This window comes from Adiantum capillus-veneris, chromosome 3 (assembly GCF_014529385.1).
Source record: "Adiantum capillus-veneris isolate H3 chromosome 3, ASM1452938v2, whole genome shotgun sequence".
Classification (NCBI taxonomy): Eukaryota; Viridiplantae; Streptophyta; class Polypodiopsida; order Polypodiales; family Pteridaceae; genus Adiantum; species Adiantum capillus-veneris.
Window position 1 is genome coordinate 26,643,523 of NC_140933.1, and position 72,089 is coordinate 26,715,611.

Here is a 72,089-nt window from a genome sequence, read left to right on the forward strand (position 1 = left end):
ATCCATCTTATTGTGAATTATACACACATATTTTTTGTGGTTGAGTTTATGAATATGTTCTCCATGCATAATATAAGCTCCTACAACTCTTCTCTTGTGCCATGTGAACTTTTCTCTCTTTGAAGAGAAGAGCTTTCTCTTCAAGAGAAGGTTTAGCTTCTAAACTTGTTTTGATTGAACTACAAAGGTTGCACTTAGAGAACTCACTCGTCTTTGTTAAAGTGACGTGTGGTGCATTCTTTGTTCCAGATTCTCCCGAAAGAAGACTGGGATAACTTCTTCTCACAGCCCATTTGGTCAAGTGTCATGTTGATTGTGCTTAAAATATCTAGTTGTTTGTACGTTGATGGAATCACTAATTTCGTCTCTCTTGAGCCATCTAGAAGTGTTCTACTTCTGTTTGGCATCTTCTTAGAGTTTTTACAAACAAACTCATTTAGCAATGCTCTTGCTAAACTAGTATGGTGAAGTCCTCTTCTCAATGTACATGTGATCCCATGCACGTATTGGTGCAAACCAGTTTCAAAATTTTCCTTGTAGTGATAAAATGATGTCTTTGGTAGTCCATGTAGCTCATACCATGCTCTACAATAAACAATAGCGCCATTTAGCCTGGATTGATATCGCATCTTCTCATATTTTTGATAGCAAACAGAAAGAACATCATAAACATAGTTAGTGCGTGCTTTCTGAGGCTCTCCCCAAAATTCTATGCGTAACCCTCTCACCATATCATGATCTGCAAACTGACAACATTTTTGTTCACAACAATCAATGCATGAAACCCTTTGAATTGAACCGGTTGATAGATAAAAGGAAGTAGCTAGTGCTACTTTTACTTTTTGAGTCCCGTTGATGAAAGTTATCGTCTCTTCCTTGACAAATGGACAACATTAGTCCCATCAAGATTTTTTTCAACATTAGCATCATTGGATACATACTCACATCTATCATGCATACCATCAATAGGAACAAAGCATTGTAATGGGCTCCATTCAACATTGTTGTCTACTTGATGGGCCAATTTAGCAAAGTGATGCTACCCACTTCAATCATATTCTCCATGATTGCATTTTCCCTTTCAATACCCACACCCACAAAATCATTACCAAGTTCTTAAAAGTTGACATAATCATGTGGAAATACATATAGTATGGTCCCTTCATTCACAGTCTGCATCATTGTGTCATCCTTTAATAGGAACCCCTGATTTCTCCAAGATTCTTGAATGAGTGTTTTAAATTATGAACTTGTTATAAGTACTGCATCTGTAACTAGAGGATCAAAACGATTCCCTTGTACATTACCACTATAACTGTTGTTTTGGTCAATTGATTTATTATTTATTATGAAATACTACAAGAGAAGCTTAGGCCATCTAACGCCACTCTATATGAACCGTGGAGAGATGTAGTATCCATTGTAGTCCAAAAGGTAGAACCACATCCTTCAAATATTCCTCCACTAGTATATATACATTTCTTCATCCTATCTTTGTACCCCCAAAAGTGGAATCTGGATTTTTTCTACACACACAGGCAATATCAACAATTTCATCATCAAGTATCATATGCACTTTCTTCCTAGATTTGAAATCCATCCTATAAGTTAAAAAAATGGCCTTGTCAAGCTCATAGTCATAAATAAGTTCCCTTTGAACCAAAAAAATACAATTTCCATTTTACAAAATACATGAGGGTTATAAGCATTATAACTCCACTTAGCGATGATCCCAATCAAGTCTAGCTTGGACAAGAGTTTGACCCTCCTTCTATCCATGCATCAATGGGGATTAGCTTGGGCTGTTGGAGGATCTTAAGTTGATGTATTCCATCTTCTACAAAGGACGCGTATGTATGCAGACTCTATGGTTCAAATTGTTTGTCCAAAGAACCCTCGGGGGGTGCATCTTTAAGAAACTATTCATATAACGTGCGTTCAAAGGGTATTAATAAAACCCTTTTAATTACATGCTTAAGGTAATAAAATGACCATTTTTTCTTCAAAAAATTACGTGTTTTTCTCTAAAATCGATTAAAAAATCCCTTATGTTAATACAATCCTGTTAAAATTTTAAAATTTTGACAGATAAGAAACCCAGTCATTTGAACTCACGTGGTAACTTACATGTCTAAGAGGTGCATCCCCCCGAGAAAAAACCATGTAGAAGATGTACGCAGCCAAAGCCTTGTTTTGGAGGTGGCAGCCAAGAAAGGCAAGCTTAGCTCAAAATGTGACCTTTCATTTGGAAGGTAGTTTTATTGCTTATAGAAGATTTAAAAGCAATTGGTTGTACTTGAGCCATGTCATGAAAGGTTTTGTGGATGAAGTTTGCAAAATTGTCAGGCTCACATGTCTCAGACAGTTTTGTAAGAACAATTGAGGTAAAACATAGGTTTTGGGATGTGGTAATAGCTTGCTAGGTTTCATTATGGGTGGGTTTGCCTTAGCAAGCTAGCCTTATCGCAAGACCAAGCCATCCATTTTTTGGCTCCATATTGGGACACTTTTTAACCCACAATTCTGAGCAAATTTCCAGCAATCTTCAGTCCCATTTTGACAAAAAATTAAGGCTTGTGTTCAATGCACTGTCCAATCAATTTTCAGCCCTATTTTGACTAATTTTTCAAGCTACACATAAACATTCTCAACATCACTTTGGCAAGCAAGTTGGAAGAAGTTTAGCCAACAATGCACCATTTTTCAGCCCCATTTTGGTGGAAGCTTGGCCCACAAGTCAGCCACACAAATTAGTCCTCTTGAGGTGTATTTCTTAGTGTAAATAGATCGCCAACATTTGAGGTTGTTGCCATGTTATTTTAAAATTAGTTTAGCCTTGTGTTTGTCCAACAAGAGTGGTCTCATATCAACGGATTTATTTAATTAGGGATCAAAGTATTGAAGCAGCTACTTTAGTGTCATAGTTGATCATGACATCTGCTAATGAAGATGTGGTTTTCTTGCCCTCAATGCAATCATGTTAAGGTCCCATGAGAACGAATCATTATATGTTGGTTAAGTCAGTGTGTAGTTGTAAGGTCCTTCTCTTAGCCCTTACTCTTGATGACATATCTAAGCCATCAACTTTTTGAATACAATTGAGTGAAGCACCCTAGCTACCCGTGAGACGCTTTTGGAGTTAACCATGGGAACGTGAATATAACCAATGCAAAGCTATCCACGAGACACTTTTGGTTTTCACCATGGGAATGTGAATATAACCAATGCATGGGATATTAGTTTTGTCTCAAGAAAAAATAAAATTGCATAAGAAAACAAAGAAAGAATAAGGGTAAGGTGAAAAAGTAACTTGTTGAAAAGTAGCTTCTTGAAAAATCCACTTGTTGAAAAGTTGCTTGTTGAATTGAAAAAGTAGCCACTTGTTGGAAAAGTAGCTTCTTGCATAAGTAGGTTGTTGGAGAAGATTTGAAAAGGAAGAGTGGATATCAAGATATGCAAAAGTAACTTATCACAAATAATTTAAGGGCCTTATCAAATTAAGCTTGAAAGGAGGCCTTCCCTACTCATCAAACACTTCACTTCAATTCACTTCTCTTCACATTTTGATAGTGCAAGCTTGATAGTGAGCTATGAAAGCCAAAGCTAATCCTCCTTCACACACCTCTCTCCTCAAGAGAAGCCATAACCATAATCTAAATTTCCATTACACTCTTCACCTTCTCTCTCTTAACCTACAAGCTTTCCATAGCTTGAATTTTTCTTAGCCTCTCTCTATTCCCATAGTCAAATCAGTGATTTTCATGCACAGCAAAGCGGAAAAGAACCGGCTACGTCAACACACTTTTCCGTTGCTCTTCCAAAGCAAGGAGAAGACCCTACCATATACCCACTGATGTAAGGTTATCTTGTTATTTTCCATTCTTGAAAGAGATTTACTTGCATGCTTACTTAATTCCCATAAAGTCATCCCCTCTTTTCCCTCTTACCAAATGGAAAGTTTCAAAAGCATAAGCTTCTTCTAGCAACATAATGAATCCTCTCCATAGTAGTAAAGGTATGCCTAACTCCCTTCTTAAAGAAGAATTTTTTATCATTCATACACTATCACATGTATATTTTACAATCCACTAGCATGTCCACTCTTAGGAGCTTCACAATTTTTACACTACCATGCATAGAAAGGTTAGCAGCAAACCGCTCCTTAGTGGGGGCACCAGAAGATGGAGAGGGGAATGGGTTAACACACCCGACACACAAACAAGGGACTCTATATAGCTCAAGGTATCCGTATCACCCCGATCCTCTCAGAAACACCTTCAAAAAACACACTATGCACTAGTAGATCATCGCCTTCTCATTTCCCAATGCTTGCACAGTCCACAAGACCATCACACAACGGACACCCATTGCCACAGTTTCTCTTCACCCTTGCACGCACACACAGCCACTCAATCTCACTCTCTTACACAAAGCACTGCTGGTCTAGGGGGGGCACACACATCCATGCTATAGGCACCGCTGGGAAACACAAGAGCAGGAGAAAGAGAAGGGGGGAAGGGGAAATGACAGCAAGGCTGGGTAATAGTGGCTTGATTACACTTCAGAAGGCACATACAAATCTTGCATTGCCATCATAGTGGGCATTTTTATGAGAAAATACAAAGGGAGTTGATAGGCACACTCCTCTATCACAAAACTTTACTTTGCAGGGTTCAAATGGCACCAAAAAGCCCTTTATTTGATATTAAAAATAGCTTTTATAGTGGGGGGTCTTCAGCTTTGGAAATTGCATTTTGATTGGCCCATTTAGCACCTCAATTTTCCACCTTTGGAAGGGGGTGCACCGCTTTTCTTCATCTGCTCTTTTTTGTTCTCTTGAGTGGGGAGGTGTGCTAGCCTGAGAGAGGGGTGCACTAGCAATGTCGCTAGTGCCCCTTGGTATTTTTTATTAATTTTTTATTTTACTCTCCCCTTTTCACCTTGGAACTTACCCCTTGACCTTATATGGACTGCTTCTTGGATTTGCTTGTCCGCCCTCTTTGAATGGCCCTTAGCTTGCCCATTTGGCTGGCTTTGGTTTGGAGCTTTGATCTCCTCTTTGACTGGCCCTTAGACTTCCCTTTCCTTTGCACCCTTGGGAATTTCCCTTTGCTCACGATAGAGCCTTTCAGTTCTCTCTCTCTCCCCCTCTCTCTACTCTGGCTCTCCCTCTCTCTACTCTTGGACCACCCTTGATCTTCCTATTCACCTTCGTGCCCGACCCAACTTGGGGGCCCTTTTCTTTGCCCGGCCACCTCCTCTCCCTCCTTCTCATATGATACCTCCCCTACCCCAAGGCACTAGCAAGGTCGCTAGAGGGGGGGGGGGATTTCCTTCAAAAAGACACGGCCCTTAACGGGTGTGAGAATAGACCCCTCATGGCTGCTTGCCACATTAGCAATTGCTAAGAGCACCACTTGTCAGCCACTACAACCATCCGCACCACCGCATTGCCAAAATTGGCAGGCTCGTCGCCTTGCTGCGCTAGGATAACGCCCGGAGCACCGCCTGGTGGGCACACCATAGCCACGCAGTGGGAAGCATGTTCTCACTTGTACACTCCCAAAATGGCCCACGGTCCAACCTATATACGCCAAACTACGAGCTCCGTGTTGCACATGTGGGACTTCTCTCTGCGCCACGTGGGAGTACGTGAGGGTCTCACCCTTTAAACCCCCCCAAGCTCTTCAAAGCTTTCCAAAAAGACCCTTGAATTGATTTATTTTTAAGCCCTTCCAGTATCCTATTCAGTCATCGGATCTCAAAGCCCCAAAGCCCAGCCGGTAGAGTCAATCCTTGACTACAAACCTCCCAGTGCTTGCCGCACTTCAACTTTCCCGAGCCCTCTTCCCGAGGCCATCCAAATTGCTAAAATCAAACTAGAACCATGAAGTCGGGAACAAACGCCTACTTCAACCTGCAATATCTCTCTGGTCCGGGCTTTGATTAAGGTGCTGTCAGTCCCTGTTGACTCCACTTGATGCACACTGCCCTCTAGAACCTAGTTGAGCCCAAAATGACACCGGATGGCACGTCCTCAATGCAGTCAACTTGGCTTATAACTGGCCCCCGAAAAAGCTTCTGATGGCCATAACTTGCCCTTTGGAGCTCTGATTCACAATCCGAAAGGACAGGAATGATCCATAATTGAAGAACTATGCGTCTATCTACTGGCATTTGTTGTGGCCACCTGTCTCTAACTGCCCTATTCGTCTCAGATTTTCTAGACCTTCCAACTTTGAGCTGCAATATCTTCACAATGGGGCTCAGTTTGATGAGCCATCTTGACCGGTTTCTAAAGCATCTCGAACTCCATAATCTAGGACATTGATAGAGCACTTTGGATAGTTGAACCTGTCATCCCAACTAGCCCATTTTGGAGCCCTTTTTGGTCAAAAAATCCGCATTAGGCATACATTTCCACTGACACATGCTCGCCCAGGTCTTCCACATTGGCTTTAGCACTTTGTCATGCACCTGCTAGCATCTACATCTTGGCATAGAGCACTTACCTGCACATGCTTTGGCTGCACCAACATCAGAAAAGTTCCAGGTCATCCTCTTCAAGCTCTTTGAGAACTTCTAGTTTCATGTTGCGGAAGTGAATGAACGCAATCTGTGCTAACACCAAGTTAGAAGCCTTTCTTCCAAGCCAAGAACCTATTAATGATAAATAAAACTCTACAGCTTTGTCAAGGAACAACTTGAACCATACGATTCACAAAAAGAATTGACAAAGGCAAATAAAAATGGGTACATGCATTTTTTTCATTAAATATATGTACATTTGAAATAAATGATGTTTTTATTACATCTAAGAAGAGAAAAGTGTAAAGTAGTAGTAGAAGATGTTTTCCTGCTAAATCTGGTCGAGCAGCATTTGAATTCAAAGATAAAAGAAGTTGTAATCCTTACCTGCAACCATCATGAAAATAAAAAAATAATTAGCAATTTTGTTTATGCATGGAATGTAGGTATAGCACGGATCCGATAGTTATCATCCATGTCCCTCTTATCCAAGCATTCAAAACTGCTTTGAGGCAAAAGGTGATTCTAGAGGCATGTATGGCGGCAAAGAGTAGATACTCTAATATTGTGATGTAAAAGAAAAAAAAATTTACCAGGTTATAGTCCATAGCAAGGTATTTTCATGAGAATTTTTTATCTTTCATGGCTAAAAACTAGCTTTCTAATGCAGAAAAGGCTATGTTAAATGGGGTTTAGTGCATGTAAACCTCTCTTTACAATTTATTTTTTTTGTTAGTACAATGTATGTTCTAGCCATTGTAAACCATGTATCCATTAGCAAAGGTCATAGTTCTCCTTTGCTACTATGATTAACAATGTGCATACTAATCAAAGCATGGTTCAAAAATATGCAATCTTTTTAGGGTAGAACTCAGAATTAGAAAAAACTTTAGTATATCATGAATAAAACTTGTATTTCTATGGACGGTGTTTACCTTAAGCATTTGTCACTTAAAAACAATTGCTTAAGAATTAACAATAAATGCATAACTCCCAATCAACAAAAACCCAATAAGTAAGGTTTTTAGATAGAAGATTTGAGGTTCAAAACCACCTCGGAGGCCGAAGCGGATAAGTTAGTGTCAACAGAGAGTGGGTTCTTGTCATGATGGTGGTTGTCTTTGACAAAACAACTCCACCTAGCTTGAATAGTTTAGGGTTTCTTCCCAATTTCTAGAGATAGGTTGTGAGAAAGAAATTGTAGAGGAAAACCGCCTGGGGCAAGTTCGATTAAGATAATAACCTTCTAGTTTATGAAGAAATTCTTAGCTAGAAAGCTTGTAGGCCTTCCTATTACACCCAATCCGGGTAATCCCATCTTATGCAGTGGTGCCACGAGGTAGCTTAAGCAAGATTCGTTGCCAACTGCCTATGCAAAACTATACTAGAATGTATGAGAGAGGATGAGAGGGATCATTGGTAGCCTTAAATAGCAAAACAAAGTGACTGTGGTTGCAAACATTGTATATGTGTGTGTGTGTGTGAGAGAGAGTGTGTGTAAAGAGAACACGTTGAATCTCGTTTCAACTATTTTGTTAGAGCATGTCTAAGCCACGAGCAAGTAGTGTGTGTGTGTGTGTGTGTGTGTGTAAAAAGCAAGAAGAGACATGATTCAGTTTCAAATCCGTTTTATGATAAAGGTGTTCAACCTGTGCAAGTTGCAGAGTAGCTGAAATGGCATGGCAGTGATGATTTAGTAAATCTTTTATAAAAAGCAATTTTGAAAAAAAAACTCCACCGATAGGGTATGTTTCCATAGGAGGCTTCCAATTAATTTAATCTATCATTCTCGCTGAGTATAAGGAGGCACAAACTAAAAAACCTGAGTCATATTTATCTTAGTAGGAGTTTCCACCAGTGGGGTTTAGAAAAAACTCTCAACTCCGAGCTTGGAGAAGAGTGATTGTTGTGAACTTTTTACTATAATTGCCCTAGCTAGGATACCATTCCAAGACTTTCCGGTAAAGAGAGGTTTTAAATGTAAAAAAGCAGGTGATTTCTCATTTTTCAATTCCTCAGCTCAATGTCCATAACAACGTATGGCAATGGGAGGTAAAATTTTGAGTTCTCATTAGTGAGGGGAGGTTTAGATCATAACTTAGCACGAAAGTTCCCTTATTTTAAATCCTTGGTTCAATGTCCCCAATCAATATTAGGCAATAAGAGTTATAATTTTGTACATGAACAATGTGTGTGCATGCACGCACGCACGCCACTCAGAAGTATTATCAAGAGAAACATACCTTATACGGAGTAATCACTAACAGAGTGATAATGTGTGTGTGTGTGTGTGGTTGTATAATTATGAATGTGTGTGTGGATTTGTGTGCATCTAAACAAAATATTGTTATGCACACATGGAAATTCTTGTAATACCATTGTGTATGTATGTTTGTGTTGGTGGGAGGCCGCATGGGGTGTTGGGGGGGGACAGGTGATTGTCTTGAAAGGAATTGGTTATGGAAAAAATGAGAGTGAGCCACTCATGGTGTGATTAATGTGTTAATGACAAGAGATTCGAGAGAGAGAGTTGAGAGAGAGAGAGAGAGACACTAATAGATACAACAAAACATGGATTTGATTGTTAATGATGCAAATGGTGGATACAAAGTAGGCTCAAATGATGGGGCAAATGCTTGATACAAATTGTGTAGCTTGGGCTTCTTTTATAGAGTAGGGAGAGAGCATCCAGTAATATAATCAATGATGTCAGAGATGTAGGCTTCCAAAGTAAAGGAGGTTTTCACTAGTTGGTGGTGCAAATGTGTCACACACACCAACAAGCATCTTTGTATGTGTCATAGTAGCACCCAAATAATACAAATAGTGTCCTCCCTTGGAGAATTTATAAGATCAAAGTCCAACAGTCTCCTAGAGATTGTCAACTAGGTGTAGGATCAACATACACCTCCCCTAGTGAGAATGGTATTCAACTAGGTGGTAGATCAAACACAAATAGTGCTTCCTTCGATACCAATGGTTAAAGGATGATGCCTACTACAAATCTTTAAAGTGTTTTGTTGTCAATGTTGACCGCAATATGTTCGTTGACATTGTTGTGGCTGATGCTTCTCCTCCCCTCAAAGTGTATCATAAAAGTGGTCAACGTGGATGTTGATAGTGACATGACATACAAAACAAACTTTGTGTAAATGTGTGCAAGTGAGGATGATCTTACTAGTGGTAGGGCATGTCTGATCCTTTTACAAATATTGTCTATATGAAGCCAATTATGATCATGCTTGGTATACATGCAAGTGTGAATGCAAAGAGTTTGTGCCAAATACAGAAACAAGTTTGCATGAGTCCATGGTTTGGAGCTACTTAGGTAATCTTGGGATTGAATTTTTCATACATTTTTTTATCTTTGGGTCTCATGGAGACTTGACTGTGTAGCTCTATGAAGAGCTTCCCTAACAGCTTTTGGCTAATGGGACACCCTCCCTGGAGGCTTGGGGGTTGCTACTATAGCATAGGAAAAACCCCTAAGTTAAAAGGGTTTAATGGCTGAGGTTTTGTGGTAGCTCTTATCCATGGGAAAAGATGCTTCTTGGAAGGGTTTTAAATCAATGTTCCTTTGGGAGATTAATGGGGGTCAAAAATAAAAACTTCTCAATTTAAATTGAGGGTCACAAAGTTTGATTGGCATATGACAATTGAGATCCAATCAGGTGAAGTTACGAAGTGGAGGTTTTCATTATTGTCAAAAAGTTGGCAATATTTCTAAGAAAGTGTGGGGCCTCTAGCTGTGGGAGTTTGCAAGAGACTTTGACATGTTGAAACTTAGTAGTTAGAGGTAAACACTTTGAGTGCAACCACGTGAGGCTTCACTCTCTTGCACACACATATATACAAAACTCCTCACTCAAAACAAGACAAAAAACAAAACGACAAATCTCAATTCATATATGATCACGTGTAGGATAATAGGGGTTAATGATGCATTAATGGAAAAAACATGCTATAAATTGTCCTCTGCAGTTTTGTTCTCATAATGATATATATATTCTGCCTAGAAATTGGGACAAGTTGTGTATATCAATCTTCTTGGTTCATAGCAAAACCAAGCAAAGGCTATATTCTTAGAGAAAGAAGTATTTCCTATAGCTATTCAATCTCAAAGAGAAACACTTATAATTGACGAAAGTGGGTTTTATGGCTAATACTTTGATTCTAAGGGATTGTACAAGCGAAAGAGTTGAGAATTTATTCCACTCCGGTTGTTTTTTTGATGATTCAAGGCAAGTAAGCAAGATGAGAGGCTTCTATGTACTACGCACAAAGAAAGATACAAACTGGAAGAGAAAAGAAGAAAATCATAGCAAGCAACTCCCATGCAAACGTGAGCAAGATACGACGAGCATGACACACCTTTTATTACCCAAACTCCTCCATCTTGATGCTAATTTGATGGAGGATCAAGAAGAGATTCCCTTTAACACATTTCTTTGACCACCATCAAGAATTCTTTATTGATGAGACATGATTATATTGAGCATATGAGAGTTTGCAATGCTGATTGTGAGGGTAAGAGTAATACATGATGATGGTAGTATGATAGAGTTCCCTTGGGCTTATATGAGAGAAGAAGTTCTCTCAAGGAGGTGATTGGGAGGTTGTTGGAATTAGGGTTGCAGAGAAACGTACACAGCTTGGAGAAGATGAAGGAAGCTCAAGGCACACAACGGAGAGTGTATTAATTAGTGTGCAATGGAAAGATAGATAGCCCTAGAGTGCTGGGCGTATATACAATGCTCGGGGGATTAACCTCCTAAAGAGGGACAAAATGCCCCGGTGGCCCTAATGTGTTCACACACATCACTACCACATGTGCATGGTAACAAATCCCCCCTGGAGTGATGCGGTGAACGAGAGCTGGCACATGAGTAAAGGGAAGTGCCATGCCCTCAGGACATGATCGGTCCACAAAGGGGAGTAAGCCCAAATCTTTGCGGAAAGCTTCAAGCTTCTAACGAGACAATGCCTTTGTGAAAAGATCTGTAAGGTTGTCCTGTGTTGGCACATAAGCCAAGCTGATCTCTCCTGCTGAGAGCCTCTCCCTGACATAGTGGTAATGTACCTCAATGTGCTTTGTGCGAGCATGAAAAACTGGGTTCCTCGCAACTGCCAATGCGCTATGACTATCAGTGTAGATAGTGTTGGCAGGGTCCTGTCCAACACCCAAATCAGCCATAAGGCGTCTGAGCCATACACACTCAACCATAGCTGTGAAGACTGCCCTCTACTCAGCCTCACAACTCAAAGTGGCCACAGTAGGTTTCTTCTTGCTCAACCATGATATACATGAACTGCCAAGCATGAAACAAAAACCACTTGTGGACACTCGCGTGTCAAAACAACCAGCCCAATCTGAGTCCGAAAAAGCATGTAAGTCTGACGGCAATGATCCCCCCTTGGGATAAAACAAGCCAAGATGTAAAGTGCCACTAAGGTAGCGAAAAATCCTCATGACATCTTGCCAATGCTTAGACCCTGGGCTATGCATAAATCTACTGGCCTGTGAGACTGCAAACTGAATATCTAGCCTCGTGTTGCATACATAAATGAGGCAGCCAATAGCAGTTTGGTAAAGAGTGACATCAGCAGGATCGCCAGTATCATGTAGACTCAACTTCGAACCTGTTTCCATGGGAGTGGAAATAGGTTTGCAATCCTCCAACTCCAAACTTACATAGCAATGTCTCTATGTAACTTTTCTGACACAAGGCAATACCACCATCACACTGCTTAAACTGTACACCCAAGTAATGATGCAACAGCCCCAAATCTTTCATCTTGAAAGTAGCATTCAAATCAGCCTTAAATTCAGCAATATGTCTCTCATTTGGTCCAGTGATCAGCAAATCATCGACATAAAGAACCACAATGAGAAGTACATCACCCTCACGCTTTACATACAATGTGCTTTCTGTTGGACTGTTATGAAAGCCTCATTTAACCAAATGAGTGTCAGCTTTCTCATACCAAGCACGAGGAGATTGCTTCAACCCATACAAAGCCTTCTTACATCTGCACACTTTGTCCTCTTGTCCTTTTATGACAAAACCGCGAGGATTCGTTACATAAACTTCCTCAAATATGTCACCATTCAAGAAAGCAGTAACAATGTCTGATAGATGTACATCCCAACCAAAATGAGCTGCCAATGCACATAGAAAACGCACAGTAGTCATACGACAAGTGGGAGCAAAAGTCTCTTCATAATCTATGCCTTTTTGCTGTGCATAACCCTCTTCAACAAGTCCAGCCTTATGGCGATTGATCTCACCATCCGGCTTCCGTTTAAACTTGTAAACCCACTTCATAACAATGGCCTTTTGCCCAGGAGGCAAATCACATAAAGTTCATGTGTCACTTTCTATAAGTGCATCATATTCTGATTGCATGGCAGCCATCCAGTTTTCTGAATTTTGTGCTTCATCAAAAGACAGAGGCTCCTCAACATCATGTAAGCTAGACACAGCCAAAGCATAACAATCTGATGCATAAGATGCATAGAGAGAGCCTGAACGAGTACGACTAGACAAAGGTGCATCAAATTTACTATCACACAAAGTGTGCACCAGCCATTTTGGCATACCTCTAGCCTGCTCATTTTCAGCCCTTTCCTCATCAAGTACATCATGTACATCTGCATCAGTAATAGGCTGATCTGAAACATTTTCAGCAATCCCCATAGGCTATACATTTGCCTCATTGGAACTTACATTAGTATTTCCACCACTAAAAAGAGGCAACAAAGTGTCATAAATGTCCTGTGAGCTTACATTACTGTCTCTAGTACATGACAGCAAGGGCTGAAGAGAATCTTCCACAAACACTACATCATGTGAAACCAGAATACGTTTTGTTTGCGGATGATACAACCTGTAACCTTTTCTTTTAGCACTATAACCAACAAAAATACATTTGACAGCCTTCGCATCCCATTTTCTGCGCTGTGTTTGTGGCACCAAAGCATATCCCAAACAGCCAAAAACACGCATGTGCTCAATAGAAGGGTTTCTATCATTCCATGCTTCATATGGAGTAATAGACTGCAAAGCTTTTGTAGGACACCTGTTAAGTACATAAGTGTCACACATGATGGCCTCAAGCCAAAAAGAATGTGGAAAAGCTTGACTTTGGACCATACATCGTGCCATTTCCGTCAGTGACCTGTTTTTCCTCTCAGCAACACCATTTTGCTGAGGTGTATAAGGCACTGTACATTGGTGTTTTATCCCACGACTAGCCAGAAATGCATTAAATTCATGAGACATATACTCCCCCCCTCGATCGGAACGGAGGGTGCCCATAGTACATTTCGAGACATTTTCAGCCATAGCCAGAAATTTTTTGAAGCACATAAAAACTTCGGACTTCGCTGTAAGCGGAAATACCCATGCATGCCTGGAGTAATCATCAATAAAAGTCACGAAGTACAGGTAATTTCCCAAGGATGGAGTGTGCATGGGCCCACAAACATCACTATGCACAAGCTGCAACCTGCATGTGGCCCTAACTTGACCATCCTTTGGAAACTTAGAATGATGCATCTTACCCAAAATACAGCCTTCACAAACATGTTTGACAGGTGCTTCAAGAGGCGGCAAAGAAGCAACCATATTAAATTTCTACAAACGCAGCAAACTGGAAAAATTCAGATGACCAAACCATGCATGCCAAAGTTTTGCATCTGAAATAGCCCTTGAATCTGCAAGAGAATTTGCAAAATTTTGTCCACACTTGTCATACAAAGTGAGCTTATACTGCCCACGGCACAAAAGGCCAGATGCAACAATTTCATTTCCAAAACTGAGAGCATGAATTGTACATCTGTCATCCACAAATTTGACTACAAGTCTAAGTCTAGCAAGTGTGGATACAGACAAGAGATTCTTCTTGATCCCAGGTACATAAAGTGCATCAACAAGTGTGAAAGAACTGCCATTTGCACTAGTAAGCACAATCTTTCCAACTCCCTGAACCGGATAAGAGGCATTGTTGGCACAAGTGACTGAATTCCCATGAGGGACAGACTCGAGAGAGGCGAAAAATTCACGATGTGAGGTAATGTGCTTTGTAGCACCACTGTCAAAATACCACACATGTGAATCTGCAGCAATGACAAGCATGCATCATGGACAACAAGATTGTAAGTGCAGTTTGCGCTAAAAGCCCATTGTGCATCAATATCAGCAACACAGTCTCCTTTCACAAAAGACTCAACAATGGATGCATTTGTAGTGGAACCAGCATTGACAGTGGAACCACCCTCTTTCTTCTTGGCCTCTTTGGCCTTCAACTTAGGAAACGACTTGATCAAGTGATCATTAGCTTTACAATAATGGCAATGCATCTTCTTTTTGCCCTTATCACCAGAATTTCCAGCCAAATTGCTTAGTTTGATGCATCAGGAACATAATTTTTGCCACTCACAGCAGAACCATAAGAGGTGGCTGCATTGCTGTTACCACACTTTGTTTGAGAAGCAATAAAAGCCTGTTCAACTACACGCTTCCTAGTCCCATTTTTTATGGAAAGTGACTCTTGCAACAGAAATGTGCATAATACATCAAACTTGACAACTTTAGGATTTCCTTGGGTCATAAGTCTCCAAGTACTAGCAAAATTCTGGTAAGAATCTGGTAAGGCATCAAGAACAGCCTGCACAAGGGAACTGTCTGAAATGACTTCACCTGCAGAAATAAGTTGCTCATTGATATTCTTGACACCAACAAGAAAAGTGTCCATGTCATCTTCCTCATGCATAATCTTCGACTCTAGCTCTTTACGCAGGAAAGCAATTTTAGCCTCATTGCGGCTTGCATAAAGACCTGCTAGAATATCCCCAAGCCTGTTTTGCAGATTTTGCTGAACGAATGTGAGGAACAATGGTGCGCTTCAAAGACAACGCAATCAATGCATGAGCCTGTGCATCCTTTACATCCCAACGATCTTGTTCTGCAATAGGCAAAACAACTCTAATAGCAGCAATCCTTGCAGCAAGACCTGCAACAACCTCAACATCGCTTACATCCTTAGAACCAGGACGTACATCAATGCCCTGCACAATGTTCCAGATGCCCTTTGACAGAAGAACATGTTTCATCATATAATCCCACATAGGGTAGTTGTCCCCATCCAACCTGTCCTCAACAGCAAACATCTTGAACACATCTGTGTTGTTGTCAGCCATGGTAAATGTTGCACCTGATGTGAAAACTGCCCGAAAATAGGAGAAACGGAGCGAAAACAACACGTGCTATATAGCACAAACCGTAGAAGACTATGAGGCACCTATTATGCAGGAAACGGCACTGACAAAAATTTTGCACAAAATGATGAAATAGCCTGTGTAGTACTGCCTGTAGTGGAAATGGAGGCCAAAATGAGCCCGAATAAAAAATATGAGCAGACTGAGCTCTACGAGCATTCCCAAAATTTTTGTCGACCTGGGAACGCTTGCCAAAGCTCACTGAAATCGGAGAAAGTGAGCAGGCGTGTGCTGGAGCAGCTGGCGACTAAGCCCGAGAGGATGCAACTTGGTGTGATACCAATTATTGGAGTTAGGGTTGCAAAGAAACACACACAGCTTGGAGAAGATGAAGGAATCTCAAGGCACACAACAGAGTGTGTATTACTTAGCGTGCAATGGAAAGATAGATAGCCCTAGAGTGATGGGTGTATATACAATGCTCGGGGGAAAAACCCTCTTAAAGAGGGAAAAAATGCCTCGGTGGTCCTAATGTGTTCACACACATCACTACCACATACAAAGGTTAAGGCTTAGCTTGGTACAGTGGAAGAGCTTAGCTCATTAGAGTGGAAGAGCTTGGTTTGATAGAGACAAAGAGCTTGGCTTGATAGAGTAGAAGGATGTTTGGGATATTGGGGATTTGTTTGCAAGAGTGGAAGAGCTTGGATTGAGAGAGCTTGGGTTGATAAACTGGAGGAGCTTGGCTTGGTTTTATGTGATTGAAGCGTGCTTGGAAGATCATAGCTTGTCTTGATACTCTACCCAAGTGAGGGGAAGGGCCCTAATTATAGGTGAAGTTGCCTCCTTAAGGAGGAGATATTTGGTAGCATTCAAACAAGTTTTGAGCTATTTGTATCACTAGTGATAACAATGTGAACAATATGAATGACACTTGTCTATTTGCTTGTAATGTACCCAACATTTTTCAATAAAAGTATTTTATTCACTTTGCAAATATGTAAGGTTCGCATTTTGTTAAGTCATAAGCGTTCAAAGGAACGATTGGATCGGAAATTGGACTCTGGAACTATTAATTATGATCTTTTTTCACTTGGAAACAATAGTTGATGAGAAAATTTAAGCCTCAAGTCTATATCTAAAGATAAGAGTTGACCCTTAAGAAAGAGGGAGTATTTTTATGAAAAGGGGAGTATTTTTAGAAAAGAAGAGGGGAGAGTCAAGTTTAAAGTTCTTGTCTTGGAAGCCAAGCTTCTTCTAAAATTGGAGAACTGAAAACGCGCATCAGATTCCGTGTCCGCAAAAAATAAAAAAATAAAAAATAGAAAAATTTAGAAGCCGCAAACGTGCGCGAACTTATGTCTCTTTGCTTCCCTCTATTCTAGCTAGATTCTACGTCTGCAAAAAATAAAAAAATAAAAAATAAATTTTTTTAGAAGCCACGAATGTGCGCGAACTTATCTCTCTTTGCTTCCCTCTATTCTAGCTGGCCTTGAGAGCCTATATAAAGACCCCTCTCCCTTCACTTTTAGGAGACACAAACACACACTCTTAGAAGCGGAAGCTCTCTTGCCTTGACGTCGGAGTTACCTTCTCTCCCTCAACCTCTCTCCCTCAAGCTCTTACCCTCAAGCCATCTCCATCTCCAACTCCCTCTCTACCAGTGTCGTGTTGCCCTTCAGATTCTTGAGTTCTCTTTCTCTCTTTCCCTTTTCTCTACCTCGTTACGATGGCCCCGAAGTGAGTGACCCAAAGCTCGAAGGATGCTCATGTTGTTCCATCTCCAAGGAAGGTGCAAAAGAAGGTATTGTCTACTCCAATCATAACTGAAGCAGAGGTATCGACTTCGAAAGAAGGTGAAATTGTCCAACCTCAAACACGGGAGGTAATTGAACATGTCGCTAATCCGGTAAGATAAATTATTTAATTCTGCATTGTTATTCATGTTGACTTGAGAAGTCAAGCATTGGGAATCCCTTAAACTGTCCAAGAAACGTGATTCTATCACAAGAAACAAGCATATGTTTTTATAGATTAGTGAAAGAACTTGATAAATTGTCACTGTTTGTTAAATTGTTACTGTCTGATACGTTGTTATTGTTTGATAAGTTGTTAGTGGTTGATATGAAGATTTGGTTGATCATGTTTGAAGAAACGTTTAAAGAGAAGAATTGTTGAAAAGAATATCTCCTGTTTCTCATGGGTAGTGAGATGATTCCGCGGTTAGCGGATATTAAGCTGAGGTTATCGGCTATGTTTTTGTTCCTCGCGATTAGCGGGATGCCTCGTGGGTAGTGGGATGCCTGGTGGTTAGCAAGATGCCTTGCGATTAGCGGGATGCCTCGCAGGTAGCAAGATGCCGTGCGGTTAGCGGGATGCCTTGTAGGTAGCGGGATGCCTGGCGGTTAGCAAGATGGCTCACGATTAGCGAGATGGGAAGGTTGCATAATTTGTGATTAGCGAATAAATCCTTTGCAAAGGCTCTATTGGTTAGACAGAGGAAGTCCACGAGTAGCGACAACTCATGAGAAATTGGAAAAGTTATTTTTGTTGAAGTTTTGATATTGTTTGAAGGGCTATATAAAAGAATCTATGTCTGGAATTAATTAACGAACACTATTTATATATGTAAAATAGTGTGGTAGTAATTAGAAAACAAGATAAAAAGTGTGAGTGTGGGGTCAAAAGTGGGGGCTGGCTCAGGTTTCCAGTCAAGGATGGGTGGTCTCGACTAGTCGAGAAACTGTCCACTCCCTCTTATTAAGAGAAGTGAAATGAGAGACTCATTGTGCCAAGAGTCGAGATGTCCTAAATCTACGTGCCCATGAAAGCTATGGACTTGATTAGTCGGTTACTTTTCACAAGATTACTAGTTAGTTTAGACTAAGTCTTATATCATATTTATGGTTTATGGATGGCGGCCACGCCTCTTAAATGTGGGGAAAAAAGCGTTGTTTATGGATTTTAAATATGTCAATGGGATTTCATCTTTATGTTAGGAAACAACTTTCATTAGAATCCTAGATTTATCGACCTAGCTTGTGGCGTATGACCCTTATAACCACGTAAACGATGGATAGAGGACTTCCTCTCTTCTGTTGCTTGTATCTCTACTTTGTGGAAATGGAGTAGGGTGTCGTCAACAAAAAAGGAGAATAAAGGAAGGCCATCTATCAAGTCGCCCCAATCTTCTCGGGGTTGGGGACCTCACATTGCTTCTCCAAATTTTTATCTCAAACTATCTCCTTGTTGGTGATGACACTTACCTTTTAGAAGTCTCCAATTTTTTATCCCAAAATATCTCCTTGTTGATGATGACACTTACCTTCTAGAAGTCTTCTTTTATCCATTTGTCCTGCTAAAAGTCTTCTTCTTGCCACTTATCCTTTTCTCTTAGATGCTTCTAGCTTTAGAAGTCTTATGCTGGCTTAAGTTGTCGCTGGCTTCCAAAAGTAAACACATCATGGTGGATGTAAGCATGCCATGTAGCCTTTGACTAAAGTTAATAAGAGAACCGATATGAATTAAAAATGATGCATGGTAGGAAAAGACAAGCTAGTACATTGGCTTATGTCATGATTGGCTCATACTAAATATGCATAAGTATTAAATAAAATAAGGTGAAGTAAAAATATGACTCTTAGAATCATTTATTAGATGAGGTATATAATTTTATGTAATATATTATGCATGCATAAAATAGTCTTACCTTATATATTATGTGTGCATAATATAATTTTACCCTATATATTATGCATGCATATGTACATTATGGAGAATCTTCCCATGCTTTTAAATACATGTATCACGGTGCTCATTATCTGTTCCCATTATTTACATGCTATTGCACGACATCCACCCCCTCTAAACTTGTACATCCTACAGTATGTGTCATACTTGAGTTTTGAAGGTCCATTCCTCATGAAGGTACGTTGTTTGCTTCCTCCTCATCTTTATCTCCTTCTTGTGGATGCGAGTCTTCATCTTCATTAGCATCAAAGGTTTCGTTGTCATTCCTTCTTTTGAACACTTTGATCCTTTTTCCAGAACAAGAACCTTTAGTTTTGTTCCATCAAGCTCACTTAATGTGTAAGTGGCTTTGCCATGCACATACTTGATTGTATAGGGACCAAACCATCTTTTAACAAGCTACCTCATGATAGTATGTCGATTATCTAGACTATTGTCATACATTAACACCCAACCACCTTCTTGAATGTGTTTTGGCCAGAGCTTGTGTTTCTTATCAATCATGTCTTTGTTCTTAAGTCTTGCTTCCTTCAATCTTGATAATGAAATTTCAATATCCTTTGGTATTCTTTCAAGTTTCCAAATCTGTAATGCAAGAAGATCTTCTATAGTCATATTATCTTCCCAAGGTAGTGAGGCGGTCCGGGGCGGGCGACAAGAAGAGAAACCTCTAGACACCCTTCAAGGCTCCCGTGCTGCTCAATGGGGCTGGGGCACAACACAACACAAACCAAAACAACAAACCCACAGCCAAATCCCAACTACACAAGGGGCACCACCTAGTTTAAGAGCGAACTAGGACGCAAAAGAGGAGAATCGTTGGAGCAACCCACAAACAAGCAAGGAATTTACACTAACCCTAACACCAATGGAACACTCTCACACACTAAAACACGAGAGAGAGAGAGAGAGAGAGAGAGAGAGAGAGAGAGAGAGAGAGAGAGAGAGAGAGAGAGAGAGAGAGAGAGATAGTGCTCGGGCTGCTTTGAAATGTATCGGCAATGATCAAGCAAACACAACTATATATTTAAGAAAGAGAGAGACAGGGAGAGGGGGTGCTTGTTGCATTAATACCTTCTTACAAATCTGTCATGACAAATCAAAGTGAGATTAGTATTTATTCAACATAGCTTGCGTAAATTTCACCACAACACATCACAAGAAAAGCCACCCCAATCACTGTCTTAAGGCCAGGGGAGTCCTCTCCACCCTGTCGCCCTCTTACAGTATGTGGGATTTATGGCTAGATTGATGACAACACCAGAGACAAGCTATCAAGAACTTAACAAAAAACACCAAGACACTTACGCATCATTGTTGTCCATTAGTTCACGTTGGAAGGGAGACAAAGTATCCAAGCTTAGTCCAAATCCACCCTCCTTGATTTAGCAATTGTTTGGGCTTACACTAGTAGGAGAAATGATAGATTTCCTACTCTCAATTGAATGATCACTCTCTCTCTTACAATGGCATAGAGTTCCCTTGCTAATCCCCTATTACAACACATGCACATGCATAAGACAATGAGCTTCCACTCAAGAGCTCCTTCTAGAGAGGTTGAGCTTTGCTTCTCAAGCTATAGCATAGTGCTCTTGCTTATGGCTCCCCCTTTGTGCTAGCTACACCCTCCTTTTATAGCAATTTTGAAGGCTAGGGTTACTCCTCTAACCATGGTTGGGTTAGATTTTCAGCAATTTATCTAATTTCTTTTGCTTGGAATTATCAAGAAGTTGGTGAGGAAAGAGAGAGGAGAGAAATGGAGGTGATAGGACTTTTCATAGTGGGTTAGTGTTAGTAGAGTTAGTATTAATTTACAAATGGAATTGGATATTTACAATGGGAGTATCCATGTAGGATACAAATAAGGAAGAAAAAAACTCTTAAGAGGTAAGAAAAGGTGGCTTTCTTACAAGGTTGATGCTCCAAGTGTCTTGAGTAGGGCCGATTTTGACGCCTGTTGACGGTCCACTAGCTTTGACGGTACATTTTTTCTCCACTCTTGACCTTCCTTGAGAGACAAGATAATTGAAGCTGAGTAATCAACCACCATGATGCTGTCTTTTAAGAGAAGAGGCTGAATTTTGTGGTTTTTTTGATAGATATGGGTAAATTGGAGGAGGAAAAATGAGACTAGGTGGTCAATTTTGGAATGGAATTGTGTGTGGGAGGTATGAGTTCACCATGGTTTCTCTTATTCTTCAAGGTTGAGGAGAAGGTGAGTAGTGTGCAGAGAGGAGTGGTGAGAGAGATGGGGATGATGAGTGGAGAAGTGTGTGTGAAAGAGGAAAATGATAAAGTGGAAGAGAGAGTGTGGCTGCATAGCATGGGAAAACTGGGGTCCACTAATAAAATCATAGCTCACAGCTCGTAGCTCAAAAAAATATGAAAAAAATTGAGGCAAAAGTTCAGCCCATGAGCTACAACTTTTGTTTGTATCACCTTTTCAAATTCGGAGAGCAAGTGAACTTTAAAAATTCAGCAAAACCGAGCGTTTTTTCCCACTGCAAGGTCCTTGTGGGATCCTTCTTTGGATGATTCTTTTGAATACCTCCAAGAGTGAGCCCTCCATAGTGCATGTATGCATGCCACCTACCCTTGACCTTATTTGGTAGGTCTATAATTGAAGATATTGTTGAGATTAGGATATAAGTGAATAGTACAACTAAGAAAATCAAATATTGAGGGGTCTAAAAAATATGTACATGTCAAATATAAATAATATAAGTGGAAAAAATATAAAGGGGTCAAAAGAAATCTCTCTCATTATGAGGCTACCATAAAAAGATAAATATTTTTGGTGTTCTAATTTTTTAGAAAAAAACAAAATAGATGTAGGAAGGGAAAAATCAAAATAGTGAAAAAATATACACATAAATAAAACTAGTTTTTTTGGATTTTTGTTGGGGTGGAGTTACACCAAATATAAGAGAAGCTTACATGAAAATATTTCTATATGGAATAAAGAGTATGAAAAATGGTAAGAAAAAATTGTGGTAATGGTGAGGCAATGTACAGAGCATAAATAACACACACCTAGGTAGAAATATTTAAATAAATACCAAAATAATTAGGAAAAAATCTTTTATTTAGGCCCTATATATAAAGAAATATTTACATACGCATGGGCCATAATATATATATATATATATATATATATATTTTGGCTCAACTAGCCCAATGACTAGCTAATTGAGGGTTTTTAAAGAAGATATGGGAAAAGTCCCATGACTCACGCACGCCTATGTACAGTGAAATGGTAGGGATAGCCACAGTGTTTGGGTGATTTTGGTAGGGTGAGGTAACTCACTGTGGTAATTACAAAGAGCCGAAAAAACCGCTATCATTAGCCCTCCCCCTGGATGATGGTATATTCATGTACCATCATAGAGCATCTTTTCCAAAGAGAGTGCTTCAGAGTCCTTGACAAGATCTTCATTGTTTGGCCCCTCAGAATTTTGGTTGGAGTTACACTCATGCTTCATGTAACAATACGTACATGAGACAGCGGCCTTTGGACAGATCTTTGGTAGATCCTTTGGTAGAAGGCGACTCAAATAGGGCTTCAAGTGATACCCGTTTACCTTCCTGGAGTGCTCTTTACCATTCAAGTCCATAAGCTGATAGTAACTAGAATTGAAAGCCTTCTTGACTATGTATGGCCCTTGCCATCTAGTTTCAAACTTGGCATCAAAACGATTGTCAAGTCGATTGTCATACCTTAGCACAAGCTCTCCTTCCTTGATGCCTTTGTCCTTCAGTTTCTTGTCGTGCGTTTCTTTCGCTTGTGTGGCTTTCCTCTTGTAGCACTCATATGCTGCTTCTCTTTTCCACTCAAGCTCCACTAATGTAAGAAGTCGATCCATCCATACCTCTTGATCATCTTGTGCTCCTTTGCCATGAAGTCGCATTGTTGGAATGTTGAGCTCGATAGGCTGCAAAGCCTCTTGACCATAGACCAAGTGAAATGGTGTGAACTCCGTGGCTTCCCTATATGTGGTTCGATATGCCCACAAGGCACCATCCAAGAAGTCATCCCATAATTTTGTCTTGTTTTGCACCATCTTTCTAATGATTCCTGCAATGACACCATTAGCCTTCTCCACCAAACCATTTGACTGTGGGTAGTATGGTGTGCTATGACGATGTAGAATGTGAAGCTCTTCACAAACTTCTGTGAGAAATCCTTTTCTAAACCCTGGACCATTATCAGAAACAATCTCCAAAGGTGTGCCAAATCTACAACAAATGTGAGTGTAGACGAATTTGCTCACTGTCTTCTCATTTACCTTTGCCACACTTTGTGCTTCCACCCACCTAGTCATATAGTCTACAGCCACTAGAATGTAGAGTTTACCATTTTTTGTCCTAGGCAGAGGACCCATAGCATCAATGTCCCACTTTTCAAAGGGTCCATTTGCAAGCACTATTTGCCTCGGGCCATGCACCAACCTTCTATTTCCATTTATCTGACAAGTGTGACAGCTTTTACACCAATGTTGAACATCCACATGCAAACTTGGCCAAACATACCCCGAAAGCAAAATCTTCTTCACAGTTAATTCTTGGGCAAAATGACCACCACATGCCTCTTCATGCAAACCTTTTAGAATGGCTGGAATTTCCTTGATAGTTGGTACTCGTCTGCACACTTGATCCTTCCCTCTTTGATAGAGGGAGCCTTCTAGGAAGAGATATACGCTTGCCTTCTTCATGAGTCTCCTCTTCTGAGCTTTTGTGAAGTCTGGTGGAAACTCACCCTCCAAAATGTAGCCAATGATGGGAGCCAATGACTCCAATCCCTGGTACCTCGGTTGCTTCACAGCAGCCGCCACCATGATGACCTGCACTTCTTTCTTTACACATGCAATGGCTTGTTGTGCAAGTAAATCAGCATCTTCATTCTGTTTCCTAGGAATATGATATAGTTGCACTTCTTCAAATTGATTAAACAATCTACGAATGGCATGAACTTTTGTCCGTAAGCTCTCATTCTTGCATGCCCAAATGCCTAAAATCTGTTTAACAATGAGAAGTGCATCTCCCTTTACCATGAGGCGTTGTATCCCTTGGCCAATGCACATCTTCAAACCATGAATTAGTGTGTCATATTCTGCTTCATTGTTGCTAGCTGAACTTGGTAGATTGAACTTCTCTTTCATGACCACCTCTCCACTTGGGTTGAGCAACACTAGCCCTCCCCCTGCTTTTCCTGTGGCTCGATGAAAAGCTCCATCAAAGAACAAGGTAAAAGCATTAGGAATACTTTTTGGTGGTGGTAATGGTAGGGTCTTTACTTCAGGCACCTTAATCTCCTTTTCATGCACCCTATAAGTGAGAATCCCTGCCAATTGTGCACGCACACTATCTTCTACCTTGAAAGAGTATTGAAACTCTTGCAACTCCATAATCCACTTTGAGATCCTAGAACTAAGATTCATTTGAGATGACACCCAAGGGAACAAATTCTCTGCAGTGAGAATTACAAAAGGTTTTGGTAGCAGGTAGGATCTAAACTTTCTCACCGCAAACATGAGAGAAAGCATCATGAGCTCTGCTTCTGTGTAGTCTCTCTCCAAAGCATTCATGACCCTACTAGCAAAGTAGATGGGTCGCATCCTTGTACTGTGGGGATCTTGTTGTAGCAACACAGCACCAATTGTTTCCCTTCCAACACTAGAGCTAACAAAGAATGTGTACTCCCAACAAGGAGGCATGAGTGTTGGTAGCTCTGACAAAATGACTTTAATGTTACAAAAATACTCTTCAAGCTCATCAGACCATGCAAATTCTACTTGTTGTGTCAACTTTTGCAAAGGATGAAGCAACTCCGAAGCTAAGTGAATAAAGCATGACATATACTTCACTTTTTGAATGAATGATATGACCTCTTTGAGATTCTTGGGTGAGGGGAGCTCAATAAGAGCCTTTGCCTTTGAAGGATCCACCTCAATGCCTTTATAGGAAACCTTGTGACCAAGCAAGATCACTTCATCCTCAGCTATGTGACACTTGTCGGGGTTGAGTTGACCTCCCATGTCATAGAGCTTCTTTAAACCTTCTTCTACCCTTTGTAGATGCAATGATTTTGAGCTATAAATGCAAAAATCATCAATAAAAACCCTAATGGACTTTCCAAAGAATGCTTGAAACACCATGTTCATGAAGCGTTGGAAAGTTGCAGGAGCATTTGTCAGGCCAAATGGCATGACTCTTAAAGCATAACAACCCCAAGGAGTGATAAAGGTTGTTTTCAATTGATCCTCCAATGCGATACCTATTTGAAAGTAACCCGAGTAGCCATCACACACAGTGTACTTCTCATGACCAGCTACTTCATTTAGTATCTCATCCTGAAATGGGAGGGGAAAGTGATCTCTTTTTGTTGCCTCATTAAGTGGATGATAATCCACACACACCCTCCACTTGCCGTTTTTCTTAGGAGTGACAACAACGGGAGAGACCCACTCCGAATTCTCCACTGGATAAATGAAACCTGCTGCTAGAAGCTTTCTTACCTCCTTGAGTAGAGCCTGCTCCTTAATGACTCCTAGCCTTCGTAGCTTTTGAGCCTTAGGTGTGGCCTCTGGCTTCAACTCAATCTTGTGTTGAACAACATCTACTCCACGCACATCGGTGTAGCCTTTAGCAAAAAACCTCAGAAATTTCCTTAGCACACATTTGAACTCCTCTCTTTCATCCTTTGTAAGTGTTGTAGACAACATACCTTCTAACATTCCTTCATCTTCCACTTTTTGGTTCTCTTGGGAACCTACCTTTTCCAAACCTCGAGAAGAGGTCTCCTGGTTGTTTGGCTTAAACCTTACCCCCATGACTTCAATGGAGGACTCCTCTTCAGTAATGCTGCCGCTACTTTCTTCTTCTGAAGTGTTTTCAGTCCAATCTTCTTCCGTCTCACTTCGAGATGATTCTTCATGGAGCTCCTCTTGGCGTTGCTCCTTCATGTCAAAGACAACCTTCTTGTGATTGTCATTCCTGCAAATTAGCTTTCCACTCTCCCAATCCTGCAAAGCTCGCATTTTCATTAGCCATGGTCTTCCTAGGATAAATGGATAACCCCTTCCCTTGGTCGACATAACATAAAAATCCACCGCTTTCTTAATGCCAAAGGCCTCTACAAAGACATTTTTACAAATCCCTACACACCTAGCCTTGCTATTGTTTGCCATCTTGACCTTGATTTCAGGTGTCTCATGGATGTGCATGCCTAGTCTTTGCATGAGTCCCTCTGTCATGATGCAAATTTGTGCACCCCCATCCACTAGACCTTTCCTAACCAATCTTCCTTTTATGTAACAATCTAGCACAGGTGTAATATCCTCATTCATTTCAGCATGTGCAATTTTTACAACAGGAAAACTCTCTTTTACCTTTCTCCTAGTGCTAACTGCCTTTGTTAAATCCCTCCTAACTTGTGGACATAATGCAAGAAACTGAGGCCATGAGATATCAGGACCCTTACCTCGCATGTCTTCCAACAGGTTGTATGGAGCCATACCATGTCCAAGAGGGAAGTCTTGGAGATTGATACGACGTCGAGTCCTCTTAGCTTCCTTGGTCTCCTTTGCCTTCTTGCCTTGTCCATGGTCACTCTGTGTTGGGACACCCTTTTTCTCTTTACCTTTTCCTCGGCCACGCTTAATGCCATTTGCTTCCATGTCAACCTCATTTGAGTTTGTCACCTCTACCACATGCACATTTGGATCTGGCAAAGGTGGAACTCCTTCTACCCCTTGTGGAGGTGGTCTTGGTCCATTTGGCCTTTGTAGAAGCCTTGGTTGTTGACCAGCTCCTTCTCCTGCATTCATCACTGGGTAATTCAAGTTAGGTCTCCCTGGCTCTCCACGGGGCCAAGGACAATTATACATCCCATGTCCAGACTCTCCGCAATTCCAACATTGCAAGACTCTCCTAGGTCGTGGATCTCGCTCTTCAGACTTCTTTGCTTGTCCCTTTGGACCTACAGCTTGTGCCAGGTGAATTGACAGGCTGCTTAAAGATTCATTTAACTTCTCAATTACTTCCGCCGTTACCTCAGGAAGCTCCCTCGATGTTGATGCTTGTGACTTACCTTTGGGTCTAAGACCTTCTATTGGAACCTCTCCCCTTAAGCACTTGAGTTTCCTATATTTCTCAGCAGCCCTAGTTTCCGCTGCATCAAAAGTAGCAGGTGCACCCGCCTCAACTTTTACCTTAAGGTCAGGAAAGAGTCCGGCTATGAACCTCTCCTTCTTTAAAAATTCTGCACCATCCCCAGGGTTAGAAACATTTCGTATCCATAGAGCCCAAAGACGTAGAAACTCTTGCTTGTACAAGTAGTAGTCATCTAAGTCTTTTTGTTTATGAGAAACAATGTCTTGCCATAGTTTTTGAGTGTTTTGGGGATCAAAGAAGTATCTCTTAAAACTATTCAAAACTTCTGTGTAATTCCCCTTAACTTCCTCAGGCAAAGAGTCAAACCAAGTACTAGCATCTTTCCTAAGGACCACCTCAAACATTTCTACACGTTCTTGATCGGTTACTATCCTCTTGATACGGCAAGACATCTTGAAATTTGCTAAAAATAATTCTGCATCCTCTCCAGGCTCTCCAAAGAAAAGAGGATATCCAGACATTTGGCGTTGGCTCTCCATTATTATGAAAGATTACAACATGAGTTACGATAAGGGATACAATAGAGATTTAGAACCACTCGCCTGCAAATGAAGAAGTAAGAAAATACCACTCTAGGTTTTCTTCTTCAGCTATCCAAGCTTCAATAAGGTCTCGATTTGTTTGATCAAAACAAAAAGATAGACTATTGATGAGCTCTAAGAAGGGTTGAAATTCTTCAAAGCTAAGGCGATAAACAGAAATCTCTAGAACTTCATTCTCTGGATCCAAAAGAGCAACCACGTCCCAAGTGATAAATTGCACTTGCTCTACAATTCCCAACGCACAAGCGGTTTGTATAAAAACTAGATCTTCATGCTCGTCGAAGGCCGTGAGAAAGTAGCAATTGACTAGGAGCTCCTTTCCTTCGAGTTCCACACAGTCGGAGTGAGGCAACCTTCTCACAATTTCATAAAGAACATCCTCATCAAGTCCAATCAAGTTTGCAAGATTTAAAGACTCCACTTGTGCTACAAAATTCCTGGACAAAAACTCCTTAGGATTATGGTTAAATCATTCAAAAGCATAAAGAGATTTACAATGTCTCTATGAACAAAGTGTCATAGAAGGTAGAGAAGGATGAGAATTTATACAAATTTGCAATCTTCTCTATGCTCTCTTTATTAAGACAAGCTCTGAATAGCTCCCTATCTCCTTTGTTGAAATCGAAAGGAAGACTATTAATAAGACGCAAATGAGGGAAAAATTCACCAAATGTGAGTCTATGAAGCATGAACTCTGGCCGCAAGTTTCCTGAAGAGTCTTCCTCTATGGTGAAATGCACTCGCCAAACGCCAAATTTCACTCTATTTACCAATCTTAGGGCACACACTAGTTGGATGAATGCGCGGTCTTCCTTAGTGCCCAACAACAAGAGGAAAATGGAATCCACGCGTAGGACCTTCCGTCTTAACCTCACCACCCTCTTGTTATGAGGGAGACGCCTTACTACTTGCTCCTGTAACTCAATTGGTAATAGAGCTAGATCTCTAAGGATTGAACTTTCACTGCACACATTCCCAGTTAGAACAAATGATCGTTTTTTTTGTTTCTTGTAACAACAAAGAAAAAACAAACACACACTATTTTGTCGGGCCGCACTTCATTTTAAAATAAAATGAACACATGTACATCAAAAGAAGTGTGGTAGTTGATGAGAGGTAGAATGACAGGGTTTGGTGATGCAAGAATTTCTCCTGCTCTTTGGGCACCAAACATGAACACCATTCGTTGTTGAAAATGGATCTTTCTACTAATTGCAACATTTATTCTAATGTGTGGAGTAAAATGAAAGGGAAAAACCTCTATTCCTGGGCCATTATCCATGGCCTATGCATGTCCTAATGTGTGGAGTAAAATGAAAGGGAAAAACCTCTATTCCTGGGCCATTATCCATGGCCTATGCATGTCCTAATGCTTAAAATAACACAAAAATATAGACGTCCAAGCTAATATCATACCTAATGAGAGGCAAAATAAAAGGATTTACCGAAGTGTTTATCTCGGCTAACCTAAGAGGACCTAAAATTCTACGAATTACTCGCTGAAATTGCAACTTAGTACTAAAAGTTATGTGTACCTTTTGCCTTGCAATGGGAATGAAGGGATCATACAAATTCTCGTGATTCATGCAAGCTACTTGATTATGCTAAAGGTTGAGCCTTCACAAAACATACACAAGCCTGTCCTCCGTGGGGGCACCAATTTGAGGCGGTCCGGGGCGGGCGACAAGAAGAGCAACCTCTAGACACCCTTCAAGGCTCCCGTGCTGCTCAATGGGGCTGGGACACAACACAACACAAACCAAAACAACAAACCCACAGCCAAATCCCAACTACACAAGGGGCACCACCTAGTTTAAGAGCGAACTAGGACGCAAAAGAGGAGAATCCTTGGAGCAACCCACAAACAAGCAAGGAATTTACACTAACCCTAACACCAATGGAACACTCTCACACACTAAAATACGAGAGAGAGAGAGAGAGAGAGAGAGAGAGAGAGAGAGAGAGAGAGAGAGAGAGAGAGAGAGAGAGAGAGAGAGAGAGAGAGATAGTGCTCAGGCTGCTTTGAAATGTATCGGCAATGATCAAGCAAACACAACTATATATTTAAGAAAGAGAGAGACAGGGAGAGGGGGTGCTTGTTGCATTAATACCTTCTTACAAATCTGTCATGACAAATCAAAGTGAGATTAGTATTTATTCAACATAGCTTGCGTAAATTTCACCACAACACATCACAAGAAAAGCCACCCCAATCACTGTCTTAAGGCCAGGGGAGTCCTCTCCACCCTGTCGCCCTCTTACAGTATGTGGGATTTATGGCTAGATTGATGACAACACCAGAGACAAGCTATCAAGAACTTAACAAAAAACACCAAGACACTTACGCATCATTGTTGTCCATTAGTTCACGTTGGAAGGGAGACAAAGTATCCAAGCTTAGTCCAAATCCACCCTCCTTGATTTAGCAATTGTTTGGGCTTACACTAGTAGGAGAAATGATAGATTTCCTACTCTCAATTGAATGATCACTCTCTCTCTTACAATGGCATAGAGTTCCCTTGCTAATCCCCTATTACAACACATGCACATGCATAAGACAATGAGCTTCCACTCAAGAGCTCCTTCTAGAGAGGTTGAGCTTTGCTTCTCAAGCTATAGCATAGTGCTCTTGCTTATGGCTCCCCCTTTGTGCTAGCTACACCCTCCTTTTATAGCAATTTTGAAGGCTAGGGTTACTCCTCTAACCATGGTTGGGTTAGATTTTCAGCAATTTATCTAATTTCTTTTGCTTGGAATTATCAAGAAGTTGGTGAGGAAAGAGAGAGGAGAGAAATGGAGGTGATAGGACTTTTCATAGTGGGTTAGTGTTAGTAGAGTTAGTATTAATTTACAAATGGAATTGGATATTTACAATGGGAGTATCCATGTAGGATACAAATAAGAAAGAAAAAAACTCTTAAGAGGTAAGAAAAGGTGGCTTTCTTACAAGGTTGATGCTCCAAGTGTCTTGAGTAGGGCCGATTTTGACGCCTGTTGACGGTCCACTAGCTTTGACGGTACATTTTTTCTCCACTCTTGACCTTCCTTGAGAGACAAGATAATTGAAGCTGAGTAATCAACCACCATGATGCTGTCTTTTAAGAGAAGAGGCTGAATTTTGTGGTTTTTTTGATAGATATGGGTAAATTGGAGGAGGAAAAATGAGACTAGGTGGTCAATTTTGGAATGGAATTGTGTGTGGGAGGTATGAGTTCACCATGGTTTCTCTTATTCTTCAAGGTTGAGGAGAAGGTGAGTAGTGTGCAGAGAGGAGTGGTGAGAGAGATGGGGATGATGAGTGGAGAAGTGTGTGTGAAAGAGGAAAATGATAAAGTGGAAGAGAGAGTGTGGCTGCATAGCATGGGAAAACTGGGGTCCACTAATAAAATCATAGCTCACAGCTCGTAGCTCAAAAAAATATGAAAAAAATTGAGGCAAAAGTTCAGCCCATGAGCTACAACTTTTGTTTGTATCACCTTTTCAAATTCGGAGAGCAAGTGAACTTTAAAAATTCAGCAAAACCGAGCGTTTTTTCCCACTGCAAGGTCCTTGTGGGATCCTTCTTTGGATGATTCTTTTGAATACCTCCAAGAGTGAGCCCTCCATAGTGCATGGATGCATGCCACCTACCCTTGACCTTATTTGGTAGGTCTATAATTGAAGATATTGTTGAGATTAGGATATAAGTGAATAGTACAACTAAGAAAATCAAATATTGAGGGGTCTAAAAAATATGTACATGTCAAATATAAATAATATAAGTGGAAAAAATATAAAGGGGTCAAAAGAAATCTCTCTCATTATGAGGCTACCATAAAAAGATAAATATTTTTGGTGTTCTAATTTTTTAGAAAAAAACAAAATAGATGTAGGAAGGAAAAAATCAAAATAGTGAAAAAATATACACATAAATAAAACTAGTTTTTTTGGATTTTTGTTGGGGTGGAGTTACACCAAATATAAGAGAAGCTTACATGAAAATATTTCTATATGGAATAAAGAGTATGAAAAATGGTAAGAAAAAATTGTGGTAATGGTGAGGCAATGTACAGAGCATAAATAACACACACCTAGGTAGAAATATTTAAATAAATACCAAATTAATTATGAAAAAATCTTTTATTTAGGCCCTATATATAAAGAAATATTTACATACGCATGGGCCATAATATACTTATATATATATATATATATATATATATTTGGCTCAACTAGCCTAATGACTAGCTAATTGAGGGTTTTTTAAGAAGATATGGGAAAAGTCCCGTGACTCACGCACGCCTATGTACAGTGAAATGGTAGGGATAGCCACAGTGTTTGGGTGATTTTGGTAGGGTGAGGTAACTCACTGTGGTAATTACAAAGAGCCGAAAAAACGGCTATCAGTAGCACGTTCCATGTGGGAGCAACATCCTGTATAGGCATCACAGGTTTTTTACCATACATTATTTGAGAAGGCATGTAATTTTTGTGATTGAACTATGTGTCGTATGGTCAGCCCACAACCATTCACAAACTTTGCCTCTACAAGCCTTTTCCAAGGACTTGATGATTGGGGGATTATAAGTAGATATGATAGAACGTCTAATGTCCGACCTTTTGAAGAAATTCCTTACTTTATTAGCATTAGCTCACCCCTATCTGTAGTTATGTTTCCAAAACATCCATATACAAATCACATCTTCCAAGAGGAACTTGCATAATCCTTCTATAGTATTAGTTCTTAATGCATGACCTTCAACTTGATTGGACAAGTCCTCTCTTGCAAGCATCTCATTTTCCAAATTCCCAAAGGCATTGTGACTCAATCCACCACCCACTTGTCATGCATGGACAATGGATAAGTAGGATGTAATCCATCTTGATGACATACATTTGAGTACATATGGCATGTCTCACAAGAATCCACAAACAAAGCTACATCCTTATACATGCATTTCCATCCATACCTCTCTTTGGCCTTGGCAAAAGTGGCCCATACACCACAATTTCATGCCATAGACTTTCATGAAACTCCTTGATGAGATTTTGTTGAGTTTCCCTATCACAAATAACCCTCAATGGCATCCCATTCCTCTATTTGGGATGCTTCCACAAATAGCCATCTTGTAAGAAATATTCATACGATTTCTTGTGTATCCTCTTGAATTCCTATTTGGTCCAATCATCCTACTTTGTCAAGGTACTCAAATACAGACCTATGAGAAACCATTCTCCTTTTTACATATCCTCTTCAAACCTTTGCAGTGATCTTGTGCAACATACATGGTTACACTTAGCATGAGATATGGTGTAGAAATTTGTCCCTACATTATCAATCTCATACACCATCTCTTTGTTGTTTTCATACCTTACCCCAAAAAGCATATCTGCAACTAGATTATTTTTCCCTGCAATATTCTTGAATTTTGGATTCAAGGACTTGATGTATGCAATCCAACGTAGCATAGAAATATTAGGAATTAAACAGCTTGTGGTCATTCTAAGAAGGGCATGCAATCCGTTTCCACAATCACACATGCTCCAATCAAATACTCCTTATCGCTTTTCAAAGCCATAACTATGCCCCACAATTCCCTCTTCACCTGCGGATAATTTCTTTGGTGAGTGTTTAGAACTTTAGCTCCAAATCTTACCACATGCTTGTGTCCCTCATGATCATCTTGTCCTATTGCCCATCCAATCCATGTAGGACTTGTATCCACTATCACAATGACAAGACTTCCACATGCATAATCCACTTTTCTCAAAGTCAGTGCACACCACAATAACTCTTTTAACTTCTTCATAGTTCTTACATGTACATCTCCCCATTCAAATGTGTGGTTTTTTCTCAACAATTGGTACAGAGGATCAGCCACATGTGCATAATGTGGAAGCCATATGACACAGAACACACATGCACCTAAGAATCTCCACACCTCAATCACTACAAGAGGTACTTAATATTAGCGACGCTCGTAGTGCGACGCTCAAATGTGAAAAACCACGGCGTCGCTATGAGCGTCGCTAAATTATAAGTAACTTAGCGACGCTCATAGCGACACCTATAGTGACGCCGTCGGGGGTAAAAGAAATAACCGAGAGTGTCCAAAAACTCAGATCTCAGATCTGCGTTTTCGGCGCGCCCTCAAGCAAGCAAAGGTAACGCGCGCTCTCCCTCTCTCTCTCTTTCTTCTCCACACACACACACACACACACACACATTGTGTTTTTGAGAGAGAGAGAGAGAGAGAGAGAGAGAGAGAGAGAGAGAGAGAGAGAGCACATGCATAAACAAAAAACGCACACACACACGCATAAACAAAGAATGCACACACATTGAGAGAGGAAGAGAGAGAGAGAGAGAGAGAGAGAGAGAGAGAGAGAGAGAGAGAGAGAGAGAGAGAGCATGCATAAACCAAAAACGCACACACACATGCATAAACAAAGAATGCACACACACATTGAGAGAGGAAAAGAGAGAGAGAGAGAGAGAGAGAGAAAGAAAGAGAAAGATATAAAACAAAGAGAGAGAGAGAGAGAGAGAGAGAAGAACAAGAAGAAGAAGAGAGTCTTAACATCGTAGAAAACTATCCCAAGAGACCTTAAAGATCTAGTCGACGAGGAGTTGAACTCAAGACCTGTTATTCATGAGGGAAATGGCATAACCAATCTATCACACTTGGGTGATAGAAAAGTTATACCATTTTCTCCTTTTATTGGCGTGCACACACACCCACACACACCCACGAGAAGAAGAGAGTTTTAATGTCGTAGGAAACTATCCCAAAAGATGTTAAAGATTAGGTTAGATGTACTTACGTTAGATTAAATTTAGGTTTATTTTTAGTTAGATTTACATTTGATTATATTTAGGTTTATTTACGTTAGATTTAGATTTACGTTATATAAGATTAGATTTATGTTTATTTAGGTTTATTTACGTTAGATCTAGATTTACGTTATATTAGATTAGATTTAGGTTTATTTACGTTATTTACCTGTTATTGAAGAGGGAAATGGCATAACCAATCTACCACACTTGGGTGATAGAAAGGTTATACCATTTTCCTCTTTTTATCGTTTAAGATAAGGTTAGATTTAGATTTACATTAGATTATATTTAGGTTTATTTAAGTTAGATTAGATTATATTTAGGTTTATTTAAGTTAGATTAGATTAGATTTAGGTTTATTTTGAGTACACCGAAGGATTATACTGCCTACGTGTTTGAGAGTGGTCGATGTCCTAGCCACTGCGTCGGAGATGCTTAGGAGTGACCAGAAAACTGCGTCGGGGTCACCTAGAGGCCTGGATGATGAGCATTCATCGGACAGGGTTTCTATAGTTCATGGGAGGGACATGCCAAAGTGATATGCCTACTTCATCAATCGTATGTCCGATGAGACCATTATGATCCCTGAGGGGAAGCAAGTGATGGGCCGCATACAACAGTTGTGTAAATAGGTTTTTTGACACACTGTAGTCTTTCATGGTCTCTTGGAGGGATCAGGATAAAGACTCTAAGGATTATCTTATTGCAATGCTGCATCGGGGATAATCCCGTCTTGATGCAAACTCTTGCTGCGTCACTTTACTGCTACCACCTGTCTGGATTGGTCGTCCTCTCCTCCCTGATACCAGAGACAATGCTTGGATGAGGAGATGCATGCTCGACTACATGAAGCATCGGAGGTCAGATGCACAGATGCCAGACCTGACTGGCATGAAAGAGAGGAGTGGAGGGGTATCAGGGAGGAGAGGATGACCAATCCAGATAGGGGTTGGCAGTAAAGTGACGCAGCAAGAGTTTGCATCAAGACGTGATTATCCCATCACCTGGGGAGTGGCGGCTGGACCAGCTTTGAGGAGGATTTTGTCCCATCACCTGTATCATGGATCAACGGGGTGGAGAGGTGAGAGTATTAAACTCTTGCATTGAAGTATTTTTATATGTGAGGCCCATTCACATCTACACAGCTAGTAGCCCCATTGGTATGTCTTTTACCCTTCAATGGAGCGAATCACCAGATGTTCAATTAAGTTAGATTTAAGATAAGATTTTGGATTGAGTTTTTATATTAGAGTCTACCTTCGAGATTATGGTAAAAAAATTAGAGTTAGACGAACAGTGAAAAGATCTACTGTGAAAAGATGTTAAGATGCTATGAAATGCTACAGCTAAAGAAGAGGCAAAGGGATTTTGTCCACTACATGCACTATCATGTAGATGTGGGTGTGTAGATTTTGTACCCACAAATATAAGCATTGACCAATAAAGAAGAGATTATAACCTGGTGGTTCTGATCTCCGTGCACCTCTAGACCGAGGTGTGCGGGGATTGGACATAACTAGAGAATGTGAGGTAGTTTACAGTGTGAACAAAGAGAGGGAGAGAGAGAGAGAGAGAGAGAGAGAGAGAGAGAGAGAGAGAGAGAGAGAGAGAAAGAGAGAGAGAGAGAGAGAGAGAGAGAGATAAAAGATGAAGAATGCCAATAGAAGATTAAATTTGTTGTCCATGTTATAAGATTTTTACCCTCATTATGAAGTGACGAGGATGTGGGTCCGTCCAACTGAAAAACCTATCTCTCAACGAGGATCTTATGTCCTTGTAGTCAATGCAAGCATGTTGTGCGACGGACAAGACGCGTTTCTTTGCAGCACGTTCATGAATTTGGCGAGTTCGATCCATCTATTATAGATCGAGTTGTTGCCAATTATAACTCGTTGGACTCTGACGTTGGCGAACAGGCAGCAATCTTGCAACCCAATAGACGTGTTCGCAGGCGCTTTGGTCAAGCAGCATATGTGAGGCCACAAGTTGTAGCCTCTGATAGCTCGGGGGATGATCATGCAGACCACATTCCCAACGAGGCAATGTTTGAGCCCGAGATTGATGAAATGATCGAGACGATCATGGATTCAGAAAGGCTTATCTATGATGATATGAAAAGTGAAGCCGATACACCATTGTATAATGGAGCACGTGTGTCTAGATTGAAAGCGCTCCTGGTTCTTCTCAACGTGCAGGCAAAGTTTGGATGGAGTGACACTAGCGTCACAACGCTTTTCAGGTGATCTATTACAATTAGTTTACTTTAATAAAACTCTAAATGTATAATGATCTGATAGATTTTTACACAATTGTACCGTATTTTTATGTTGTGTAGATTGCTCAAAGAGCACATACTACCAACTAATAATGTGATGCCAGATTTCGAGAGGAAGCAAGAAAGATTTTGCAAAACTTGGGGATTGATTACAATTAGATCCACGCTTGTCCTAATGACTGCATTCTTTTCAGAGGGGAATACATAGACATAGAGAAGTGTCCGAAATGTGATTCCGAGAGATATCGAGTAGATCTCCACGGAACAAAAATTCCGCAAAAGGTTTTGCGACATTTTTCTTTGCTTTCTCGCATCAAGCATTTCTTCGAATGTAAGTCCATGGCCGCCCTAGCATCATGGAATGAGGAGAATAAATATTCGGATGGTGTGCTACGGATTCCTGTAGATTGCGCATCCTGGAAACATATAGATGGAACATGGTCGGATTTTGCCAGGGAAGCTCGAAATTTGCGCTTAGGCCTGGCTATGGATGGCGTAAATCCATTTGGACAAAGATAAACATCTTACAGTGTATGGCCCGTTGTCATCGTCAACTACAACATTCCCCCGTGGTTGACTACGAAGAAGGGGCACCTATGGCTAAGCTTGATTGTGTCGGGGAGTTATAAAGTGAAGAATATGGATGTGTATCTTCATCCACTATTGGAAGAGCTACAACAATTTTGGATTGGCATAGAAGTGGTGGATATGAGCCGACACATAGGTCGACGGAATGCTTTGATCAGAGGCATTCTAATGTGGACCATGCATGACTATCCCGGACTAACAGAATGCTCAGGTGATCTATTTACACTCCTCACTCAAACACTATAAATCTTGGTTTTTCTCAAGCTGATCTATTATCATGTGTATACATGCAGGGCTTCAAGCAAGCGGATACAGAGCATGTGTCACATGTGGACCTAGACTGAATGCATGTAGGGCACCCTCATTGAAGAAGCAAATCTACAAAGGTCATCAAGCGTATCTTCCAGAGAATCATGTGTTACACGACGGATTTTTGGGAAGAGGGCCACCGAGTATGTCTGCACAAGGATGGTTAGAGCAGAAGGAGATGTGTGATGACAGATTGCCCCCAGGGATGAAGAGACTATCTCTATGGTAGGAGTTACCATATTGGCCCCGACTCATGATCAATCACTTTCTTAATCCAATGCACATATTCAAGAATGTGGGTAATCTACTATGGGACCATCTGACCGGCAAGAAAGATACTTTGGGAGCCATGATTGACCTTTGAAATGTGGATCGTATGGAGCAATATTGGCCGCAAACAGCGTCCGATGGATTGATAAAACTCCTTAAAGCACCATGGATTTTCAAAGGATCCCAAGAAAGCAAAGTAAAAGAGACCATTCGATCTTTGCGGACCCCCACTGGCGTAATGCACTCGCTCCGAACGTGTTTTACTACAGAAGGAAAGCTTACCGATTTTAAGTCACACGACTGGCATAAAATGTGTCAGGTATGTTCATAGTGGAATATATCATCGTGGGAATTATGTAACAAATTCGTGTGTGGACTTTAATATCATTGCTGCACGTGTTTTGTAGTTTATTTTACCGTTTGCCATTGAGGGATGTTTGCCTCTTGACGTCCGTAATACAATCTACAAACTTGCGAAGTTGGTGCAATGGATCTCACAGAAGGAGATCGATGTAGACTCCATACCATTCGCCAAACTAAACGCTGCGGAGGTTGTGTGCATGGTTGAGAACATTTTTCTACTACCATACTAACCATTCAGGTGCATCTTTTTGTTCACATAGTTGATGAGGTGGAAATAACTGGCATAGTACATTCCAGATGGATGTTCTTTTTAGAACGTTTCATGAAAACGCTCAAGGGATATGTGCGTCAAAAGGCACGTCCGGAGGGTAGCATGGCAGAAGGTTGGCTAGTCTCAGAGTCCCTAGTGTACATTGGAGAGTAGCTAGACGGATTTGATAAAGCCTGGGATACGCTATGGCGAACCATAGATGATGAGCGCATATTTGGGATTTTCATGTGCAATCTCGGTGTTGAGAAGAAGATGACGGAAGATCTAGAGGCTAAAATCAACCGATTTTGCATGCTTCACAATCCAGTGATACAAAAGTGGATTTCACAATATGAGGATGCAAAGCAAGAGCGACAAAGGGCACGAATCCAGTGGAGACGGGGAAGACGACCATCGATGTACTATCCGACGGGTCTGGAGAGCCTACCAACATTCATGAGCTTAAGATGGTTGCACAACCAATTGAAAAGCGCACAACAGTGCGGTGAAGAAGTGATTGAGGAAGAGTGGGAATACTCTCGGGGTTACCCGACCAAGGTAAGTTTGCAATGTACGACTAGTGACTTTCTAGATGTTTGAACGGCAACTCATAATCTTTGTTCGTTGTAGTATAAGTCATACACAACAGCATGGTGTAAAGGTTGACATTTTAGGGTGGAACGGATCGACAAAAAGAGTTTTACTCAAGATTGTGGAATCATGGCAAAATTTGAACAGTCTAGTAGACGATGGTCCTCTGATGCAGATCCTGTTGTGGTGAAACTCACTTACTTCAGCACGCTATAAGAGATTTTGAGGATCGATTATAGAGGATTTTTTGTCGACTTGTTCGACGTGCAATGGTTCAAGATAATCATGGAGGGTCACAACGGTACTGTGCGTAGAGGAGAGTCTGGTTTTTCTGAGGTGGATTCAACTAAGAAATGGACTGACCCAAGAGACACTTTTGTACTACCCGAGCATTGTGAACAAGTAAGTATATGTAAATAGTTAACATCCCATTTTAGAATTTATGTGCTTGGAAGCTCTCGTGTAAGTTATGTGGCTCTGGCAGGTGATATTTCATCCTACAAAGTTTGCATCAAACTGGTGGTACGTCATAGAGGTAGCCCCTCGTAGTGCACGGACGTATGAAGGCTACCATGTGCCAATCGCAGCGGCATCAATGGAGAAGATCGGAGAAGATGCTCAGTCAGAAGCCGTTGAGGTGGTGCCAGACGAACATCAAGCTGCTACTCTCTATGGGGTGCATGCAGAGGATCTATAAAATGAAACATCTGTTTAAACGGAGAGCTCTATATAGATATAGGAAGTTATACTGATCTATGCGAGGATGAGAGAGAGATCTCTTAAAGCCATAAATATTGTATTTGAAAAATTTTGCTCCGTTTTGTAAAAACTCTGGCTCTCTAAGTACCTTCCATGTTGTATAACGCTCTTTTGATTTTGCACTCACATCCTGGGCAATCCATGGCCACATGCAGCTCCACCACCTGGTTTTTCGGCTGCACGATTTGATTGTGCTCTCTCTCTCTCTCTCTCTCTCTCTCTCTCTCTCTCTCTCTCTCTCTCTCTCTCTCTTTCGATTAAAAATTCTAAGTTATCGACTTGCCTCTTCCATCACTCAAGTTGAATAGAAGAAGAACACGTTCTATTGCTGCTAGCCTTTGAACATTCCAAAGCTACAAGCACCTTCAAGTTCTACGTCAAAAAAGAAAGAGATAGTTCGGATTCTTGTACAATTCTCTATTTTGAACAATTTTGCTCCATTTTGTAAAAACTCTAGCTCTCTAAGTACCTTCCATGTTGTATAACGCTCTTTTGATTTTGCACTCACATCCTGGGAAATCCATGGCCACATGCAGCTCCACCACCTGGTTTTTCGACTGCAAGATTTGATTGTGTGCGCTCTCTCTCTCTCTCTCTCTCTCTCTCTCTCTCTCTCTCTCTCTCTCTCTCTCTCTCTCTCTCTTTCAATTGAAAATTTTGAGTTATCGACTTGCCTCTTCCATCACTCAAGTTGAATAGAAGAAGAACGCGTCATTGCGTCATTGTATTTATATGCATCATTGCGTCATTGTATTTAATGGTCTTTGTGTCCACTCCAGGTACATATTCTCTAGGTATGTTCTCACAAGCAGAAAAGACGAGCACCTCCTCCTCTCTCTCTCTCTCTCTCTCTATCTATATATCTACTTGTCCATGTTTTAAATGTTCGTGTGTTTAATGCAGGTATGGATGATGAGGAGTTTCTTTCTTCTTTATCACCCCAGCAGAGATAGTGGTACGTGGAGCGTCATCGCTCTGGTGCACCATCGCACGTTCCTACTCCATCCGCATCTCCCTCTGTTTTAGAGCATTCATCACGCTCTGAAGCTTTGGTGTCGACGAGACGATCTTCACACTCGTCTAAGCGTCGACGCTCTAGTGGTGGCGGTGGCGGTTGTTGTGGAGATGTCGCTACCGATGCTTCCACACCGCTTCGTGTTCGACGAGGCTCTTTACCCTCCCCTTCTTTGCCCGCCTCGACACCAGCCACGGCATCGCCATCAACACCAAGTTTTGTGTGGCTGACTGTCGTTCTTAGCAGCCACACACCACTAGCTACTCCTCCAGGAGACACTCCAGTGGACACTCCTTGCTTCGGGGCTTAGAATCCAGTGGAGACACCTGACATCTGTAACCCCGTCGACACGCCGTTAGAGACCCCTGTCGGGACACCCAGGTTCACGCGTCAGTGGCGAGAGGGCTTGCCTTACTCCATCGACTTCAGCGGTGGCATCATCTTGGATGATGAAGGCAAGAAGGTGATTTCACGCATGCGCAGTCTTTGCTCTCAGGTGTTTAGACACTACATACTAAACAGCTGTAGTGAAGTACTGAATGATTTAAGAGACAGAGTCATCATCATTCTTCATGACGAGTTTCCCGTTCCAACACGGGATGAGTGCTTCAATGAAGACGTGATGAAGGTTCGAATGCGCGAATACTGCAAGCACAAGCGTTCCGAAGTGAAAAAAGCAATCAAGCATGGGTGGAACAGACCAGATTGACTGGCCAAAGAAGATTGGAAGAATGCGAAGAAAGCAGCGCACGAGAATCCCGACAAGTGGAAGCAACAAAAGGAGGCAGCCAGAGTGCGAGTAGAGGCAGGGAGCTCACACCACTTGGGGAGCAGCGGGTGGGCATCATTTGAGGCCGATTTTGTAAGTGTTTTTGCATTGCTGTTTATGTTTGATAGTTTAGGGTTTATGGGTTTTTAAATTCTAACATAATGGATTCTTTGTATGTTTTGACAGTGGTCGATGATAGGACGTGATCCCACACCGTACGAGCGCGAGTACGCAGGCAGGAAGGGCTTAAACTCCCTGATGGACATTCTGAGTTCTTGCGGCGGCATGGTTAGTATTAGGGTTTACTCTTTTCTATTTGTTGTATTGTTTTATAAACGTTGCTATATATTTATACTTATAAAAAGCTGTCTTATTGTTTTTTTTTGCAGAATCCGACAGATACGCCGCTTGGACGCGATGAGATGTCTGATTAGACGACATCAATCTAGTCGTAGCTAGATAGCATTAGTTTCTTTTTGTCATAGCTTATGTATCATGAGACGACTTTTATACGTCTTTTTGAAAACCATGTATATTTTTTCAATAATAACAATGGTGTTGTAACTATTACATTTGCAAAGTTTAACAATCAAGTGATTTTGCCTATGATGTGTACAATTGTCATTGATTTACTTTCATCAATTCACGCTTGTCAGTTTTGTATCTTTATTTTGCAAACAATAGGTACTATGGATGATGGAGTTAATGGTTATATTGTCTTGTGGGTGACTATTTTGGGTCTATATCTACCTTTGCACTTTTTTTCAAAGGTGAATCAATTAATGAAACATTCATATGGTTGATGGGTGAATGCCCTGCCACCAAAATTTTTTCCTCTCGGGCGTCGCTATGAACGTCGTTATATAAGGCTCTGTAGCATCGCTATAAACGTCGCTATAGATGGCCTACAAACATCGCTATAAGCGTCGCTATAGGCGTCGCTATATAGAGATGCTTATAGCGACATCCCCGTATCGATGCTTTTAGCGACGCTCTTAGCGATGCCGAGGGTTATAAAAACCCAATGTATTTCCATCGCTAAAAGCGTCACAAGAGCACACAACCTCTTGTAGTGAATGACACTTACACATATCTCCTTCATTCTTTGAATTGCATCAACCTTTGCAGGACAAGGTCTTCTCCCATAGGGACCACACAAATGCCCTACAATAAGCACTTCTTTCACTCCAAACACAGATTTTTCTCCTGACAAGGTAAGGTTTACTTCCTCTTACTTAGATAGTAAATCGTCACAATCGTCTATATGATTCACCACAAATTTGTGGCACTCCCTTGATCCAAAGCCTCATCTTTGTCTTTTATGTTGCATCCTTTAATTGGCACATCATCTAGAAATGCATAGCTATTTGGGGTATGAAGTCACATAAGACCTTGTTCATACCATTCATCATATGTGCAACTGAGTTGGTTGCTTCACGCGGTAAGGTATACATCCTTAACAAACCCAAAGGTGTCCTCATGGTAGTCAAGTTCTTGTTTTCCATTGCTACTTGGAATTGATTATACCTTGATTATAGATCTCCAATAGAGAATATTTCCCTTCCTACAAACACTTCTATGAATTCATCGACAATTGGACCTATACCTACATTCTTGATTGTCACTTTGTTTACTGGCTACATATCTTGGATGAATCATGAGGCTCCATTCTTCTTTGGCACAGTGAACCATCTTTTTGAATATGGAGCACACAAAGGCTCCAAGATGCCCATTTTTAGACTTCTCATTAAGCAAATCAATCAACTTTGGCAAGTGAGCCTTTGGAAGTAGAATTTGTTGCAAGCTCCAAGGTACATGAGGTATAATGAAAATCACCATAGGTGCAACAATATGCTTGGATCGTCACACCCTATCTATAACACCAAAAACCAATCCTTTTCTAAAAAGAAAGAGTGGAAAAGCAACCGCACTCCACAAACATTTTGACTAAAATTTGAGCAATACTATGAGTACAGATTGCCATTGTAACCATTACAATAACAAGATTTTAGAACCATAACCATAACAAGATACACAAACCATAAACATAACAAGATTTACAAACCATAACCATACCAAGACTCCAAAATTGTAACCATAACAAGATCCCCAAACCATAACCATAACAAGATTCACAAACCATAACCACAACAAGGCTCCCAAATTATAACTAGATTCTCAAACCATAACCATGACCATAACATGATTCCACAACCATAACCATAAACACCACAAGATTCCAAAATCCATAACTAAACTTTCCATAACCATCACAAGATTTTGTAATCATAACAATAGTATGATTCCAAAACCATCACCAAAGAACAATTCCATAACCATGATCATAAGATGATTCCAAAACCATAATCATAACCATATCATGATTCCAAAACCATAACCATAACATGATTCCAAAACCATAACCAAAGAGTGTTGGAATTAGGGTTGCAGAGAACCATAAGATGATTCCAAAACCATAATCATAACCATATCATGATTCCAAAACCATAACCATAACATGATTTCAAAACCATAACCAAAGAGTGTTGGAATTAGGGTTGCAGAGAAACACACAGCTTGGAGAAGATGAAGGAAGCTCAAGGCACACAACTGAGAGTGTGTTACTTAGTGTGCTATGGGAAGATGGATAGCCCTAGAGTGATGGGCGTATATACAATGCACGGGGGAAAAAACTTCCTAAAGAGGGAAAAAATGCCCAGGAGGTCCTAATGTATTCACACACATCCCTACCACATGTATATGGTAACAAATCCCCCTTGGAATGATGTGGTGATGAACGAGAGCTGGCACATGAGTAAAGGGAAGTGCCATGCCCTGAGGACATGATTAGTCCACAAAGGGGAGTAAGCCCAAAGATTTGCAGAAAACTTCGAGCTTCTCATGAGACAATGCCTCTGTGAAAAGATCTTCAAGGTTGTCCTGTGTTGGCACATAAGCCAAGCTGATCTCTCCTCCTGAGAGCCTCTCCTTGACATAGTGGTAACGCACCGCAATGTGCTTTGTGCGAGCATGAAAAATTGGGAGCTGCCAATGCGCTTTGACTGTTAGTGTAGATAGTGTTGGCAGTGTCCTGTTTGACACCCAAATCAGTCATAAGGCGTCTAAGCCATACACACTCAACCGTAGCTGTGAAGACTGCCCTGTACTCAGCCTCACAACTCGAAGTGGCCACAGTAGGTTGCTTCTTGCTCAACCATGATATACATGAACTGCCAAGCATGAAAAAAAAACCACTTGTGGACACTTGCGTGTCAAAACAACCAACCCAATCCGAGTTCGAAAAAGTATGTAAGTCTGGCAGCAATGATCCCCCCTTGGGATAAAACAAGCCAAGATGTAAGTGCAACTAAGGTAGTGGAAAATCCTCTTAACAGCCTACCGATGATTTGACCCTGGGCTATGCATAAATCTGCTGACCTGTGAGACTGCAAACTGGATATCCGGCCTCGTGTTGCATACATAAATGAGGCAGCCAACAACAGTTTGGTAAAGAGTGACATCAGTAGGATTGCCAGCATCATGTAGACTCAACTTCAAACTTGTTTCCATGGGAGTGGCAATAGGTTTGCAATCCTCAAGTCCAAACTTACATAGCAATGTCTCTATGTAAATTTTCTGACACAAGGCAATACCACCATCACACTGCTTAAAATATATGCCCAAATAATGATGCAACAGCCCCAAATCTTTCATCTTGAACGTAGCATTCAAATCAGCCTTAAATTCAATAATATGTGCCTCATTGGGACTAGTGATTAGCAAATCATCCACATAAAGAACAACAATGAGAAGTACATCACCCTCACGCTTTACATACAATGTGCTTTCTGTTAGACTGTTACAAAGGCCTCGCTTGACCAAATGAGTGTCAGCTTTCTCATACCAAGCACGAGGAGATTTCTTCAACCCATACAAAGCCTTCTTACATCTGCACAATTTGTCCTCTTGTCCTTTCTTGACAAAACCGCGAGGTTGAGTTACATAACCTTCCTCAAATATGTCACCATTCAAGAAAGCAGTAACAATGTCTGATTGATGTACATCCCAACCAAAATGAGCTACCAATGCACATAGAAAATGCACAATAGTCATACAACAAGTGGAAGCAAAAGTCACTTCATAATCTATGCCTTTTTGTTGTGCATAACCCTTTGCAACAAGTCAAGCCTTATGGCGCTCGATCTCACCATCCGGCTTGCGTTTTAACTTGTAAACCCACTTCGTACCAATAGCCTTTTTGCCAGGAGGCAAATCACATAAAGTCCCTGCGTCATTTTCTATTACTGCATCATATTCTGATTGCATGGCAGCCATCCAATTTTTTGAATTATGTGCTGCATCAAAAGATAGAGGTTCCTCAACATCATGTAAGCTAGACATAACCAAAGCATAACAATCTGATGCATAAGATGCATGGGGAGAGCCTGAACAAGTACAACTAGACAAAGGTGCATCCAATTTACTGTCATGCAATGTATGCACTAGCCATTTTGGCATACCTCTAGCTTGCTCATTTTCAGCCCTTTCCTCATCAAGTACATTATGTACATCGGCATCAGTAATAGGCTGATCTATCACATTTTCGAAAACCCCCATAGGCTATACATTTGCCTCATTGGTATTTATATTTGAACTTCCACCACTGAAAAGAGGCAACAAAGTGTCATAAATATCCTGTGAGATTACATTATTGTCTCTAGTACATGACAACAAGGGCTGAACAGAATCTTCCACAAACACTACATCCCGTGAAACCAAAATACGCTTTGTTTGCGGATGATACAACATGTAACCTTTGATTTCAGCACTATAACCAACAAAAATACATTTGATAGCCTTATCATCCAATTTTTTGCATTGTGTTTGTGGCACCAAAGCATATGCCAAAAAGCCAAAAACACGCATGTGCTCAATAGAAGGCTCTCTATCATGCCATGCTTCATATGGAGTAATAGACTGCAAAGCTTTTGTAGGACACACATTAAGTACATAAGTGGCACACATGATGGCCTCAAGCCAAAAAGAATTCGGCAAAGCTTGACTTTTGACCATACATCGTGCCATTTTCGTAAGTGACCTATTTTTCCTCTCAGCAACACCATTTTGCTGAGGTGTATAAGGAACTGTACATTGGTGTTTTATCCCACGACTAGCCAGAAATGCATTAAATTATGAGACATATACTCCCTCCCTCAATCAGAACGGAGGGTGCCCATAGTACATTTTGATACATTTTCAGCCATAGCCAGAAATTGTTTGAAGCACATAAAAACTTTGGACTTTTCTTTAACCGGAAATATCCATGCATGCCTGGAGTAATCATCAATGAAAGTCACAAAGTACAGGTAATTGCCTAAGGATGGAGTTTGCATGGGCCCACAAACATCACTATGCACAAGCTGCAACCTGCATGTGGCCCTAACTTGAACCATCCTTTGGAAACTTAGAACGCTGCATTTTACCCAAAATATAGCCTTCACAAACATGTCTGGCAGGTGCTTCAAGAGGCGACAAAGAAGCAACCATATCAGATTTCTACAAACGCAGCAAACTGGCAAAATTTAGATGCCAAAAACGTGCATGCCATAGTTTTGCATCTGAAATAGCCCTTGAATCTGCAACTGCATTTGCAAAATTTTGTCCACACTTGTCATACAAAGTGAGCTTATATAGCCCACGGCACAAAAGGCCAAATGCAACAATTTCATCACCAAAACTGAGATCATGAACTATACATCTGTCATCCACAAATTTGATTACAAGTCCAAGTCTAGCAAGTGCAGATATACAGACAAAAGATTCTTCTTGATCCTAGGTACATAAAGCCCATCAACAAGTGTGAAAGAAATGCCATTTGCAGAAGCAATAAGCACAATCTTTCCAACTCCCTGAACCGGATAAGAGGCATTGTTGGCACAAGTGACAGAATTCCCATGAGAGACAAACTCAAGACAGGTGAACAATTCACGATGTGAGGTAATGTGCTTTGTAGCACCAATGTCAAAATACTACACATGTGAATCTACAGCAACTAACATGCATGCATCATGGACAGTAGGATTATAGTTACACTCTGCACTAAAATCCCATTATGAATCAACATCGGCATCATAGACTCCTTTCGCAGAAGACTCAACAATGGATGCATTTGTAGTGGAACCAACATTTGCAGTGGAACCACCCTCTTTCTTCTTAGCCTCTTTGGCCTTCAACTTAGGACACTGCTTGATCAAGTAATCATTAGATTTACAATAATGGCAATGCATCTTCTTTTTTCCCTTATCACCAAAATTTCCAGACAAAGTGCTGCCAGCAGAAGCATTAGGAATAGAAGTTTTGCCACTCGGCAGAACCATAAGAAATGGCTGCATTGTTGTTACCACCCTTTCTTTGAGAAGCAATTCAACTGCATGCTGCCTAGTCCTGTTTTTTCTGGAAAGTGAGTCTTGCAACAGCAATGTGCATAATGCATCAAACTTAACAACATCATGATTTCCTTGGATCATAAGTCTCCAAGTACTAGCAAAAGTCTGATAAGAATTTGGTAAGGCATCAAGAACAATCTGCACAAGGAAACTGTCTAAATTGACTTCACTTGCAGAATGAGTTGTTCATTGATATCCTTGACACCAGCAAGGAAAGTTTCCATATCATCTTCCTCATGCATAATCTTTGATTCCAGCTCTTTACGCAGCAAAGAAATTTTAGCCTCATTGCCGCTTGCATAAAGACCTACTAGAATATCCCAAGCCCGTTTTGCAGATTTTGTTGAACAAATGTGGGGAGTAATGGTGCGCTTCATAGACAATGCAATCAACGCATGAGCCTGTGCATCCTTTACATCACAATGAGCTTGTTCTGCTGTAGGCAAAACAACTCTAATAACAACAATCCTTGCAGCAAGACCTACAACATCCTCAACATCACCTACATCCTCAGAACCAGGACGTACATCAATGCCCTGCACAATATTCTAGATGCCCTTTGACACAAGAACATGTTGCATCATATAAGACCACATAGGTTAATTGTCCCCATCCAACCTGTCTTCAACAGCAAACATCTTGAACACATCTGTGTTGTTGTCAACCATGGTAAATGTTGCACCTGATGTGAAAACTGCCCGAAAAGAGGAGAAACGAAGCCAAAACAACACGTGATATATAGCACAAACCGTAGAAGATTGTAAGGCACCTATTATGCAAAAAACGGTAGTGACAGAAATTCTGCACAAAATGACGAAATTGCATGTGCAGACCTGCCTATAGTGGAAACGACGATCGAAATGAGCTTGAATCAGAAATCTGAGAAGATTTAGCTCTACAAGCTTTCTCGAAATATTGTTGACCTGCAGATGCTCGCCAAGCCTCACTAAAATCAAAAAAAGTGAGCAGGCGTATGTTGGAGCTGCTGGTGACTAAGCCTGAGAGGACGCAAACTGCTCTGAGACCAATTGTTGGAATTAGGGTTGCAGAGAAATGCACACAGCTTGGAGAAGACAAAGGAAGCTCAAGGCACACAACTAAGAGTGTTTTACTTAGTGTGCTATGGAAAGATGGATAGCCCTAGAGTGATGGGCGTATATACAATGCACGGGGGAAAAAACCTCCTAAAGAGGGAAAAAATGCAGTGGTGGTCCTAGTGTGTTCACGCACATCACTATCACATGTATATGGTAACAAAGAACAATTCCATAACCATGAAAATAACATGACTTCAAAACCATATCCATAACCTTAAGCAGATTCCAATACCATAACCATGACATGATTCCAAAATATAACCATAACAATCACAAGATTCCAAAACCATAACCATAATCATAGCCATCGCAAGATTTCAAAACCATAGCCATCGCAAGATTTCAAAACCATAACCATAACCATAACAAAATTTCAAAACCATAACCAAAGGAAAATTCCATAACCATGACCACGATCAAAACCATAACCATAACAATGTTCATAATCATAACCAAAACCAAAATTGTGTATACATGAATATAACTCAACAAAAATATATTCATGAACCAAAACCATAAACAATGTCTAAGTCTACATGAATCAAAATTATAAACATAACTAACCTTACATGAACTATACTCAATGAAAACATACACATGAACCATACTCGGGTAATGCCTCCCAACAGCCTCTCCCTCAACCTAAAGCTGGCACAGAAGAGTTGACAATCAATGCTTGAATCCATACTTTTCTTCTCAACATATTGGGGGATGCTTCATGGAAAGTTCTTGTAAGATAAATACTTAACCATAAGATAAATATTAGAAAAACATATGCATATACACTACACTAATTCAATAGTGTATGACACTTACAAACTCGTGTCAAAGAGTCTTGTAGCCTCCACTCTCAAGATGAGATGATCCTATAGACTCCAGCATACTCTAGCTACACCTCTCTACTGCTAGAACGTATTAAGATGCTCTTGTGCCTCTCGCACGATCCTTGCCCAGTCCTTCGCATCCAACCATGCCGGATTTGGCTCATTATTTTTGTACATGTGTCTTGCCTTTGATCAACAGTGTGACATCGTCGCAATAACCACGCTTAGGATCCAATCATTGGAAACTAAATCGTATCTACTAGCATGTACTCTCTACGAATGGCCTCAAATGATGTAATTATTTCTCTCTAGATCCTGAGCATCCCAATGCCCCATCACAGAGTACCCAAACTGCACCCTATAGAGCTGTCAAACCCTCTGTCCCCATGGCCTTTTGGACCCTATCCATAATCAGCACCCCAACCCTGGCCTTGTACACCTTGCTAGGACCATGCTCATGTGATGCCCAAGGTGTATGTGGTGTGCTACGTGGTACACTCTCCTACTGAAGAGAGAGGTGGATGCTCTCGGTGTTGTGGATGGATCAATAGTGCTAGTATCGCAACAACCACCACCAGAAGACATAGAAGAGGCCTACATCATCTCAAAGAATAACAAGAGAGCACAATCCCCAATGTAGCTCAACCCATCGGTGTATTTGGCACACTCGTCGTAGGTGTGGCACCACTTATCAGTGTAGCTGGCACACTTGGTGCAAGAGTCGAAGCAGTTGTATCTGGTCTATAAGGACTAGTTCTGCAAAATGTTTGTGTGTGTGTACACTGCTCAGGGAAAAACTATGAGAAAAATGTTCATATCTACTCCAGTGACATGCCAGTCGGAGTAGCAGGACAACTGAAAAACTCAGAGAGTATGGCTCTTTATCATCTGTCATGGCTGCAAAAACTAATTTGAAAACATATATACAATACGTTAGTTCACTTACCTTGACACCACTGTTGAAGGTGACCCTTCATTCGTCTATCTATTGCACTCTAAAGTGTTGACCATGTGACCAAATTTCTATGTATTTGTGATACTATAAGCACATAAAACAATATCGAACTTATTATAGAAATATTATGATTTGAATAATGTTGGAATTAGGGTTGCAAGAAAACACACATAACTTGGAGAAGACAAACAAAGCTTAAGGAAAAAAATACTCTGGCGGTACTAAATGTGTTCAAACACATCACTACCACATGTATTTGGTAACAAATCCCCCCTTGAGCGATGCGGTCAACGAGGAAAAAAAGCTTTCTTACATCTGCACACTTTATCCTCTTATCCTTTCTTGACAAAACCGCGAGGTTGTGTCACATAAACTTCCTCAAATATGTCACCATTAAAGAAAGAAGTAACAATGTCGAATTGATGTACATCCCAACCAAAATGAGCTATTAATGCACATAGAAACAGATGCACACTAGTCATACAACAGGTAGGAGCAAAAGTCTCTTCATAATCTATGCCTTTTTGTTGTGCATAACCTTTTACAACAATTTGAGCCTTATGGCGATAAATCTCACCATTTGGATTAATGCACATAGAAACAGATGCACACTAGTCATACAACAGGTAGGAGCAAAAGTCTCTTCATAATCTATGCCTTTTTGTTGTGCATAACCTTTTACAACAATTTGAGCCTTATGGCGATAAATCTCACCATTTGGATTGAGTTTCAACTTGTAAATGCACTTTGTACCAATGGCCTTTTTGCCAGGAGGCAAATCACATAAAGTCCATGTGTCAATTTCTATAAGCGCATCATATTCTGATTGCATGGCAACCATCCAATTTTTTGAATTATGTGCTTCATCAAATGACAAAGGTTCCTCAACATCATGTAAGTTAGACACAATCAAACCATAACAATCTGATGCATAAGATGCATGGCAAGAACCTGAACAAGTACGACTAGACAAAGGTGGATCCACTTTACTATCATGCAAAGTATGCACCAGTCATTTAGGCATACCTTTGCCTGCTCATTCTCGGTCCTTTCCTCATCAAGTACATCATGTACATTTGCATCAGTAATAGGCTGATCTGTAACATTTTCAAAACCCCCCATGGACTGTACATTTGCCTCATTGGAATTTACATTTGAACTTCCACCACTGAAAAGAGGCAACAAAGTGTCATAAATGTCATGTGAGCTGACACTATTGTCTTTAGTGCATGACAGCACGGTTGAATAGAATCTTCCACAAACACAACATCCCATGAGATCGAGATACGCATTGTTTGTGCATGATACAACCTGTAACCTTTTCTTTCAGCACTATAACCAACAAAAATACATTTGACAGCCTTATCATCCAATTTTTTGCGTCGTGTTTGTGGCACCAAAGCATATGCCAAATAGCCAAACACATTGATGTGCTCAATAGAAGGCTTTTTATCATGCCATGCCTCATATGGAGTAATAGACTGCAAAGCTTTTGTAGGACACACGTTAAGTACATTAGTGGCACACATGATGGCCTCAAGCCAAAACGAATGCAACAAAGCTTGAATTTTAAACATACATCATGCCATTGTCGTAAATGGCCCATTTTTTCTCTCAGCAACGTCACCATTTTGTTGTGGCGTATAAGGCACTGTACATTGGTGTTTTATCCCATGACTATCCAAAAATGCATTAAATTCATGAGACATATACTTCGCCCCTTGATCCGAACGGAGGGTGCCCATAGTACATTTTGAGACATTTTCAGCCATAGCCAGAAATTGTTTGAAGCAATAAATACTTCGGACTTCTCTTTAAGCAGAAATACCCATGCATGCCTGGAGTAATCATCAATGGAAGTCATGAAGTAAAGGTAATTGGCCAAGGATGGAGTTTGCATGGGCCCACAAACATCACTATGCACAAGCTGCAACCTGCATGTGTCCCTAACTGAACCAAACTTTGGAAACTTTGAACGGTGCATCTTACCCAAAATACATGAGAAAATCATTTGGATAAAGCTAGATATTAGATTTTATGACAAGAGGTATTGCAAGCGATGGATAGAACTTTGCCCCATGAGACGATGCTAGAAAATTGCACCAGTCCGAGCATTAACAAATGTGGAGTTTCTTTACTCTGATCTTGCTCAAGGATTTTGGTGGATTCCCTTCCCTTCGCTCAACCCTTTGCCTCCTCGATTTTAGGACAATGTAAGATTCTAGTATATGGGTTGCAGATGGTATTCTAGGCTACGAGATGTTTTAGGCTTGTGTAGTCGGATGATAGAGCTAGAGCACCTTCCTTTCTGCAACCCTATGAAGGCCATATGGATGCTGGCTGACTCGACTTTAAGCATGCAAGGTGCATCCGCTAATAGTCAGAACACTACAAAATGGGACAAGAAACAAACATCATGGTGGGCTTGATGATGGAGAGTTTAGACAATGCTATCAGCACTTTGGTGAAAATGAGATGATTGTCGTTCATCATGTTCTAGAGTCTCCCCAAGACTTGTAGAGGGTTGTTGATGCGACTGGTAGGGTGCCCCTTTTTCTTAACTATTGGAGCCAATCTTGCACCCCATAAGAGGGGTGGAATTGCCTTATATCTCTACCATAGGTGAAGCGTGCAAAATATGATATTCCAAAGAAACGGAATTTTCAATTCAAGGAGGTGCATTGGATGCTGATTAAAAAGGCATACATTGGATTCATGACAAAGGGATTGCATTGTCTGAGTGCTATCATGATGATGGTTCCATTGGGTAGTGTCTCTGTGGTGTTTTCAGGGACATCCTTGTACAAGTAATGCTAGAATAAGAGAAGGATTGCATACTCGTGTCAAAATGGGAGAATGCAATTACAGGGGAGGTGAGAAAGGCAATTCCCAATCTGTGCATATTGGGATTTATGGTAGAGCACGAGGTGCTTGCTAAGATTGCGTGAAATGGGTTCTACATGATGGTAGATTGGTCAAGTGTGAGAACATTGTTTGATTTCAGAAAGGACATGAATAAATTCTGAAACTAAATGATGGACGTACTCAACAACATTTTGACAAAAAGCTTTAGAGGCTTTACTAGTAGCTTTCCAATGGGGTGGATCAAAGGCCATCGTGTTGCTAAACATGACTTTTTTTGTCGAACAACCCTCGAGTAGTAGCACTCTCATCATGAACTCTCTCGCCCATGTTGATGTTTTGCATAAGGACACAAGCCTCAAGGCGCAAAGCAAAGTTGATTGCATCTGGAGTGTGGATTTCTCTTTGCACCAAGTGAAAACAGCCTAGAGCAATTTTGCCCAGCATGGCAATTACCGCATTCCCAGCAAACGTTGTTTTGACATTGGCTTGCAGGGAGGTGGTCCCTTGTCTGTTCATTAGTGCCCATAATGGGCTTGTTCTGGTCTTTTTTTGGGCTTAGCACAGTCCAACACCAAGGCCGATTTGTTGCAAGTTTTTACAAGCAGGTTTGGTGGGCCGAGGCATACTCTCTCACACCCATTTGTGATGCGTTCTATGATCCGTAATTTGCAATTCGGCTAAGGTTATACACACAACATGCTAAGTTTTGCAAGTTTTTTGCGGGCTGGTTTTTGCAAGGTTTTTGTGGGATAGGTGTAGTGCTAATGTCGTCAACGAGCTTGTGCTTTCTAAGCTAACCTGGTCTTCATTGAGCCAGAGCATGTTGATTCCTTTGTGCTCTTGAGACTTCTATTGGTTACTTTGCAGGTTGTCGAGCCCCTCATATGTATGCTAGTTGTGGTTTTCTGGTACGAGCTAGGAAGCTCTTATTCTCATTCCTTTTTGGTTGTGGACCCCTGTACTACCTTTACGAGTTGAGCCCGAGTTGAGGTGCATAAACCCTCTCATTTTTCTACCCTTTTGTATCAAGTTATCAGGTGAACCGACTACTATACCCGATCTTTTTGTTGCTTCAGGGCTTGAGAGGAGATCCCCCATCTGTCAATACACGCAATCACTCTTTTGCAGAAACCTCTTTCTTCTAGTTTGTAAACAAAACCATCCTACGCTCAAGCTTGAATGCACTATGTTGTTTTTCAAATCCAACAACTCTTTTTCCATGTCACTTTCTCATTGTAGCCTATATAATAGACTTCTACTGCTTGTTCTACTCCTTACTCGCATCACCACCATTTGTAGTCTTATGTTCTATCCCTTGAGAAATTTTAATGGCCAGGAGTGTGCATCATCATCGACAGTAAAGAGGCAAAGATTAATGTTTGTTAATTTCAGCCTTTAATTATTAGTGAACAACTATAGTCCATCAAGGGCTTGAATTTTTCGTCGTTATAAAATAATGGTTAACAAGAACAAGGATACTACAGTCAATTATTAAAGAGAGAGATACTCGTGTTTGATGGACTAGTTGGCTACAGAGGTGTTCGAAGCTGCAAATGTCGACCTTGAGAGGTGCACAATCCGGTACTAAAGCCACTAGGGTCAGAACTAGTGTCGAGAGGCCTGCCTTGGCGAGGGCGAGACCCTTTGTAGGGGTTTTCACGATGTTGCGCATCCACATACCACGTGGTCGCTTGTGCACCCAACAAAGCGCCTTTGGCTCATCAAGTTAACAAGGTGAGGAGGCACGAAGGCTTGCTAAGTTAAGGGGAGGATGAGATTTATGGAAGTAATTTAAAATCAGTGTCTACAATCACATGGAATTTTTATTGTGTGTTAATATAAAATTATATGATCCGTTATACATACATAATCACAAATTCATGGAAGTAAGCTTAACTAAGTGCCTACAATCACATGTAATTTTTATTGTGTTTTAATATAAAATTATATTATCCATTATACATACATAATCACAACTTATTTATATCTTAGGAAAGGCCCCACTTAAATAATAAGGTGAAAAGTGCACCTTGCACGTTACCATTCGAAAACAAAACAAAATAAAATAAAAACATAAATTATGTTATTACTAGTAAAATGGTGCCGTCTTTGGCGGCGGCATTGCCCCTCTTACCCTCAACCTCCTCACTCTTGATAAATTTCACAAAAGGAGATCAAGAAAAATACTCTCTCTCTATCTCTCTCTCTCTCTCTCTCTCTCTCTCTCTCTCTCTCTGTGGGCTTTTGTTTGTGGCGGTAAAGACTAATAGAGAGAGGAGGAGGGGGAGGCTCAGAGCGAGAACACATCTTTCAATTTAACACACCTTTCACATTTAAAAATAGGACATAGTTTTTTACACTATTTTTATTAGAATCTAGGTGGGACTTTTTCCTTTTCTTCATGCTCTTGAGAAGCATCTTTTAGTTTCAAAGTGACATGATTCTGAGTTGATCGAGACACACTTTTTGTGAATACAGCTACTTTATTCTAGCATCTTAAGACTTGCTTTTCTCCTATTCACTGACCCTTCAAATTTCAAAGTACTAGATCGCGCGACTCGCCTACCAGCAGGTCTCGCTCACTCTTACCACCGTTACATGTATATGTGTGTGTATTTTTATACATCTCCCCATGACACACACACACACACACACACGATGGACATTATCACCAGTAACCTATGGATATTTGTTTACCCATGCTCAAATACCAATTTGTCCCGCTTCGTCTTCGGAGAGAGTGAGAGGGGGGGGGGGGGTGTAGAAAGTTTATGTGTACATTTTTCCTTTTGGTTATCGTGAATTTGTGCTGATACAAAAACATTTGATACAAATTTTCTCTTTCCCTCTCTCTCTCTCTCTCTCTCTCTCTCTATGCCGATGATGTAGTGCTCTTGGCACATACCTTAGAAGATGCACAAAAGCTTATGAGTGTCTTGGAACGCTTTTGCCTACATAGTGGGCTGATTGTGAATGGATCCAAAACCAAGGTTATGCTTGTAAAGACCCTCAATGATGAAAATCCATGCATTGTATACAACAATGAGAAACTTGAAGTGGTAGATCACTTCAAGTACCTTGGCCTTGAGGTTCCATCCAATCATAAATGGAAGGATTGTGCAATGCGTCGCTTGGAAGCCGGAAAGAGGGCTTATTATGCATTTGAGAACATGTGCAATGCAGGAGAGATCAAGTGTTGGGCTCTCAAAAAGTACCTCTTTGACACATTGGTGACACCGGTGCTTCTTTATGGAGTGGACGTGTGGGGTGGAAGCATCGGGAAGTCTACTTGGAAAGAGTTTGAGAATGTCCAAAAGCGTTTTCTCACCAACTTTCTCCAAGTCAAGACACAAACACCCTACATGCTCTTACTTCTTGAGTCCGGATCGCTTCCCATTGAGGTCTTGGGCATGGAAAGGGTTGTGGAGTACATGCGTAAGACACAACGTAACCCTTTGCATCGACTTCCTAGAATCGCATATGAAGCAGGTCAAAAGGTTCAAAAGACATGCAAGAGCAAAATACTAAGTTCAGGGTGGATGCTTGATATCAAGAAATGGTTTGGAAGATGGGATGCATGTCACTTGGTCAAGGATGCGTCGATCGACTCCCAAGTTAATGAGGCCTTCTTACAACGCCAATGTATCATGGCTTGAGAGAAATCCGGAGGTTCTCGCTTCAGCCATTACACCACACACGTTGCCCCAAACTACAAATCTCTCTTCTTCTTGGAATGAGGTAACCGAACCCATTCCTACATCCTTGAGCCCATCCCGTTGAGTGCGATCCGCACCATTGCCTCCATTCTCTACGCTGCGAGACAGGACGTTGGGGCACTGGCGAGGAGTGTCATCGACTTTTCACCTTATGCCCTCGTCAAGTGCGAGAGAGTGAGTACCACACACTACTTGAGTGCTCAGCTTTTGACCACATTAGGTCCTCTTTTCCCCATATATTCAGCCATGAGCTCTCCCTACATACCTTCCTCTCCCAACCACGATGTGGACTCTCTATTGCGACGCTCATTTCAGCCATTTTTGAGCATCGAGAGTCACTTATGAACTCCACTCACACCACGTGACATGTTCATTTGGTCCCATAGGTCATATTTGACCTCCCAGGACGATAATAGAACTATCTATCTATCTATCTATCTCTCTCTCTCTCTCTCTCTCTCTCTCTCTCTCTCTCTCTCTCTCTCTCTCTCTTCTGGTGTAATAGGCCATTCGGCCCTTTTGAGAAAGTTTCTATACCATTTCAATAAACCCTCTCTCTCTCCCCCCCCTATTTCTCATCTTATCTCACTAAATATTTTATTCTTTTACTCTACCTCTCATATTGACATTTCTCTCTCTCTCTCTCTCTCTCTCTCTCTCTCTCTCTCTCTCTCTCTCTCTCTCTCTCTCTCTCTCTCGCTCTCTCTTTTATGCCCTCTATGGTCACACGGATCTACTATTTTGAGCACATTACCATAACAATTCATTTCATTTTCATCTCTCTCTCTCTCTCTCTCTCTCTCTCTCTCTCTCTATGAACATGTATGGACACAATCTTCTAGTCTCATAGGCCATTTCTCCCTTTTGAGAAAACTAATATACCATGTTTCAATTCAATTTCATCTCTCTCTCTCTCTCTCTCTCTCTCTCTCTCTCTCTCTCTCTCTCTCTCTCTCTCTGTCTGTGCAAGCACCATTGGTGTCAAACAAGGATGCCTACTTTCCCCAACCCTCTTTGGGCTACTCATTGATGAATTGGAATGCATGGTTCTTGATTTTATGCAGCAAGAAGGCATAGAAGAGGTTAAGATCGGAAATGCGGTGATCATGCTTTTGCTTTATGCCTATGATGTAGTGCTCTTGGCACACACCTTAGAAGATGCACAAAAGCTTATGAGTGTCAGGGAACGATTTTGCCTACATAGCCGGCTGATCGTGAATGGATCCAAAACCAAGGTTATGCTTGTAAAGACCCTCAATGACGAAAATCCATGCATTGTATACAACAATGAGCAACTTGAAGTGGTAGATCACTTCAAGTACCTTGGCCTTGAGGCTCCATCCAATCATAAATGGAAGGATTGTGCAATGCGTTGCTTGGAAGCCAGAAAGAGGGCTTATTATGCATTTGAGAACATGTGCAATGCTGGAGAGATCAAGTGTTGGGATCTGAAAAAGTACCTCTTTGACACATTGGTGACACCGGTGCTTCTTTATGGAGTGGAGGTGTGGGGTGAAAGCATCGGGAAGTCTACTTGGAAAGAGTTTGAGAATGTCCAAAAGCGTTTAATTTCTCAACAACTTTCTCTTTCTCCAAGTCAAGACACAAACACCCTACATGCTCTTACTTCTTGAGTCCCGATCGCTTCCCATTGAGGTCTTGGTCATGCAAAGGGTTGTGGAGTACATGTGTAAGACACAACGTAGCCCTTTGCATTGACTTCCTAGAATCGCATATGAAGCAAGTCAAAAGGTTCAAAAGACATGCAAGAGCAAAATACTAAGTTCGGGGTGGATGCTTGACATCAAGAAATGGTTTGGAAGATGGGATGCATGTCACTTGGTCAAGGATGCGTCGATCGACTCTCAAGTTAATGAGGCCTTTTTACAATGCCAATGTATCACAGCTTGGGAGAAATCCGGAGGTTCTCGCTTCAGCCATTACACCACACACGTTGCCCCAAACTACAAATATCTCTTCTTCTCCGAATGAGGTAACCGAACCCATCCCTACATCGTTGAGCCCATCCTGTTGAGTGCGATCCGCACCATTGCCTCCATTCGTCTTAGCTCCCATTCTCTACACTGCGAGACAGGACGTTGGGGCACCGGCAAGGAGTGTCATCGACTTTGCACCTTATGCCCTCATCAAGTGCGAGAGAGTGAGTACCACACACTACTTGAGTGCTCATCTTTTGACCACATTAGGTCCTCTTTTCCCCATATATTCAGCCATGAGCTCTCCCTACATACCTTCCTCTCCCAACCACGATGTGGACTCTCTATTGCGACGCTCATTTCAGCCATTTTGAGCATCGAGAGTCACTTATGACCTCCACTCACACCACGTGACATGTTCATTTGGTCCCATAGGTCGTATTTGACCTCCGAGGACGATAATAGAACTATCTAACTATCTCTCTCTCTCTCTCTCTCTCTCTCTCTCTCTCTCTCTCTCTCTCTGATCTAATAGGCCACTTGGCCCTTTTGAGAAAGTTAATATACCATTTCAATATACCCCCCCCCCTCTCTCTCTCTCTCTCTCCTACCTACCTATTTTTCATGTTATTTTACTGAATATTTTATTATTTTACTCTACCTCTCTTCTTGAGATTTAACTCTCTCTCTCTCTCTCTCTCTCTCTCTCTCTCTCTCTCTCTCTAAAGTTCTCTTCTTCTTGTGTGTGTGTGTGTGTGTGTGTGTGTGTGTGTGTGTGTGTGTTTGGGGGGGGGGGGGGGGGGGGGGGGGGGGGGGAGGGGGAAGGGTATGTGTGTGTGCTAATAAAAAGAGGGAAATGGTATAACCTTTCTATCACACAAGTGTGGTAGATTGGTTATGCCATTTCACTCTTGAATAATTGGTCTTGAGTTCAACTCTTCTCGTCGAATAGATATTTAAGATCTCTTGGGATAGTTGCCTACGACGTTAATATTCTCTTCTTCTTCTTCTTCTCTCTCTCTCTCTCTCTCTCTCTCTCTCTCTCTCTCTCTCTCTCTCTCTCAAAGTCTACTTGGAAAGAGTTCTAGAATGTCCAAAAGCGTTTTCTTACAAACTCTCTCCAAGTTAAGACATAGACCATATATGCTCCTACTTCTTGAGTCGGGATCTCTTCCAATTGAGGTTATGAGCATGGAAAGGGTTGTGGAGTACATGATAAAGATGCGTCAAGACCCCTCACATCAACTTCCTACAATTACATGGGAAGCAAGCAAAAAAGTTCAAAAGACGCATAAAAAGCAAGATCTTGAGCACGGGATGGATGCAAGACATAAAGAAGTGGTTTGGGAGATGGGATGCATTACACTTGCTACATGATGCTTCAATTGACTCCCAAGTGAATGAAGCTTTTCTACAACGCCAATGTATTACGGCTTGGGGGAAATCCGCTGGGTCACGCTTCATACATTACACCACCCATATTGCCCCCAACTACAAAACCATGTTCTTCGCTGAAAGAGGAAACCGTACTCACACTTACATGCTTGAGCCTATCCCCTTGGTCGGTGATATGAACTATCGCAGCCATTCAGCTTAGCTCCCATTTCCTTCGATGCGAGATAGGACATTAGGGCAATGGAGAAGAGCCAAATCGATTGTGCACATTATGCTCATTGCAAGTTCGAGAGTCTGAGTACGACACACTACTAGAGTGCTCAGCTTTTGGTCACATCCAAACTTGCTTCTCTCACATTTTCAGCCATAACTTAGACCTACACACTTTCCTCTCCCAACTACGGTGTGGGCTCTCCATTGCGACTCTCATCACCACAATTTTGGAGCATCGAGAGTCACTTATCAACCATACACATACTACATCACATGTAACTTTGATCCCATAGGTCATATTTGACCTCCGAGGACGATAATAAAATCTCTCTCTCTCTCTCTCTCTCTCTCTCTCTCTCTCTCTCTCTCTCTCTCTCTCTCTCTCTCTCTCTCTCTCTCTCTCTCTCTCTCTCTCACATAGGTTATTTTGGCCTTTTGAGGACGTTAAGATAACATTTCATTTCATCCTCTCTCTCTCTCTCTCTCTCTCTCTCTCTCTCTCTCTCTCTCTCTCTCTCTCTCTCTCCTCTTCTAATCTAATAGGCCACTTGAAATAAGTTAAATTAAATGAAATGAATTAAAAATATAATCAAATTTAAAAAAAGGCTACCTAGTTGAGTTGCTTCACGCACACCTCGACTATTACTATTGCACTCGCCTCAACTTGCACACTCACTCCCTTCAATAAGAGAGAATGGTAAGTCTATGTCGTTAGAAGATGTTGATATAACATTTATTGGATTGAATGGTAGGTTACCTTGCTTCATGCACATCTCAATTACTGTCGACTGCACTCCCCTCGACTTGCGTGTGGCTGCAACCAACATTTCATTTTATTTTCTCTCTCTCTCTCTCTCTCTCTCTCTCTCTCTCTCTCTCTCTCTCTCTCTAGCAGCTTGAAGTCCACTAATTAGAAATAATTCTAGTATAACATTTCATTTCATTCTGTGTGTGTGTAAATAGCAGTGTTCGGGAAAAATGTGTTTCAATTTCAAAAACGCCAATTGAAGGCAAGGGGAAAAGGAGAGACTCGCCCCCAAAATAGAGAAAATTAGTGTAAAAACCCAAAAAATAAACCTAATTTTCTAAGATTTTCTCTTGGAAAATTCAAGAAAGGGAATTTTGTATGTTTGAAAAAATGTTTTTTCCCCAACACTGGTAAGCAGGTAGAAGTATGTCAACTAGAGCCTAGAGGTCAACTTTTTCATTTCTCTCTCTCTCTCCCTCTCTCTCTCTCTCTCTCTCTCAGAGAGAGAGAGAGAGAGAGAGAGATGTTGCGATGTCGAGCTCTACACCTTGAGCTGGCATCTACTACGGGTCTTGGCCGTTTACGGCATTTACTCACTGGCGCGTTAGGTGACCGACACGGAGGATCTCTGCCAGTGATTCTACAGCTGGACTACACTTATAGTGCCAGCCTAGTACGCTTCTAGCGAGTTCACACTTAGTGACCGCATGTACATATGTGCTACTTTTCAGCTTTAGCACTTAGTCATTTTGTACTCTCTTTTCTGTGAAGAAGAAGAAGAAGCTTTCCATCTCTGTGTGCTTTGTGCTTGTCTTGTGTAGCTCTCTTGCATCCTCATTCTTTACATGGTATCAGAGCCTGGTGCAGGCAAGAGAGGCTAAGAGAGCAAGAGCATCACAATCCCTTCGTTCGCAATCCACGAGCAAATGCCAAAGGCGCCTCGCGCAGCGAAAAACATTTTAGGGGTTTTTCGCACAAGTTTCTGAACAGGTCTCTAAAGTGCAGTATACAAAGATTTACTGTACAAGTACAGTGGTTGTATGTACGCTTGATTGTGGACACTCGTTGAGTGTAGAAAGTGTTACAGGAACCACGATAGCAGGTTTAGCAGCTTTGCAGGTTTTTGCAGATTGCAGCTATTTTGTCTTAGTGCTTCAAGATGTCTGACGGTTTCAGTCAGATTGTTACTGAGAAGCTTGAGAAAAATAACTACCCTGCATGGAAGTTCAGAATAACAAATTTCCTAAAAGGAAAAGGTTATAGGGACTATGGAGAAGGAGACAATGAAAAGGAACCAGAGATTCCCGAGGCAAATGCTACAGCAGAACAAAGGAAAGCTTTGAGGGACTGGCAACAAGGCCAGAGCAAAGTGATGTATTGGCTTTCTATGAGCATCACAGATGGCATGATGGGCTATCTACAGGATGCTGAAACCCCCGCCATTGCATGGAAAAACTTAGGCAGAGTGTTCGAGGTGAACACCAAGGCCAGGAAGCTTCAACTAAAGTCGGAGCTAAATCAGGTTAAGAGGAACAACCTCTCCATCAATGATTATGCTTTGAAGATCAAGAGCATCATTGAGGCTCTTGGATCTATTAAAGTCTCAGTGGAAGACGATGACATTGTCCGTGCATGCTTGGATGGTCTAGGAGATGAGTATGTACATTTTAGGTCTTCCATGAATACAAGAGACGACATCCCCGTGTTCCAAGATTTGATTTCTATGCTTATTCTTGAGGAGAAGAACCTTGACACATCTTCTTCTCATGGCAGAAATAATTCTGAACAGGCCTTCTATTCTAACTCCAACAGAGGTAGAGGTAGAGGTCGTGGTCGAGGCCCAAGGGGTTGCAGGGGCCAATTTCTGGAAGGTCAATCAAATCAAAACAATACAGGTGGCAGGGGAAACCAGTCTCAAGGCAGGGGGAGTCAAAGAGGTCGTGGTGCAGGATCAAGCAGGCAGCAACATACTCCAGATAGTAGAGAATGTTGGACTTGTGGTGAAAGAGGTCACATGTCACGTGACTGTCCAAAGGGAAAAGCAAGTAGAAAGAGAGAACAGGGCAACTATGCATCTACTAGCAGAGATGCAGATGACAACAAAAACGAGCGCATGTTTGTTATGCAACATGTAATGAATACAATGCCTGCAGAGAATTCCACCCAAGATGATGTTTGGTATGTGGATTCAGGTGCCTCTAATCACATGACGTCTCGTGGAGAGTGGTTTAGAGATATGCACAAACCAGATGTGTCAGGCTATGTGCAGACAGGAGATGACACAGTTCACCCCATTGCTCATGTAGGGGACATACCTCTAAATACGAAGAGTGGGAAATCAAAGTACTTAGCAGATGTACTTCATGTCCCAAACATTACAAAGAATCTTGTTTCTGTTGGACAAATGGTTGAGCACGGTTTGTAGGTTCGCTTCAATCCAAATGGATGTTATGTAGAAGATTTCCAGAATGGCTGTAAGCTGATCACAGAGGGAAAATGTGTGGGCAGAATGTTTACGCTAAATGTAGACATGCCTAAGGTAAAAGCTGCATTATTTGCACAGGGCACAGGTGTTGTGGCTGATGTTGACATTTGGCACAAACGCATTGGCCATGTCAATGAGCAGAGATTGCGCAGCATGCAATCAAAACAGATTGTAAAAGGTTTGCCCAAATCCAAGGTGGATGGTATGCATAAAGTGTGTGCAGCATGCCAGTTTGGAAAACAGTCAAAGGGCTCATTTCCACATGAGCGCAATGTATGTAAAAATCCACTTGAGGTGGTGCACACAGATGTTTGGGGTCCAACCGATACTGCAAGTATACATGGTTGCAGGTATTATGTCTCTTTCATTGATGACCATACAAGGAAAGTATGGGTCTACTTCATGCGTAACAAAAGTGAAGTGTTTGGTCACTTTCAAGACTTCAAAGTCATGATTGAGAAGGAGACAGATATGCAAATCAAGACATTGAGGTCAGATGGAGGGGGAGAGTACTTCTCCAATGATTTTTCAGATTTTCTGCGAATGCATGGTATACACAGGCAGTTTACATGCAGATATACTCCACAGCAGAATGGGGTCGCAGAAAGGAAAAACAGGCACATTGCAGAGGTTGCATGTGCATTGATGAATGAGAAGAACATGCCTCATCATTTCTGGGCTGAAGCTGTAAATACAGCTGTGTACATTATGAACAGGACACCTACAGCTGCGGTGCATGATGTAACACCTGAGGAAAAGTTTACAGGTACAAAGCCTGATTTGGCACACTTGAAAGTGTTTGGCTGCATAGCTTACGTGCATGTACCAGATGAGTTGCGTAGGAAGTTGGATCCTAAAGCAGAGAAATGTATTCTTGTGGGATATTCCCTTGAACAAAAGGGGTACAGGTGCTACAATCCTACTACACGAGAATTACGAGTGAGCAGAGATGTAGTCTTTGATGAGATGAGCAGTTGGTACAGTAATGCACATGGCACTATTGGGGCTGATGTAAAAGATGATGTGGTTGTACAAAATGTGAGGCCACAGTCACAGGTTTTGAGTGGACCACAAGAGTCCTCTTCTCGTGGCTCTATTGAGAAACCATGGAATGGTAGACTACGTACGCAGGTTACTCCACCAATAGGTATAGGGAATGTATCACGAAAAGGAAAGGAAAAGGTTGATGAACCTCCCTTTATGGTTGATGCATCATCAGGCTTTTCACATGTAGACATGGATTCAGATGGTTCTGAACAAAGTCTTGATGAGGAATTTGGAATTCCGGCTGTCAGGACACCTGGTGTAAGGAAAGTATAAGAAGATGCTAGAGGGCAAAGGAGTGACCCAGGACCGCGCAGATCTAATAGAGTCAGAAATCCAGTTCAGAAATTGACTTATGATGGGTATCTAGCGCATCACCGAGCCTACATGGCTAAGGTGATACAGGATGTGGAGCCCACATGTTTTGAGGATGCAGTTGGAAATGTGCATTGGGATGATGCAATGAATGAAGAGATGGCTGCATTGGAAGCAAATGACACATGGGATTTGGTGCCATTGCCAAGTGGCAAGAAAGCTATTGGCTGTAAATGGGTGTATAAAACCAAGCATAAGGCTGATGGTAACATTGAGCGTCACAAGGCGAGGCTGGTCGCAAAGGGTTATGCACAGACGTATGGCATAGACTATGAGGAGACCTTTGCTCCAGTGGCAAAGATGACGACAGTGAGAGCTGTCATAGCAGTGGCTGCATCTAGAGGATGGATTATGCATCAAATGGATGTAAAGAATGCCTTCTTGAATGGTGAGTTGCAAGAGGAAGTGTATATGGATCAGCCACCTGGTTATGTCGATCCAGGTTACCCAGATTATGTATGCAGACTTCTCAAAGATTTGTATGGTTTGAAGCAGGGCTCTAGAGCATGGTATGACAGGATTGCCAAGTATCTTGTCAGTATTGGTTTTAGGAGAGCTCATGCTAATCATTCACTATATGTACGTGAGATTGATGAGGGGATTGTGGTCATTACCATATATGTAGATGACCTTATTATTGTTGGTGACAATGCTATGGAGATTGACCATGTGAAGGGTCTTCTCAAACAGGAGTTTGAAATGAAAGATTTAGGCGAGTTGCGCTACTTTCTTGGCATTGAGGTGATTAGGACTCCAGAGGGTGTATGGCTATCACAGAGACAGTATGCTTTGGACATGTTGTCAAAGTATGGTATGGCTGATTGTAAGCCAATTTCTATTCCCTTGGATGTGAATGCAAAGCTGAGTGCAGAGAAGGGTGATGTTGTTGAGGATGTCAACATGTACAGGAAGATTGTGGGTAGTCTAATCTACTTGACTATCACAAGGCCAAACTTGAGCTACACAGTAGGCTTGGAGAGTCAGTTCATGCAACTTCCGAGGAAGCCACATTTGGATGGAGTACGACGCACACTTAGGTATGTGCAAGGTACTCTTGACTACGCATTGTTCTATGCATCAGATGCACCATTAGCATTGTATGGGTATACAGATGCAGATTGGGCAGGTAGCATTGTTGATAGGAGATCTACGAGTGGCTTCATGTTCTCTTTTGGGAGTGCTGCTGTTACTTGGAGCAACAAAAAGCAGCCTACGGTTGCTTTATCGAGCACAGAGGCCGAGTACAGAGGTGCAGCAGTTGCGGCGTGCGAGGTAGCTTGGCTACGCACATTACTTGAGGACTTGGGAGTGCAGGTGGACCAACAGATTTTCATCCATTGTGACAACCTCAGCAACATGCAGTTGGCTAGGAACCCAGTGTTCCATGCCAGGACCAAACACATAGAGGTCCATTACCACTACGTTCGAGAGCGAGTGTTGGCGGGCGACATCGAATTGGTCTACGTCAGCACAGAGGAGCAGATAGCGGATATCTTTACCAAGGCCCTCGGAGCTGAGAAGCTTCGACGTTTCCGGACTATGCTTGGACTCTGCGACATGCAGAGCTCGATGGGGAGTGTTGAGATGTCGAGCTCTACACCTTGAGCTGGCATCCACTACGGGTCTTGGCCGCTTACGGCATTTACTCACTGGCGCGTTAGGTGACCGACACGGAGGATCTCTGCCAGTGATTCTACAGCTAGACTACACTTATAGTGCCAGCCTAGTACGCTTCTAGCGAGTTCACACTTAGTGACCGCATGTACATATGTGCTACTTTTCAGCTTTAGCACTTAGTCATTTTGTACTCTCTTTTCTGTGAAGAAGAAGAATAAGCTTTCCATCTCTGTGTGCTTTGTGCTTGTCTTGTGTAGCTCTCTTGCATCCTCATTCTTTACGAGAGAGAGAGAGAGAGAGAGAGAGAGAGAGAGAGAGAGAGAGAGAGAGAGAGAGAGAGAGAGAGAGAGAGAGAGAGAGAGAGAGGAGAGAGAGAGAGAGAGAGAGAGAGAGAGAGATAGATACAGAGAGAGAGAGAGAGAGAGAGAGAGAGAGAGAGAGAGAGACATGATTCTTTGATGACGATGGAGAATGAGAGTCATGCTGCTTTGTGTGTATGCTTCGCTAGAGAGAGAGAGAGAGAGAGAGAGAGAGAGAGAGAGAGAGAGAGAGAGAGAGAGAGAGAGAGAGAGAGAGAGAGAGAGAGAGAGAGTCATGCTACTTTGATGATGATGGGGAATGAGAGAGAGAGAGAGGAAGAGTTCTAAAGCTCTGCTAGAAAATGACCTCACTCCTCCACACACACACACACATGCACGCACGCACAGTAGCAAGGAAGCAAGTGCCTGTTCTGATCGTCGACGTTAACATGTGTCTCTGCGTCTCTCTCTCTTTGAGTGATTGAGTGTGTGTGTGTGTGTGTGTGTGTGTGTACTTTGCGGAGCAGGAAATATAATGGAGCAAGGAATGTGGCCGTCACCAAGCACATAAATAAGCTTGAAAGCCAAGTAGAGCTACCATCATTGGCATGAGCCGTTACTGTGCACGTGTGCTCTTTCCTCAGCCAGCTACTTTTTTTCTTTGTCTCTAGCCTTCGGCTTGCAGACGTAGACACGTGGCAAGGCTCTCCCAAGCGCCATATTATGTTAGTAGATGACACACAAATTCCAAAAGTGATAAAATGAACGAAAAGTGTAAGCATGCCAAGAGTTGGCACTAACAAGGTAGGTAGAACTACTTCATGGAAGGCCAAACAACTCCATGACAACATCGACAGGCGGGATGGGCTAGACGCTCTGGCACTTGTCAAATCAACATAACAAAATGTACTTGGTAGTGATCTTGACACACCATATAGATCTGCACTGATCATAATCACTTGTAACCCACATGAAGGAGGAGGATGAGCTCACATCGTTACAACTGGGCATGCTGCTTCAAGGGCGGGAATGGATCCTTGTAAGGATCTTTTAATGAAACTCCAACTTAACAGTTTTATTTTAAAAATATCGTGTGGCAGGTCTCACTCGCTCTTACCATGACACACATCGTATTTATAAGGTGATCTTTGGGTTTAGAGCTTCTAAACCCATAGCTCATTGTTGGTGTATGACCTTTCCAAGTATCGAACAATTTATCCCACTTAGCCTTTGTGGGGGGGGGGAGAGAGAGAGAGAGAGAGAGAGAGAGAGAGAGAGAGAGAGAGAGAGAGAGAGAGAGAGAGAGAGAGAGAGAGAGAGAGAGAGGCCCTCCAAACCTACTATTATTTGATACATACATAGTGTTCCAAAATGGCCTTGAAAGCCTCTCCCTCCAACTCCACATCTTTATCGCCACCACCAGCCTCTCCCTCCCAGACGACCTTCCAAGAATTGCCTGGCCAGTGGCGGCAACCATCACTGACTCTCCTTCATAGCAAGTGATCACCATTTTAGAGAGTGTAGCCTTGCTCTTGGTGGCGATCCACCACTGCTCTATGATCACATACATTTAGTGCGCAGAGGCAAGTGCTCCCTATGCTCACAATGATGGAGGCCTTGCAACCACCAATGGTGAGTCCTACTACCCTCAAGGGAATGACTATCTCCCACCTGGAAGGCACGCTCCTGTGTGACCCAACTTCCGTTACTACATGATGGTGGCTACAGAGGCTATTATTACCCTCCATGCTGCCCTTCTCCTCCTCAACCCCTTTCACTTTCCTTCTCTTTTAAAGCCTCTCCCTCCAACTCCACATCTTCATTGTCGTTGTCAGCCTCTAGCTGCTACCCTAATTGACACCTTATATGGGTAGATGTTATAGCCATTAGCATGCACATGTATGCAACATGTGTGCTGCTCTTCTCTAGTGGATTTTTATTTCTGCAAAGAGGAGGAGCTATTTCCCATGCATTGCATCTACTTTGTGCGAGTACATCAAAACCCATCATTCACTGACCAATTGTTTCTGTTGCCGCTCTTTGGGAAGAAATGGCCCGTAAGCGGCATCTTCCTTTGCATATGCTCTCTCTCTCTCTCTCTCTCTCTCTCTCTCTCTCTCTCTCTCTCTCTCTCTCTCTCTCTCTCTTGCATGCTATTCCTGTGTCGCGTTCTCAAAGTTGTAGAGAACACTCGCCCGAAGCAAGAGGTGCTAACACGTGGGGGGGGGGATCCCTCCCCCTTTTATTATAGTATAGACATGTCTCACGATCAGACAACATCTTAGACAAGAAGCTCCTAAAATACTTTTTGTGCTTTATGAAATGCACCACATTAGGCATACATGTCGACCAATGTAGTACCAAGCACGACATTTTCTTCCAACAACCACTGACTAACAATATCATCGTGAATTCTTTTCCCCATATTAGCATCTTGTGTAATGCCACATGCCTTCAAGGTGCAAGTGTACCTGATTGCATCTAGAGAGACACCATCTCTCTACATCAGTTAAAAACACCCTAGAGCGTATGTAATTGCATCTGGATAGGCACCCTCACTTTGCATCCGCCTTGCCTCTTTCTGTTAATCTTGCGATCTCTGCAGTTGCGCACCATCTTATGTGTTGCAAAGGCCGTTGCACATCAAAATTCAGCATGGTTTTGAGTGTCAAATTTCTGACAGATTGAGGGATTACATGCTTCAATAGGTTCAGGTTTATGACGATTGAGAGTTGTTAGCTTCTAAGCTGTGAAGAATTGCTCTACATTTACATGTTAACTGTAACATTTAATGGCCTAGTAACTTGTAGCGGAAAATAGCATGAACATAGTGAGCATTTCATTAGAACATATTCCTAATGAGCATAACAAGAGTGCTTGGGTGGAGAGAGCAACAAAAAGAATAACACCTAGTTAGATAGGCATGAACAATACTTCATAAGAGAGAGAAATTAAGCTATTGACAACAGTTGAGGACTGGATTTACATGGAGCCGGTCCCCCCTCCAAAAGGCTTTTTATTATAGGTTTCCCCCATCGAGGGAGACATTTTACAATACAATTCTTTGTGTTCCTTCAATAACTAGCTAGTGCAATGAAGGTGGACTAGACAAACACTTATAAAATACAACATCAATTCCCTCACGGTCTCAGACCCAAGACCTCACACACCTTCGAAGATGGTGAGAGCTAGCGGGGTATGAGAGTAGATTGAGAGGAAGAAGGAGTAGTCTTACGAGAAAGATGTACATCTCCTCACATAATCACTCATATTAGCATAGCATAGCTTAGTAATTACCATGGTGGAGGAGATGAGCATGCATTGAAGATTCAAGGCTCTTGGTTGGATTTGCATCACAAAGCCAAGAGTTGTTGGTGTAGGCCTCCCTTCTCCAAGCTTTGAGTAGATGACAAGTTTTCCATTAAAGCTTGAGAAGGAGAGAGAGAGTCTTCTTGCTTCACACATGAGCTAGTGTGAGTGTGTGTGGAATAATGCCTTTGAAAAATCAGCCCCCTCTCTTTCTTGGTCGACCCCTCATGCAAATTACTCATGCTGACACCCCATTGGACCTCTCCAAGCTTAGCCAATGAGAATTAAGTAGCATAAGTGATAGCCTTTTGACATGTTTCCCCCTTTTCCCTTTTGTGAGAGCTTTAGGAAATTAATTAATGCAACTAAACTCTCATTGGACCCCTTTGTCTTCTGGCCAATAGGAATCAGGCAAGTCATTGGGCTGTTGAATGCTCATTGGACCCCTTGGGAGACTGTCCAATAGTCTTCTAGAGAGCTTAATTCTTGTTGGTTCTTTTATTAATTGTTTCTAAATGAATTAAATTAGATTTATTCTAGCCTAAT

General features: G+C 41.5%; 1 pseudogene; it reads left to right on the forward strand.

Annotated features, from left to right (window-relative positions):
- Positions 1-35,859: 35,859 nt before the first annotated feature.
- On the forward strand, positions 35,860-42,677 carry LOC147460638 (uncharacterized; annotated as a pseudogene).
- Positions 42,678-72,089: the final 29,412 nt, after the last annotated feature.